The following is a 72,089-nucleotide window of genomic DNA, read 5'->3' as shown; positions in this document are numbered from 1 at the left end:
GATAATTGATTAGGCAAAACCTTTGTAAAATAATGTCACGTGTTCGGATTTTTGTGCTCTTAGCTATCACGTGTTCTGATAAACAATTTGGTATTAGAGCTTCCGCTAACTCAACATATATCCCCTAAATCCCTCCAAATAAGAATCTGAGTTGTAAATGATACAACAATGAGGTGGCATTGACTAGAGAACAAGATATTATGGCATAGGTATAATATGCAGTGATGGAGGACTGTAACTTAAAAATGTTTTTTTTTAGCCTATATTGAATTAACCTCAGATGATGCAATTTGCATTTTAGCATATTTTCTATTATAATTTATATTTAGGTTAAAAAATGTGTGAAGTCATGATATTGGAAAGTAGTGGTCCTACTCATGATTGATAACAGGGACAAACCCAGGCGGGCCCCCTGGGTCCAATTTTTTTTTTTTTTTAAGTTATAATATATTTCATTTTTGTAGTTGCCCCTTTGATCAATAACCCTAACTAGCCTCACCCAAATAGCAACTATTTAACCCAAAAACAATAAAAACATTTACAATGGTGATTATATTTTAGCAAAAAAAAAAAACTATTATACCACCAAAGAACCAAAAAATCATGTGTTATTGTAGAAGTTAAAACTAAATTTTTTGTAACTACAGTAAATTGGTATAAATACCACTTGACTGTAGCAAGTTATTAAAAAAATACAATATTTTATTAAGATTATATCTCTTCCTTCAATTAAAAAACTCAAATTCTCTCTCTTCATTTATTATTTTAATGAGTTGTTCATATTATTTTAAATGAAGTAATAAAAAAAATAGAACATTTGATAATTGATATATTGTAAAGTAAGGTGGTAAAATAGATAAAGTAATTTTTTAAAGTACTAAAAGCTAAAATTTTTAGCACCATTACTATGAATGCTCTAACTTTGAAAATAAAAATAAAAAATCCTACTCAGCCTAGTATTAAAAAAAACATTATTTTGTTGGTAAATTATTACATCTTAATGTATTTAGAAACAACGATTTTGAGTATTTATAAATTTTTAATCCTTTATGGATGCCTATTTGGAGTTATACTTTGGTGTCTGCTAGCTTAAAATCCTAGGACCGTCCCTGTTGATAAGTTATAATTAGTTTGCGAATGAGTAAATGCATAATTCATTATTGTACACATTAATATTAATATACATATTATTTTAAGAAATAATTGAAATAAAATGATTACATGATCATTAATATGGCTCAATAAAAGTGTAGTGACAATAAATGATATGTTTCAGTATTTAGATACTACTAGTCTCAAACTCAAGCAATGCATGAGAATAGATAATTATTTTGTAAATGTGGTATAATGTATACTTTTTTTTTCTAAATTTTGTGGAAGATAATTTGATCTCCCTAAAAATTAAAAAAAGAATTCTAAAATTATTTTTTCACCTATCCCTCTCTACAAATATATCATTTTATTAAATGGTGTTTTTGATTGATATTATTTCTTTTTGAAGTGGTCCATATTTTCCTAAATATATTATGTTATGGTGTGTTATATTTTACTCTTTTTTTTCTTTTTTTTTCCTTTGTACAACTAAACTCTTTAAGTTTCAAATATATTATTCAAATGTCTCATTCTCTTAAAGGAAATTATCATGATAATCAGAACTCATCACAAAATTACACTTGATATTACTCAAATAGTTGACAGATACATTCCGATACATGGCCAATATTTTATTTTAATATAAATTCAAATTCTCACTTCCAAAATAATTAAGTATTATGTCAAAAAAAAAAAAAAAAAAAAAAAAAACAAAAAACAAAAGTTATAAGAAGGCGAGAGGAGGTTTGTGATGGAGAATTCAAAAAACACACCACCAAAACCAAATCGTTTTAATCCAAAATAGTGTTATAAAAAAAATAAGAACATAATGATTCATAAACCTAAATTAAAGTTGCAAGAAAGAATAAGAGAGAGAGAAAGATAAAAAATAATCTCCTTTTTGGGAAGAGAGAATGTGAAAGGGAATAGCAAATTTATAGAAAATAAGATGAGAAGAAGAATAGTCAAAATAATTGATATAGTCATGACTCATAAACACCAAATTACCCAAGTCATGCTATGTAATAGAATAATATTTTATTCTTACGTACTATCAAAACTAAATTGCATTAACCCATAGTAGAGTTCTAAATAACACAAAAGTTCACCAACCTAAAGTATATATACAAAAAACAAAATTTTAAAATATCCACCAAGAAAAAAAATCAGAAAGAGAGAGTGTGGGAATATATGTATAGAATTGGAGAAAGTAGCAAATTTATAGTAAGGGTTGGGGATAAGAAGAGACAAAATAAATGGAAAAGGAAGGGATGGAGGAAGAGCAACATTAAGAAGAAGAAAAATGGTTTGATTTGGGTTTTGAGAAGAAGAAGAAGTTGAGAGAGAGAGAGAGAGAGAGAAGGGGGGGGGGGGATAATGAAATGAATGAATGAAAAATGGTTTTTTTATTATATTATTTTATAAGTTGATCATATTATTTTAATGTATTGAATGTTAAAATAGAAGATATGATGTAGGGTGTAAAGTTAAATGCTATGGTAAAAGTAAAATAAATAAAGTATGTTTCAATATGTTAAAATGACTTTTAGCATAACACAACTGATGCTAATGGAGACGGAGATCCTTTCCTTAAAATAAAATAATACTCTTTTTTTAGTGAAAATATAGAAAATAAAATGATACTCTTGCCAAGCTTCCCCCCATCCAACTATATATTTTGTAATGCAGAACAGTAACTTATAAATGCTTTTTTTTTTACTACAAAGTTAATGATACGCTCTTGAACATTATAGTGAAACAGAACAGGAGAATGTAATATAATATCATCCTTCAATAATAAAAAAAAAAATAGCATGTAAATAGGACTCTAAGTAGACTCCCAAGACAAGAGTTCTTACTTCACCAAATCCTCAGACCTCAGTGGTAACTGGTATAGTTTGCACCCAATGTTATGTTTACGCACTTTGTGCAAAGCTCCACCATTATTAAGACCAATATGCCAACTTCATGAATTAACCAACCTGATCCCAAATAGATTTGTAAACCCTGGCCTTATAATTTAGAAGCCACTACCCTGAAGATCCATCTAATCCAAACCTATGACCCACCCTCAAATAACTCACCATACCATTCAAGATTGACCAAGACCCACTGCCAATTGTATGACTCAACCTAATTGTATACCCCCAATCACAAAAAAACACTTCACACCATGCTGAACCTAAAATATATTAAACTCAACATCAATCTCCTATATATATATATATATCCCCTCATCAATAACAACCTCAAGTTTTCCTGCCCAACTTTAATTCACACACAACCAAAACCTACCCACATCATTCATAAACCATTCACTGAACCCAGATTCTGAAACCAAGATTTTCGCCCCAAATTAACTTGAACATTCATTAACAAAACAGAGATGGGCTCAAGCCCTCAACCTGATGTACCTTTCTTTTTGGTGGAAGAACTTCAGAATTATTCAGCAAAAACAAATGTATAGGACAGCAAGTACAAAGGTGCGTTTGTTTCACAACAAATATTTTGACCTGAATTCCCAAGAGATGGATAGACTAATTAAACACCTCAAATAATATCAGATTCTGTACAGTTTCCATTCATATATGCTAGCTATATTGACAGCAAGCAAAAAGAAAAATGGAGTCTTCAATGAACATCAAATATCCCTTCCCAACAAAAATTAAAATACATAAAAATAGCTTGTTGATAAAGAATCTTCTATGAACTACAGACATCAGTAGAAGATAAAATCAGTGAAAACTTGTTAGCAGCAAGAGTTTATTACAATATTCTTACAGTCTACAAGCTATGAATTACCTGCATCGGTTGTGAACCAGTGTCATGGAGTCCCTAGCTTGACACTCTTCCTTCAAGCATATCTTGGGCTAGGTTGCATAGACATGCCATTTTTGGCGTCGTGTCGGTGTCTGACACGACGCGCCGGATTCCGGTGTCCAGCGGTGTCCTTTTTTTTTTTTTTTTTTTGACATGGTGCCGACGCGTCTGACACACCAACAGTGAAAAAAAAAAAAAAATCACAGATTTTGACAAGTGGACTTACCAATACCATTGATTTTGTGATAACCCTAAAACAATAAAGCAAGTTTAGAGTCTCTTAGACTGAAAGTTGAAACCATATCTCAAGTTCTTCTCAACCCACCCTCCCTCTGTCGCTGTCGTTGCTCTCTATCCCTCATCAGAGTTAGACTAGGCCGATCGGTGAGCTCCGACGTCAACGCCGTGCCCTTTGTCCTCTGTCCCTTCCGATCTCTCTCTCTCTCGACGTGGACAACAGGTCCAATCTCTTGATTCTTTTCTCTCTATGTTTTTTTTTTTTTTTTTTCCAGATATTAATTTGGTGAATGGGTGGGTGTACAGTTACTCACTTATTTATATAAGTTATAACACGTTTTGTTTTTTGTTTTTTTTTTCATTGCTATTGTGGGTGTCCTCTGTCCTATTTTTTATTTTTTATATTTATGTGTGTCCTGCTATAGTTTTATTTATTTATTAAAGTTAAATATTATAGATGATTTTACTAAAATGAATACTAAAAATGAAAGTGAAAAATCATCAGCTGAAACAGCTGCTGCTCCTCTATGGAAATAGTGTTTGTTCATTCTAATCTTCGACTTCTTTCAAGGAGGAGGCCCGAGTACACTACAGAAGAATCTAAGAAGTGGGACATTGGTGGAGATAATTGGGATGAACCATTTGGAGGACCTGGGTTGCTTGAGATTACTTGTCTCACACTAGATGAGCCAGAGACGGAGACAAGTATTGTTGAGAATGATGACTATGTTGATGACGATGATGTTGTTGTTCTGTGATAATCTTGAAAGTTTAAAACTTGTTATCCTTTTATGTTTTTAGTTTGATGTTGAACTTGTTATCCTTTTATGGTTTGTACTCTAAACATTTTATGTGTATTATTGTACTACTTTAGATGTTAGTTTACTTATTTGTAGTTCTTACATAATTTAAATTCTAGACATAAACGTATTTTATGTCTAAAAATATTAAAAAATATGCCTAAATATAAAATTTAATTAATTATTTAACCGCCGTGTCCCCGTCATGTCGTGTCCTTATTTTTCAAAAATTGTCGTATTCCCATGTCTGTGTCCATGTCCGTGCAACATAGATCTTGGGTTCAGTTTATTTGCCCTGACAAAACTCACTAGTCAACAACTACTAAATACATTCATTTCAAGAAAAACAATTACTGTGACACAAATTAAACCAATAATCATCACAACACCCCAAATGAAATTACCTCTATTTGTAACAACAGGATCTGGGTAGTAACCTCAATATCTAATCAAAACACAACCCAAATCAGTACAAATATCCCAAAAGTCAAACATGGGTTTAAAAAATTGTATAAGAAGCAAAAGGAGAAACTAACCAGATGGGTTAAGATTTCTCACTGAAGTGGAGCTCTTGAGATTGAAAATCCGAGTTTGAATGTGCTTTTCAAACAAGGGGTTAATTCGCCCCACCATGTTCATCAAAACAATGTCGAAAATCCCCAGCACTTCGAGTGGGTACCTAACCATCTTGGTGTACAAGTCAGGATCATAATCAAACACGTCGTGGGAATTGACATCGAGCGACTTGCCCTTTGATTTCAATGACTCTTTTGATTGCAACCCATCTTCCGGAAATGCTTCAAAAACCGATAAATCGCCTCGACGCTTATGTTCGTGCCCAAACAAATGTCGGCCGAGCATCATCGCCTCGTTGATATTAATCAAGTTTGAAAAAACCATAAAAAGATGTAAGAAACACTCATTCAAAAAATGATAGAAAAATGAAATAGTACTAGTTAAGAAATAATAAAAATGAAATACTGTGAAATTAGTGTTAATTACTAACGTCATATACATGCTCAAGATAAGCAAAGGTCAAATTAGGAACAAATACATCAGAATTGATATTAACATAATAGTGTAAATGCACTTTTAGTCCTTACATTTTGCATCTTTTTCATTTTGGTTCTTACTTTTTTATTTTACTACTTTTAGTTCCTAAATCAATTAACGCGTTCCATTTTGGTCATTACCGTTACTTAATAGAAATTGTTGATGTGGCAAACAGAGTCCACTGTTAGCACATTAAATACTGACGTGGCCAATAAAATAATATTAAAAAATTATTTAGTATTTAAAATATGCCACTTTAGCATTTTAATTTAAAATTTTAAAAACAAATAAATTTTAATTTTGCAATTCTAATTTTTTTATTAAAAAAAATGAAGAACCTTTTTTTCTTTTTAGTTTTAAATATTTTTTTTTAAAAAACTTGCAATAACTATCTCAATTTTTCTTAAATTTTCTTGTCAACCAAATACAACATCATTAATAAACAAAAAACTCAAACTCATTTTCATTTTCCTATCTCTCTCTCGGGTCAAACACTCAAACTCCGCTCTCTCCCTCTTTGCTTTCTCTCATTTCTTTTTCTCTTTAAGTTCAGGTTGTAGTTTTTGGGATATGGCTTTGATCTGGGTTTAGAGAAAGAGAGGTTGAGATGTGCTGGTTTGGATTTGGGTAGAGAGAGAGGGGCTGAGGTCGACAGTGGTTTGGATTTGGGTTTAAAGAGAGAGGGGCTAAGATCAGCGGTGATTTGAAGCAGATTGGCGATGAACCTGACCTTTTCGCTCTTACCAACGATGTCTTCGGACCTTGTGGTGGCGGTGGTAGATCGGACCTTGTGGTGGAAGATCAACCATGGTGAGCAACCCCTTGTTCATTTAGGTTGTACTTGCTATTCTGTTGTTGTTGGATTTGTAGTGAAATTTTGGGAATATTTTGTTGAGGTTTTGGGTTTGATTTTTTGGGTTATTTGATGAGTTTACAGAAATATTTTTGGAGATTCATCTAGGATTTTTTTGTGGTTTTTTCAACGGGTTTTTTTGTGGCTTTTCTATAGATTTTTCATGAGTATTTTTGACTGGAAATTTAAGTGTTTTTCTATGGAAAGGTAGAGACGTGAGAGGGGAAATCTTAAGGACTGAGAATTTTTTTTTTCCTTTTTACAGTGGAGTTATTGGGGATGTTTTTGCTGGTTTTGGTGGTGTTTGGTTGGATGTTTTTGCTAGTAATTTGTGTTTGGTTCTAAGTATAAGAAAATGCAAGAAAAGTTTATGTTAGTATCATATTCTTGTCAGTAAATTCTTTTTTTTTTGGGTTTGTGTTATTGTGATTGAATTTTCTGGGTTTGTGTTCTTTCTTGTTCATGTTTAAGATGAAACTAGATCTGAATTCATGTGTATTTTGGGTTCTAATTTTTTTTTTTTCATTTTTCATTTTGTTAAAATTGATAAATTAATTTTAAAAATCAAAGGTTGATGTGGATGCTAATGTCTTTTTTTAATTATTATTTTATGTTGACATGGTATTTTTTTAATATTATTTTATTGGCCATGTTAGCATTTAATGTGCCAACAGTGGACATACAAGATGAACGACATTTATTATTATTATTTTTTTTTTTTTGAGAAAGACAAGATGAATGACTTAACTAACTGTACCTTAGGATCTTTATGACTCTTATTTAGACTCTAGAGTGATACCAGTAAGCTTGTTCAAAAGTTATATTAACTAGACTTAAGTGTATTAGACTTTTAGTTGCAAAGTCATTCAATATTCCTTATTCCCTTTTGCTTTTTTTTTTAAATAATAATAATTTCTAGTTGGTATTAGCAGATAGGTAAGAAAATAAAATTCAAAGAAAATAGTAGACAATTTTTCACATACTAGATATAGTTTGCTTACGTGCTGGAGCCAAGTGCTGGTACATGCAATGATACAAACACTAAAAATGCATGCAAGCCAATACTTGGGTTGGTTTTCATAGTTGAACTCTCATTTTCATATATGATTACACAACCACCACTCATGTCAAAATATTGGAGCACACATGCGCGTTATTGTGTAAAATATTTAATAATTGCAAGGTGAAAAGTTGTTGTGCGCACCAAAAATGAGGCTGATGGGCTGGGCCTCTCTTGGGCTCACAATCTATTTGTGATGTGAGCTTTTGATTTCCTAACTCGGGTAGTTCCCAACACAGAGACCCAGCAAAGCAACTTCTCCTTACAAGTTCCCCTATTCCCATCGCTATTGTTCTCCTGTTGCTCTCTTGCTTCTATTCTCAGTTTTCTCTAGAACCTTTCAACAACCCCCTTTTCTCCCTTATCTTCTCATATTTATGGCCCAATGATTAGTGGAGAGTTATGATTACTCTTGTGGTTAGTGGTAGGGGAGGTCCAATGTCGTTATTGCTAAGTGGATGTTCAGTTGGGAGTGGGGTGTGTTGAGAGTGGCATTGGAACTAGCTCCCCACTTTAGAAGGGATGTTTGGCAAAGGTTTTTCCCAGGGTGATACCGATGTAACCGAGGTATAGTGTCCTCGATCAATCATGCTCTAGTTCGAGGTGTACCTTGTCGGGCAGATCTTAGGTTACGGGCTACTATGAACATGCATTATAGTGATTCGCTCAACGGGTTTTGGGCGGGGCGTAATGTTATAAGGCCCAAGCCCATGGCCTTGGCAAGCCCAAGGTCTAGTTTTGGGTAAGAGGGTTGGGCCCGTGGGCCGTAATGTAAAGTTGGAGTTCAAGGCCCAAGGCCTAAATGGGTTTGGGGGTCCCATGCCATATATTAGCCCTCCCTTAATTCGTGCCCGATCCTCGAGGACGAATCAAGAAATTCAAGAGGCAATAACTATCTGGGAAGCTCAACAGGTAGATATTGGACGATTGAGAAACCCATTAATGTGCCCTCAAAAAGCATGTTGCGTCTGACTGTTGGTTCAGCCGTCATCATTGTTTGATGGTTTGTGAACCGAGGCGGCGCGCGTGTGGCAGTTAAGATGAGGATTCGTAGGGTCTCCCGCTTCCCAATTATTAAATGTCATTTATTCCCCCTTTGGCCCCTATAAATAGCCATCTCTGAGTCTCTCCTTCACTTTTGCATTCCTCATCCTTCAAAGTTTCACTCTGCCGAGCATACACTCTTTGTGCGTTCATCTTCCAACCCAGAACATCCTTCCTCCTTAGAGCCCTCGGTAAGTTCCTTTTCCCTTTCCTTCTACTTGTTCTATTTTTTTCTATTCTATCATAATCATTGTTCTAGGAATCTTATCTTAGAGAATGGGCTATTCTCATCTCCTTTCCTCAGAAGCCTTCTTAGCTACCTTTAGGGCTGCCTACAACGTCCTTGAGGATGTTGATATCGCCTACTGTCATGAGGGCAATATTGATATCCAAAGGCGCCATGGTGTAAATACAGTTTTCTTTCCCTTGATGGCAATTCTTGAGGGTGGGATTAGGTTCCTCGTTGACCCCCTTGTCATAGGTACACTTAGATTTTACAGTTTATGTCCCGACCAACTCCCCCTAACTTTTACTGAGTAGTGAGTTATGTCAGTAGGTTGAACCAGTTGTTCGGGTTGCAACTGAATTACCATTATATCAATTTCATGTATAGTTTGTGCAGCAATATCAATTTATTACTTAAAAACCAGAGACATGAGGGTACGGCTCATTTCATGCCTGCCTGACTCAAATAGGAACTCAGCTGGAGAGTTTGTACGGGTGAGCGGTAACTGGTTTACCGAGGAGCTCCCTTGTGCATTCTCACCGCGCGATGTTGGTCAGTTCCTAACATACTTTATTAACTTGATTTTATTAATTTTGATTTGATCAAGTAATTACTAACCATTTTTTTTGCTGCTTCCATGCAAAGAGTAAAAGGTTTAAGAAGGATCTTAGAGTAGTGCATGTTCGGGACCTAAATTTTGTGCTTAGGTTAGAAATTTTTGTACATTGGGACGGACAACTCTGAGCGTCCCATTTAATCCTCAGCGTTGATCCCGTGTATTCCACTTGGCAAGCATTCAGCCAAGCTTTGTTAGTTGACAATCCCCTCCTTTCATATCTCGACGTACGACATGCAAATTTCCTTCCTCCAAGGTTCACAGTAGGCGAAACTCGTGACCTTGGTCCGCGGTACACTTGTTCGGACGAACTTACACCCATACGGGACGAGTCGGCTGAACGCGTGTCTCGACGCTGCTGAGAACAGGCACATGTGCCGGTTTAGCCAGAAGCCCTCGTTCAGCCCGAGGTCTAAGTAGAGCCCGAGGCTCCTTTTGAACCCGAGGCTCTTACTCAAGCAGTCGAGGAAGCAGTCGTTGAATTAGTTAGCTCTTTAGAAACCGAATTCGACATTGTGATGAGAAAGGCAATGATAATCAGTCGTTTTGTGCCCGGTGCCCGACTAGCCGCGTAGCAGCAAGAACCCCAAGGTCAAGGCCAAACTCCCCCTCCTCCTCCTCCTCCTTTAGGCCGCTCTTAGAAAAGACAACATACAATTGAATAGACTCCTGCTGGCTCGGGTAATGCACCGACTAGGACTCCCCCCCGGCCATTAGGGAATATCGTCATCCGGGAGCTAACAACTCAGATGGGGATGAACTTGGCGTCCACCTCGCGAGCTGTGCCAGGACGGTAGCCTTCATTCCAATTGGACGGCAAACCTCTTCCCGTGACTACGAGTGTACGGGTGTGGGAAAAGGGTGAAGGGGGTCATGTTACCCCAAGTTTAGTGCGCGATCTTTTGTTGCCTGAGGATGTGCACGCTTTTGAGGATGGGACGGATGAGTCATTGGGCAGGCGGTTGTAATGGCACACCATTGCGGTAACCTCTTGTCCCCTGGTTCTCTACTGGCTTTTACACACATTGTTTTTGTTGTACTTATCATTGTTTGTTTTATCAGGCCGCTCAACTAACTCATGTCCTCGATGGGCGGCTGAAGGAGTTGGCCGAGGATGCCGAACGGAAGAAGGCTCTTAAGGATATGGCTAAGACGACTGCTAAAGAGAAAACCAAAGCTGCCGCGACCGCGGAAAAGAAGGTTGTTGCATTCGAGAAGGCTCGGGTGTCAGCAGAGAAGAAGTCCTCAGAGCTGGAGGCTAAGCTGGGCAAAATCAAGCTAAAACTAGTAGAGGCTGCAAGCCTGAACACAACGCAAGCCGAGGAGTTGGCTGACTTGAAGGCAGCTTTGAAGGCCTGCGAAAATAAATGGTATAACAAGGGGTTCGCTAACGTGGAAAACTCGGTAGAGCTCGCCATACATGAACCCCGAAAGCTGGCCTTTGAGGAGGGTTAGTTGGCTACCCTACAAGCTCTAGGGGTCCCCGAGAACTCTCCTTTAAGAAACCCCAACCAAATCGCTTTCTCGGGCCCTTCTACTGCTACACAGAACCCTCTCGGTGCCATTGAAGAGGAAGAGACTACTAGCATAAGGGAGTTGGTGGAGGCCATTGACTCCCACATGGAGCTGACTGACCTGGAAACCACCAGCAACCCCCATGCTGGTGATCAGCCCGGTGGGAATGTTCAACTGCCTCTTGCAGCCCCGCAGACTCCTGAGGACGTTGCCCAATTCCAGTTCGCAGACCCTACAGCTTGACTCCTGAACTCAGTTTCTACTTTTTATTATTCTTTAGCTTAAGTAACTTCTTTATTCAGCTCACCTACATCACTAGGTTGTGGTGATGGAATAATTATTTTTTCGGGTTTAATTTTCCTATCGTCACCGAGCTGTGGTGACAAAACATTGTTTTAACCTTTATTTGCTTGCTTTAGTCATGTTTACAAATGTTTGCTGCTATCTTTCCTGTCGTGTTCTTCGATTGTCTTTCTGTTTTATAAATATGCACGTGTTCCAAATGACTGGGTGGTTTAACCCCGTGATTGAAACTACTTTCTCAACTTGTTAAAGGTTAAGTAATTGCCGGCCATTCATGGTGGCCCGAACCAGCATGGATGGGATCACTTGTATCTAGAAAGAATTGGCTCCTCGGCGGTAATAATCAAATTTGATATACGTTGATAGTTTTTGAGAAAAGGTTCCCACCTGCTCGGCGATGAAAATCAAACCAAGGGCAGCTTTCTGTCAGAATAATTTTAGTACAAGGTTTCCACTTGCTCGGTGATGGAAATCGAACCGAGGATAGGTTTCTATCCTTAGAATAGTTTTAGTACAAGGTTTCCACTTGCTCGGTGATGGAAATCGAACTGAGGACAGGTTTCTGTCCTTAGAATAGTTTTAGTACAAGGTTTCCACTCGCACAGTGATGAAAATCGAACCGAGGACAAGTTTCTGTCCTTAGAATAGTTTTAGTACAAGGTTTTCACCTGCTCGGTGATGAAAATCGAACCGAGCACAGGTTTTTGTCCTTAGAATAATTTTAGTACAAGGTTTCCACCTGCTTAATGATGAAAATCGAATCGAGGACAGGTTTCTATCTTTAGAAAAATTTTAGTACAAGGTTTCCACTTGCTTAGTGATGGAAATCAAACCAAGGACAAGTTTCTGTCCTTATGAGAATTTAATACGAGATTTCCCACGTGCGTCTGTCGGAATTTAATGAGTTAACAACGATAAAATCATAAGTAGTGATGCACCTGCACGGATAAATATCATCATCATATTAGCTAACAAATGTACATTCAAGATCTTATTGAATTCACACCCCTTTGTACAGATGATCAGTGATAGAACTTTTTCAGATTATGAACATTCCATGGTCGGGGAAGCGGTCTCTCGTTTAAGTCCTCTAAATAGTACGCCCCTGCACCTGTAATGGTAGTAACCCTGTAGGGCCCTTCCCAGGCTGGGGCCAGTTTCCCAACATTCGTATCCCACATATTTTCTACTGCTTTCCATAGCACCAGGTCCCCAGCGTTGAATTCCCTTGTCTTTACGCCTTGGTTTTATCGCCGTGCAAGTTTTTGTTGATACTCCGCTAGCCGTATAGTCGCTGCTTCTCGGTACTCTTCTAGCAAATCCAAACGTTCTACTAGCAATCTATCATTCTGGGAGGGGACAAATCTACCAACCCGTGCACTGCATAAATTTACCTCGGCCGGTATTACAGCTTTTGCTCCATACGTGAGAGAGAACGGAGTTTCCCCTGTAGACCTTCTAAGAGTTGTCCGGTATGCCCATAAAACGTAGGGCAGTTCCTCGACCTACCTACCTTTTGCACCATCCAACCTTTTCTTCAATTCGTTCACGATTGCCTTGTTGGTGGCTTCTACTTGGCCATTGCTCTAAGGATATGCTGGGGTGGAATACTTGTTCCTGATGCCGAGACTGCTACAAAACTCACAAAAAGCTCTACTATCAAACTGCAATCCATTATCTGACATAAAAGAGTCTAGCACCCCAAACCTCGTGACTATATTCTTCTATATGAACTTCTTAACATCTACATCTCGAATATTGGCTAATGCCTCTACCTCCGCCCACTTGGTGAAGTAATCAACAACTACCAATACAAACCTCCTATTGCCTGTGGTCTGGGGAAACGAACCAAGAATATCCCACCCCCACTGTGTAAAAGGCCAAGCGCTGCTTACCGGATTCAGATGGCCTGCCGGTTGGTGGATCAAGGGGGCATGTTTTTGGCATCGTTCACATTTCCTTACATACTCGGCAGAATCCTTCTACATTTGAGGCCTTTAAAACCCCTGAGTCATTGCTTGGTGTGCTAATGAGCATCCCCCCATATGACTGCCACACACCCTATCATGTAGCTTGGCTAAGAGTTCGTTGACTTTCTTAGGGTGCAAACATAAAAGGTACGACTCCCCAAAAGACCTCTGGTACAACTTGCGATCTGCTGATAACCAGTATTGAGTAGCTACTCAGCGAACCCTATTGGCTTCCTTCCCATCATCTGGGACTCGATCCTCGGCTAAGAAGTCAATGATCAAGTCCATCCAACATGGCTCGGTCATCGAAATCACTGCAACTCCAACACCAACCGCTGTATTAATGCTTGGCTCCGCTATGAGCTCTACCTTGATTAACCGAGGCACGCCCTTTATAATTGATGATGCCAACGTGGCTAAAGAGTCAGCATGTCTGTTCTATCCCTGGGTAACTTGGGCCAACTTTGCCGTACAAAACTCACTCATGATCTGCTTTACTACCTGTAAGTACTCTTTCATTAGAGAATCCTAGGCCTCAAAATTGCACTGCACTTGGCTGACCACCAGCCGAGAATTTGAATAAATCTCCACATCTCGGGCACCCATACCCAAAACGGTTCTTAATCCGACAAGAAAAGCCTTGTACTCAGTTTCGTTGTTAGAGGCCCTGAACCCCAACCTAAAAGAATGCTCTAACCATATTCCTTCTAGGGTGATAATGACAATCCCGGCACCAGCCCCTATAGCACTTGATGCACGGTCCACGAATACCTTCCATGGGCGACATTCCACACAATAAACCATCTCCCCTTCGTTCTTGGGAGAAAACTCTGCAATGAAGTCTGCAAGAACTTGGCCCTTCACCGAACTCCTCGGCCTGTACCATATATTGAAGGAACCTAGCCGGGTCCCCCATTTAGCAATTCGGCCCGTAAAATCGGGCCTTTTCAATAATGACTGTAAAGGATACTTGGTCAGGACGTAGATGGTATGAGCTTGAAAATAGTGTGGCAACTTCCTCGTAGCATGTACTAGTGCTAACACCAATTTTTCCAGGGGTAAATATCTTGTCTTGGCATCAACCAAGGTCTTACTAATGTAATACACAGGCTGCTACACTTCTTGATCCCTTAATAGCATGGCACTCACAGCATGATCAGACACTGAGAGGTACATGAATAAGTCTTCCCCAGGTTTCGGGGTTGTTAACATGGGTGCCAGCATCAAATACTCCTTCAAATCCTGAAAAGCTTTTTCACATTTTTCATTCCATTGAAACCCCTTCCACTTCCTCAAAAGTTGGTAGAATGGATGACAGCGATCGGCAAACTTAGAAATGAACCGATTAAGGGCAGCTAACATTCCAGTCAACACCTGCACTTCCTTCGGATTGCATGGTGGCTTAAGGTGTTACATGGCTTCGATCTAATCGAGGTTGACTTCTATCCTACGATTAGTGATCAGATAACCGAGGAACTTACCAATCCCCACCTCGAAAGCACACTTGTCCGCGTTTAGGCGCAACTTATGTTGTCGAAGAACTTCAAACACCCCCAGGAGATCTTCTATATGCCGCGTTTTTTGTTTACATTTTACCACCATGTTGTCAATGTACACCTCAACCGTTCGCCTAATCTTGTCCCGAAACATTCTAGTCATCATACGTTGATATGTTGCCTCGGCATTCTTTAACCCGAAGGGCATTATGGTGTAGTGGTAGTTTGCATCAGGGGAGATGAATGTCATCTTCTCCTGGTCCTCGGCAATTAGGGCGATCTGATAATAACCCTGAAAGGCATCCAAGAAACTCATCCTCGGGTGCCCACAGGTGGCATCGACCAATTGATCTATCTTTGGCATAGAGAACAGGTCCTTTGAGCATGCTTTGTTCAAATCTGTAAAATCTACACAAACTCTCAATTTGCCATTCTTCTTCTTAACCACCACGGTATTTACCAGCCATTCCGGGAAGAAGATTTCCTTGATCACCTCGGCCTCTTTTAAACTCCCGACCTCCTATCTCACTACCTCAATATGTTCCTTAGCCGATCTTTTCAGCCTCTGCTTCTTTGGAGGAAATGACGGGTCTACATTAAGTTTATGAACAATGAACTCGGGATCAACCCTGGGCACCTCATATGGGCTCTAGGTAAACACATCTACATATTTGCCCATCCTTCATATTTTCCCCTATCTGAAAATACCGGTCAACATATGGTAGTATCTTTACTCTGATTAATTCCTCAGCACAACTAGCCCATATTCCCTCTTGGGGCTCATGTAATTGCTATAAAGGAACCTCATCGGCGGTTTCGTTTAGTTTAGCCTGCTTGTGCTTCCAATCGATTGCGGCCACCAAACATTGCCTAACCGCCTGCTGACTTCCCCTTACTACAGCAATGCCCTACTCGATACGAAACTTAACCTTCACATGCTGGGTGGAGGGGACTGCGCCCATCGCATGGATCTACGACCTTCCCAGAATGGCCATATATGGAGAAAACGAAGTGACAACTATAAAAGCCATCGTTACTTCCTTTCCTTCCATATTCACGGGAAGTAAAATTTGTCCTTCGGGAATCACCACCTGACCATTGAACCTGACTAGGGGCGTATTGTACTTTGAAAGGTCCTCCTTCTTCAGTCTGAGCCCTCTGAACAGATCTGGATACATCACATCGGCCCCACTTCCCTAGTCCACCATTACCTTTTTTACTATAAAACCCTTTATTTGAGTTGTCACCACCAACGCATCATCATGCAGTTGAATCGTTCCTTCTAAATTGTCATCGTTAAAAATGATGGGCTCTTGAGCAACTTTTAGCTTCTTCTCAGGTGGTTGCTTGCCCGAGCCAATTTCCACGGGCACTACGGTCAGCACTTCTCTCCTTCCAGCCATTGCAGTACCCTTTGGGACAGCGTGGATAACTTCGATCACTCCTAATGGGGGCAGGAGATGGTTCCCTCTTTGCTGAGTACCTTGCCTGGCATCCCTATTCCCTGTATCCACCACAAACTCCTTTAGATATCTCGCCTTCACCAATTGCCTAAGATGATCCTTTAACACCCGGCACTGCTCAGTGGTATGCCCCTTATTCCTATGATAGGTACAGTATAAATTCTGATTCCTGCGGGACGGGTCACCCCCCATCTTGTTGGGCCATCTGAAGTACGGCTCGTTCTTGATCCGGTCTACGATTCTGTGTATCGACTCCTTAAATGTCACGTTCACCACTCCTAACCGCAGCTCTGGCTCTTGTATCCTTAAATCCTTTCAAGGCCTTGGTTGAAACCCGCTTTGCTAAGGACGATTCACTAATAGGGCCTTGCCTTTACTCTGTAGTTGATCGTCCTCTAGGCGTTTGTACTCCTCTATATGCCTAATGAGCTGCCTCATATCCTCGGGAGGCCTCCTCGTCAATGACTCCAGTAGTTCGGAATCCTCGGGCAGCCCCATCTTAAAGGTGCTCACCGCAATCTTCTCGTTGCCCCACCAATCTCATTATAAAGTTCCCAATACCGACTAGCATAATTGCGAAGGGTTTCCTCGACCCTCATCTTCATAGATAGTAATGCATCCACTGGTTGTGGTACCCGGCTACAAGTAACAAATTGGACACCGAATTCTTGTATCAACTTGGCAAAACTGTGAATAGAGCCCTTCCGTAACCCATTAAACCATCTCAAAGCACTGGGCTCGAGGCTCGAAGGAAATACCTTACACATCAAGGCATCATTATGAGTATGTAGAGACATCATTTGGATATAATGGCTGACGTGTTCTATCGAGTCTGTTTTCCTGTCGTAGGAATTGAATGGTGGGCGCGTAAATCTACTCAGCATTGGGGCCCGTTCAATGTCTTTTAAGAACGGCAACCGAGTAGCTCTGCATAAGGTGCGGCTTATAGTATCCATGGCCGCATTACGGGGCCATCTTTGTTCTAGAGAATCTGATCCCCGGTCTGCATACTTCAGTGAATGTGATCGGTCCCGACGTTGACGGGACTCCTGTGAGTGTGAATGGCTTCTTCGTTGATGGGATTCTCCTGAATGTGAACGATCTTGATGTCGACGGGAACCGGATTGGTTGGACCTCGCCCCATAACGATTTCTCTTGCTATCAGACCTCCCTTCTCGGTTGTCTCGGTCCCTTCTCTGTTGCCCGCCCCTCGCTTCTAACTCCAAATCTCTCACCAGTCTGCGTAATCGCTCAAGTTCTTCATCCCTTTCGTCAAGTTACCCGTGCCCTGAAGCTTCCAATATCATCCGATGGGTTTGGTACGATCCCTCCCCAAGGTCGGAACGCTCTTTCTCTTATTCGCAGTCCCTATCTTCGCACCTCTTATGCCTTTGTTCTCGCCAGGTGGATCCCCGAGAAGATCCCACAAAACCGCTTTCAACATAACTCCCCGAACGTCTTTCAGACATTTTTCCTGAGCATGGGTCTCCTTTGAACCACAACTTTGTAGGAGATTCCCACAGACGTCGCCAATTGTGAGCGCGCCAAAAATGAGGCTAATGGGCTGGGCCTCTCTTAGGCTCACAATCTATTTGTGATGTGGGTTTTGGATTTCCTAACTCGGGTAGTTCCCAACACAGAGACCCAATGAAGCAACTTTTCCTTATGAGTTCCCCTACTCCCATTGCTGCTGTTCTCCTGTTGCTCTCTTGCTCCTATTCTCAGTTTTCTTTGGAACCTTTCAACAACCCCCTCTTCTCCCTTATCTTCTCATATTTATAGCCCAATAATTAGTGGGGAGTTATGATTACTCTTGCGGTTAGTTGTAAGGGAAGTCCAATGTCGTTATTGCTAAGTGAATGTTTAGTTGGGAGTGGGGTGTGGTGAGAGTGGCATTGGAACTAGCTCCCCACTTTAGAAGAGATGTTCGGCAGAGGTTTTTCCTAGGGCGATATCGGTGTAACTGAGGTATAGTGTCCTTAATCAATCATGCTCCAGTTCGAGGTGTACCTTGTCGGGCAGATCCTAGGTTACGGGCTACTATGAACATGCATTATAGCGGTTCGCACAATGGGTTTTGGGCCAGGCGTAATGTTATGAGGCCCGGGCCCATGGCCTTGGCAGGCCCAGGGTCTAGTTTTGGGCAAGAAGGTTAGGCCTGTGGACCGTAATGTAAAGTTGGAGTTTAAGGTCCAAGGCCCAAATAGGTATGGGGGTCCCGTGCCGTACAATTGTTATTAGTAGAAGATAAAGTAATACTAGTGAGGAACACTCTTGCCTAGTTGCCTTAACTTTTTTCACTAGCAATGTTGGATCTAAAAGCTCCAGCCCTTGGCTAATATTATTAGTTATTCAAATCAATACATAACATGTTGCAGCATATAGTACAAAGTATGATTCCACTACTTGTTGGATAGAAAAGCTTTGTATGTATTCAACATAATTTTAACTCACTAACTTGAGCTGTGAATATTAAGATATGATATCCTAAGTGGCCACTGTTCGCTAAATCATAGACCAAACTAATTGTGCTAACAGAGTAATCGACAATAGGTAAAGAAATGAACACTTGTTTCGTTGGTAGGATATTCCAAGCTATCTCTAGATAAAACCCTTAAGTCACATATAAATAAACTATCAATTATTTAAATGTGAGAATAGCACTTTTTAATTTAAGCATAAGTGGTTTTCAGGAACTTTTGGTTGAAAAAAAATATAGAGACTTGAAGTAAATAATAATAATGGTAAATTATATTTTGGCTCTTTTAGATTTAGGGTTATTACCCATTTGGTCTTTAATTAAAGTTTTATTTTCTAATACTTTAGTATCTGAAGTTATCTTTATTATTAATGTAGGCCTTCCAAATAAGTCTAACTGCGATCCCTTAAATATTACATGCAAGCTTCAACATTAAGTTCTTGAAAACTTCTATATATATATATATATATATATATAAAGTTCCTTTAAACTTCATTCATATTAGCAAGATAGCAACTTTGAAAAATGTTTTATTTTATTTTATTTTTTGCTTTTATTAAAACATATTTAGTCCAAGGGGTTAAAATGAACCCCTTGAATTGGTAATATATATAATATGAGGTACAAAGCACATTTTCCGCTCTTCGCTTTGTGCATGCTAGTTTGAAATACACTTCTTCCGTTGTCTTCTTTGTACTTTTTTGGAATCTTTCTCTTGGTATGAGCTAGGTTTGAAACCCTGCTTTTTGGTCTACCTCCTCGCCAAACCTTTTTCCTGATCGGTCATTTGTTACACTCTCATTTCCTAACTTTGACCCCGGTGTATGGTTAAATCACCTTACTAGGAAAGACAATCTAGCCATATCGAGAGAACTAGAAACTCTCGATTAAACAACCTAAGGGAGGTCCTTTCTTGGCTTAGGTGTGAAGATACTTGTGACATTGGTAGAGTGGGTCTCTTGAGAAGAAGAGACATTGGATCTTGATCTTTTGCTAAGGTAGAATTGATTTTTTTTTCTTTTTATAACTTTTGACTCCCTACAATAGAAATTTGAACACCTTGAGCCTAATTTTTTTTTTCTTAAACCTAGCTGAAATAAGTTTGAATATGATCCTTTTAATAACATCTTGACTTTTTTAAACACACACATACAAAAAAGCCCAACAACAATTTGATCTAAAATCTGGAAAATAAAAAATAAAAAATTTTAGTAAGCCTAACAATAAAAGTAGAAATTTGTTGATCTTAAACCTCAAAAAAAAAAAAAAAAAAAAAGACCCATTTAGATCTCACCAAATTTAAAAGAATGTAGCTCATAGGATTTGCAATAAATTTATCATGCAATGATTTTAAAATATAAAACCTTATAAAAGGTGTGGGGCCAGAGAGCTTGGCAACCCCGGCTCACTTTGTGCTGGACCCAAGGCCCGTGCCGAGGAGAGAAATGTCCGAGGACATATGATGAAAATCCAGATGGCCTAGAGATGTTGTTGAGGACAATTCTATCCTCGGCATTCCAGACTCCAGTAGGAAAGAACGGCATGCCATCAAAGGTAGCCTCCCAGAGTGTTCCCCGAAGAAAGGACGAGTACAGTAGGGTGTGCACGGGGGTATGGTGTAGGAGCAGTTCAAGGAAAAGCTGTCACCTCCGCATTTAATGCTCCCAACTAACGTCCTGGCCATATTAATGATGAAAGGACCCTTGAACAATGTGGCCTTGGTTGCCACAACTCATAGAGGGTTTGGGAAGGTGGCTGATGGGGCGAGCACTTGAGTAATGGCCTGCACAATCAACAGATGGAGGGTCAAGATTGACTGGAAAGAAATATATAATGGGAGAGACCCCCTAAGAACGGGGGATCGCAAAAAAGGGACAGAAAGGGAGAAAAAGGAGAAAACTGCAGCAGTCCGCATGGTCTTGAAAAACCACGGGAACCTAGTACTGAAAGTGGAAGAAGAAGAACATCAAGCTCCTCGGACGAAACACCCGGAGACAACATTTCAGGCTTGAACCCATTTCCTCATTGGTCTGCCCACACCCAACTATGTATAGTGATCGTGGTTTAGACTAACACCTAGTTCTTAGGCCCACTCTCTAAAAATTCATTGTATTGGGCCAGTTGGGTTTGAGACCTTTCGTCCAATAGGAAGAGCGCTCAAAACCAACACCCTATAAAAGGCAATTGTAAAACTTCATTTATTTGCTTCTCTTTTTTATATTGTCGATATATTCAAGTTTTCTTTTGTTTTAACTTTTGTACAATTTATGTTTCTTATTGGACCCACTAAAAAAAATGGACAAAATTTAACTACAAAATTGGTTGTAGCGAATAAAAAACATTACTACATATTTTGAAAATTTAACCATTGAATTGCGTGTTTTTTACGTTTTTAATACAAATGTTAAATTTTGTGTCAATTAGATATTATTCGTTATATGATTTATAAGCTTATGTTTTATGCATAATTTTAAACTACAAAAACTTGTAATTAAAACAATTTATTGATAACATAATTATTGATTTTTAATTTTCTAGAAATTTTGCAAGCATGGAGGATATAAGAAGAAAATGTAATTCAATGGTGGATTTGTCAAAATTCACCTCCAATAAAAAAAAAAAAAGTAAGACTACAATTAATTTTGCAGCTAAACTTTGTCAAAAAAAAAAAAATCCTAGAATACCGCCACCATTGTTGCTTGTATCAAATATTTGCCTCTATGCCCACATCCAAACCACAAAATTACCACAATAAGTTCCCCTTAAAACACCTATTAACTTCATAAATATTTGCTGTTCGAACCATCTAGCTGTCATAAACTACAAATATATTCACCTACTGTGTAGAGGGACCATACTGGTTTTAATCATAAAGGGTTATATTTTGGGACATCTTCTTTTCAATCTAGAGTGAGTTACTACAATTCAAAGATTGTGCTATATTGAGTTATGTGTTTGGAATTTAGATGCCTTTAGGGAATTACCAAGTTTGTCTTATTTTATTTTATTTTTTTAAGTTTAGAGACGGAAAAAAAAAAAAAAAAAAAACCTTTTGGTAAAGTTTAGAAACTAAAATAATATTTTATCCCTTTATTTGTTAGTTCAAGTTGATTTCCACCATGTTTCTCCAAAATAATAATGATAATAATATTGATTTCCACCCCACACAAATTAAGGGTAAAAATTATTTTGGCAAATGGTAGAAGACAATAAGGAATAAAATAAGAAACTATGAAATAGTGAAATTAAAAACAAATCTTAAATATTTCAAATTGTATGCCCCACATTTTACTCCGCTGTACATACTAAATTTACAAACTCTTTTCATTCACACAATTATTTATTTTGATTAAAAAAAAAAGAGAATGATAAGTTTTTACTCACGGGTAAAGGAGAAATGTTAATGGTTGAACCATATTAGAACCAATAACAACTTATCAATTAAAATTTGTTATAAAATTGTTGTAAAAATATTATGGACATAACAATTTTCTTAAAAAACTATTACACAATGGAATATTAAAAAAAGAAAAAAAAGAGAGAGTTAAGCGCAAGCATGAGACTAGTTTATTAGCAATAATATAATATCATGAATATAAATTTTCACAAACTTTTCACAATGATTATAATTTCATTAGAGGAAATTTGTCATTTAACACCATTTTAAGAACAATTTTGTTAGTTAGCAGGTTTTCAAAACATATTAGTAAACTAGCATCTCGAATCTTTTAAACTCGAGTTCACTGTAGCAATTTGAGCCTAAGAGACTAGAGTTACTTTCTTGTTCTTCAGCTGAAGCTGTTCTTCACTCTCATACCCATGTTCTTCCTTCTCTTCCTTCTTTCTCTATACCCAAATCAACTTCCTTCTCATCCCTCTTTCTCATACCCTAAAATCCCATTTCGCAAACACCTACACCCAAACCCAAAAATAAGAAAATACCACACAAGAACAAATACCTGATTGGATCTTGTCCTCTAGCGTCTTCTTCTTCTCCAGATCTTCAATACTCCTACTCAAATCAAACTCAGAGAACTCCCAATGTCTTCTTCTTCTCCAGAACAAAGGTTCATCATCTTTTTTCTTCAAAACTGAATTTCTGTTCTGCTCTCTTGGTTTTGCTTTATGGAACTCGAGTCTCGAGTTCTACCATTAAACTTGAGCCTCTAATGCTCGAGATGCTAGTTTGCTAATAAGTTTTGAAAACTTGTTTACTAACAAATATGTTTCAAGAATCAGGTTATATGACAATTTCCTCATAATTAAAGTAAATATTAACTTACGATGAAATCTAAATCTCTTATTTTAATACAAGAGACATTATAATTAATTTTTTTAATTCAATATACAATAGAAGGGAGATTAAAACCTTTTATTCGTGCTTTTCACAACGTTGGTTTTTTTTGCCAAACAAGATTCAAGTTGTGGGTTTTAGATATTTCTACTGTCAAAATTTTTTGTTGTTGCTTACACCCAAAAAACGAATTGAAGTCCTCGTGTATTAATAAAAACCATCAGTTGAAAGTTGAACTGTCTAGTGAATCACACTCACGTGGCAGAGCATGTGGCAATGGACGGTAACGGAGAGAAAACTGACGGAGAGGATGAGAATCCCAAATTCTCCCTGTATGGCCAATGGCGTCTGCCGTTAAAGCATCATCCATCCAACCTATTTCACTTCCACTTCTTCTTCTTCTTCTTCTCTTTCTCTCTCTGCAAAATCCCAATTCAGGCCCTTAATTTTTGCTTATTTCTTTGTCAAAATTATATTTTTAAGTCCTCAGTATATCCAAATCATATGGTTTGGTTTCGTTGAAGGTCAGTTCTCTACTTCTCTCTCTGTTCATATACATATATTTACTTGTTTTGCTGTGATTAACAATGATTGATTGGTAAATGTAATTTTTGAAAAATGGGATCTTTTTTAATTAATTTCTTTATTTTTAGCTCAAATATTTAATGGGTTTGAAATTTTTTAGAGATTTATTGACAATGGTGCAAGAAATTTTTTTTTTTTTAGTTATGTAAGAGGGAAATAAGCTAATTCTAGGCACATTATTCTTGATTTTCCACTTGTGACATGGGTTTTTGCTGACACTAAAAATTTAGTAGTTACTATGAAGAGTAGAGTATTAGTTTTGTATTTGTTGCCAGTTCAGTTGAATCATCTGTTATTCTGGTGCTGAAGGGGGTATTGGTCTTGGCTTGGATGATTTAAATTGTTTCTTGATTTGAGCTTGGTTGGGATGTGTTGTGTAGTCTTGGAAGTTCAATTGCTTGTGTTGAGAGTTAACATCAATGCGTAGATGGCCTTCATAGATATGGAAATTTGGAATTGGTGACCCAGTCTGTAATTTCTTCTTTGGATTTGATTTAGGAAAACACATGCCTTTCTTTTACCATATATGTGGCTGATACTAACTAGTCTATCAAGGATCCATAACCGATCCCAAAATTTTTGGGACTTTAAAGGCTTTGTTGTTGTTGTCGGATAAGCATTTCATTACCAAGTAACTATTAACAGTCCAAAGATGATGTTGCTTCTAATATGTTCTTCTCTAGCTAGACATCTTTTGTTCATATGAGACGGGCACTTCTAAAACCCCTGACATCTCCACGTTTGGACATGCTGGGGACACTCCTGTATGTATGTCCTCATTGTGTTGGGAAAAAACATTTTTCTTTTATTTGAAAATAATTCCTTTGATTTTAGATATGTTTCTAAAGATTTTGATAGTATATGCCTACAAATAAATAAGATATACCTAAAATTTATATTAATCTATTAATTTTCATATCCCCACTGGTTGTGTCGTATTTTTCCAAGAATTGCGTGTCCTATGTCATGCTGTGTCCATAATAATGTTTTTGTCTGTGCTTCTTAGGGAGGAACTTATTACAGAAAATTATGTTTCTATATTTATTTTTGTTGGTCACCTAAGTTATCCACACTGCTTGAATCTCTACTCCATTGTGTAACTTGCATTTTGTGAACAATTTGGCGAGGAACAATCAAACTTTTGAAGGGGTTGAGATATCTGTTATTGAGATTAAATAATTTTTTCGGGGCACTCTTTGTTTGAAGGCTGTACTATAATGATTGATGTGGTATCTTGTAGTTCTTTAGCAGATTTCATGGATCTCTTAAATGTCATTGTGATTCTCTGGGAGACTCTACCATTGGAGTTCTCCTTCTTTCAAAATAATTAGTTATTATTTATCAAAGAAATAATTTGTTTTAGTTTTCAAAAAAAGGGCATGAATGAAACGCATGAATGTTATCTTTCTGATTCTAGCAAAAGATGTTGCCCATCCACAACTTAAAAATGAGAATCATCAATTGAAATTTGATTTGTTGCTGTTCATACTATTTTAATTTGCGAGGTAGTTTCTTACTTGATTAATTACATTATCCAATCATCAACCCAGCATATCTTTAAAATGTTCTTTTCTTAAATTTCTTCTTTTTGCTATTTTTCTAATGATAATTAAATAAGTAAAAGAACTATCAGAAATTAGAATATGGATCATTATGTGACATGTTGTAATGGATCAACAAAGAAGCTAACAGTGTTAAATAATGTAAAGTTTTCCTGAAGTTAATATTGCTAAATACACTTTGGAGATGGTATTTTTTAGATGCTTTTTTGTTGTTGTTACTGTACCCATGTGTTTACATATACTAGGTTAGTGCTTTCTGAATTGAAAATAAATGTGAAAAATTATAAGTTCACTCTGTTGTATTCTGGTGGTAAGTGCCACATAGACTATCTTTATTATTGTCCATTTAATTAGTTCTTCATAAAAATCTATCTGAGTGTGATGGGCTAAATAATTTCTCTAATAAATATTCAATTCTTTCTTCAATTTTGGTTTGATTCACAACAACTATGATAATTATTGGCACCCTTAGTGTTCATATACCTATTTCATCTTTATCTTTAAATTATTACTGGGTGTTATTTTTTTTTGGCCCCTGTTTCATGATGTTGATTATTATTGCATCAGCTCTGGTCATGGAGTAATCCATGTCAGCAACATAGTTCTCTTGGCCCTTTTTCGTTGAGGGTAGATAACCAACTAAAGTGAATTTTGGCATACTAATTTCCCCTTTTCCTGGCAATCCTCATTTAATTTTTTGTCATCTAATCTACATTTTTTTTTTTCGTGCCTCGGGGGGGGTGGTTACCATAATTTTCTTGCTTTTATGAGATTCTGTGTCAGGTCAAGGGAGTGATATTTTCGTTTTTGACATTGTAGATGATGATTGCACTTTTTGTCTGACTGATGTCAATTTTTTTTACCTGTTCTGCAATATTGTGCACAGCATCTTTTCAGACTCAGGCAGCAGCATATTGAAAGAATTTCATGGCAGGAAGTGGCCTGACATCTTTGGGTCGTGTGAAGCTCACTGATCTAGTACCCTGTGAAGGCCTTCCTTCTGATTCTTATAAACTATCAGTCTCAACTTTGTCACAGTCGCTTGCTCAATATTCTGCCGCCATCATTCAGTTCCCAGCAAGTGATGGGGCTCTTTTAAGATCTGGGTTGGAGTCTGCTCGCCTGTACTTTCACCAAAGAGCATCATACCCAGCTGCAGAAATGATTCATAATAATGATTCTCGCGAGTGGTGCAAGACATCTGGATACTATGCAGATCCTCAGATGTGGCAAGAAACATATGATTACCGGCCGGGCCTTACTCCTAATGAGCCAAACAATACAATGGATCTCCCTCCAGCAGGTTTGCCCGACATTTTTGCTCTACTTGGAAAGGCTGCTCGGGATATACTGGATGCCATCAGCTTCTATTTGAACTTACGCAGTTCTCCATTTACTGAGATACTCGATAATGTTCCACTGAGAAATCGGGAAATTTCATCTTCAGTATTGTCTGTTTGCTGTTACACAAGGCCATCATTTCAGGGAGCACAACACCATAATTTAGCCACTCAAGAGGATGGCCAGTTGATTATGTTTACAGACCATGAGCACCAAGCAGATAAAAGCCTCATATCTCTTGTTAAGTCAGATAAGGCAGGTTTACATATAAGAGATCTTCATGGTCGGTGGTTTTTAGTGGATAGTGATCTTGGCCCTCAAGAAGCCATTGTTTACCCTGGACTTGCACTTTATCAGGCAACGGCAGGCTATGTCAATCCCGCATTTTACAGAACAGACATCAATACTATGCAGGGTAACATGCATGGGCGATGTTCTTTGGCTTTTAAACTGATGCCAAAATCCATGTCCAGTCTTAATTGTTCAGAGATGAGAGCGGCTGGTCATGGAGTTGAAGCTCAGTTCCTGCTTCCAGTACTGGTGGATGACTTCATGCAGAAATCCCCCCCAACTGATCAGCTCTTTAACAGGCAGAATATCCAGTGTTTCAATTTTCCTACAGTCCAGGACGGTAGGCAGAATTCTAATGATAATGTAGCTTTCTGTTGTCACTGGATTTTATGTTTCCAATTTTTTTTTCATAAACCAATTATTTGAGTCTCTTTCTGCTAGAGACATTTACTACCCCTGATTTTCATTATGACTCAGGTTAGGGTTGTCATATCACATGGCATGACTTTCTTTGCTAACAAATACAACTTGTTTGTTACCCTCCTGCCTCTCTTCCCCACAAAAAAAAAATAAAAAATAAAAAAAAAAATAAAAAGAAAAAGAAAAAGAAAAGAAAAGAATGGGGGAGAAGGGGGTGGGGAACAACAAGTGATGAATTTAAGCTCCAGATTTGGCTTAAGCCACCTTTTATATATGTTTGGTACTAACCCAACACTCAATCTCCTTGATCTTATAATACTAAATTGTTCTGGTCATTTTAAAGATTCGTTTTGTTTTTTTAAATTTCATCTTTTTACCTGGCGTTGATTCCTACTCTCTGTTTCACTCTTGGGCTGGGACTCTTTCTCCTTGTGCATCCTCAACATTTCAAATTTATTTAGCATGGACTTCATAATAGATAGCATAGTGTTAATATTCCCAGTTGCTTACTATGCTATATCTCTGCATCTCTTAAAAGTTAAACCTTTCTTTCTTGATGAAGGAATTAACAGGGAGTCAAGGCCTTAGACTAGATACCATTGTTTGAGCTGAAACTCAATAATATAAATTAATTATTAAGGTAGTGACATATTTGTTTGGATACCAAAATTGAGCATATGATAATCAACTTGAGCTCTTCTTCTCAAGTCTTAACTCCTTGAGTCAAGGACTTTAGGGCTTAAAATGCTTTTGCACTACTGATGCTTTAAGCATTATGGTGTATGGCTTGCCTCCTAAGGATGTCAGCAGGTTGGGATGGGACTAGGGACCCAGTCCACATCTCTGCCAGGCTTAATTTTCCCCATTCTCAATTCTTCTACATTTAATTTTAATGACCTTTGGAAATTTACTTTTGTATTGAATAATAGAAATATGTGTGTGTACACGTGTCTTTTGTGGTAAAACTGTCACACGATGTAGCATAGAAAAGAAACAAACTGAAAGATGAAAATCTTTTATAAATGTAATTAAAAAAATATGTGGTGATTATTTTTTAATATTGAAAAATGTGGGGTTTAGGTGTGAATAAAAAAGTGTGAGGTGGGATCGGGCAGGGTGCAGGTAGAGTTATCCTCTACTTTGGGTTTTGTTCTCAAATGATTTAGAAGCAGGGAACTAAACCATATTTAGACATGTGCTTGATATCAATGACGACAATTCTAAAAGATTACATTTTTACTAGTCAGAAGTTTTTGAAATCTTTAATGTGTAGCTTCCAAGTTTTTTGTGGGTTGAAACAAATGTAATATAGTAGGCTAGTAATTAACAAAAAACTTACTGCATCATACTCATAAGAAAAGAAACAAAAACTAAATACAACAGACAGGAATCAATCATCAATGAGAGGTGAATGCCATGTCAGAAATTTTTCCATGAAAAGAGAAAGGAATATGATCATAACTACAGTTGTGTTAAACATTAATGTCATCTTTTTTCTTTTTAAAAAAGAGGATATTTTCCTAATGAAAGCATTTCAGTCTGTGTTTGGTCTCACCATCTTGATAATAAATTTTATTTATTTTCTGTGCAAGTAGCCCTTAGTGAGAAGTTTTTAACAGCAGGTCATTGGATCGATGAAATGCTGGTACAGGATCTATGAAGCCCTTGGTGAGGAGGAGGAAGCATGATTCAAGAAGCAAACCTTTGCCACCTTCTAAGAGGTTACGACTTGAAGCTCAAAGAGTTCTGAAGGAGAGGGTTCAGGACATTGCTGATAAGAAGGGCATCAAGCTGAGGTTTTGCAATTTGAAGGAATGTGAGAGTCATGTTCACACGCTGGATAGCCCATGTGCCAATATAAGAATGGAGATTGGATGGCCAGCTGGGGTACCATTTGTTCATCCCCACGATCTACCTAACAAGGCAAAGATTGGTTTCCTTGAAGCATATGAACCTGGTTGGACAGCAACTCATGATATGGAGTTAAGTCTAACTGAACCTGGACAGGCCAGTCAACAATCAGCTAATTGTAACTGTAACTCTCCTATTCAAGTTTCATATCTACATTGCAATGCATCTTATGTATTAGATGTCTCTTGAGTTCTTTGCTTTACACATGCAAACTAAAAAAGGAAAAGAACTGACTACCTCTTGAATATTGTGAAGGTGTGATATCACCAATGCAATTAAAGTAATTGCCAAGAAATTGTGTTTCAAACTGCAAATTTCTCTCTCTTTCTACACACACACATATGTGCATGTGTGTATTTCTTTGTATGTTTGCATGCACGTGTATATATATATTTGTACTATAGTATAGATATAAAATAAATATGAATATTTGTATACAATATTGGTTTTGTTTTTTCTCTTTACAATTTTAGGGTTCTGTTTGTTGTGCTCTAGTGGTACTATTTATGACATTATTTGGTTTTTTTGGTGACATGTCCATCCACCTAGTTTAAATTAAATGCATGTGGAAGTAACAAGCTGTTGCAATATTCTTCTTTTAGTTTGACAAATCCTTCAATTCATGATACACACAAAGGATATGTTTAAAGTGAAGTTCTCGTACAGGAACCATATTGGTTGATGGAAATTGTTATGCCTGAAGTAGAAAGCACTGTATCCATAGATTTACGAATAGCAACGAGTGTAATGTTTTCATGGACATGGAAACTTCCAAAAATCTAGATGTGAGGGTTTTTGCCCTGTTGTTTTAAATTTATAATATTGAACATGAACATTTATTTGAGTATGCATATGTGTGCATTAGAACCACAGACAGTATAGCAAGTATGGGATGGATGACTATGTATGATTTTCAGGGCAAAGAAACATAATGTTCGTGCAAATCTCCACTTCTGTTAGGTGACTGTAGGCAAGCTTTTTTTTTACAAATGGCTAAACTAGTGTGAGACATGGGTGGGTTTAAGTGTTGTGTCCTCAAGTGTCTTGTGCCATTTTTGTTTTGGGATAGTTGGAAAAGTGGGGGATTTGAACCTTGGATGTCTATATTGGAAATACCAAGGTGTCAGTTGAGCTACCAAACTCTTGGCCAATTTTCATTTCTAAGCTGGTAATAAAAGCAAGTAACTAAAGCATTTGACATTCATATAGTAGTTAAGTAATATAAAATCCTAGAACTATATGAACATGATAAGCTATGGTTACAAATTATGCATGATCATGTGTGCCCTCATATGCTTGCATATGCCCATTCATCTCTAGATATATAGCATATATTGTGGATGAGCAAGTGCTATTAGAAAGCTATTGCTGTAGAGTAAACTTGGTATATGAACTTTTTATTTGATAGACCCTAAACCTGTTGATGCACATTTACTTGTATATGAATACACCTTTTATTGCTGTAGAGTAAACTTGGTATATGAACTTTTTATTTGATAGACCACAAATCTGTTGATGCACATGTACTTGTTTATGAATACACCTTTTACTTGAACAGTGCTAATTATTTTTCTTTTATCGAGTCTGATGTGTGTAGATTTAACATTACACTTATCTTTGTGAAGTTTATAACACTAAATGAATAGTTGAAGTGGTCATATGTTTCTTTTCTCGACTCAGGAGAATAACATCATGTTCATCATAAATGTGAAATGCTGTGAATGACAAATCTTTAGTTTTAATCTGTCAAGACATGGACTTAGGTGCCTACGAGAGTCTGTCAAAGAGACAGATGTGCTTTTCATCCATATTTTTCTAAGAACTTAATCTTCCTTAACTTTTCAATACAAAATTTTTGCAACTGCCACCAAACTAGCTTCATATCTTACCTGTTCTTAACCCTTTTGTTTTTGTATTGTTGTTGATTTCTTTCGTTCCCCCTTGTTTGGTTGCAATTAACAAAATGTGTATTAATTCTTGCGTGTGCAGGAATCAATCTCCATAGTTTCAGATGTGTGGCCACCCCTGATCAGCTTGTGACTAAATGGTTTTGAGGTACTGGTCTCTAGTTTCCCAATTCTGTTGGATGCTTGATTGCTTTGCTGTCCTGGGATGTCTGGCTGCTTCCATATGCAATTTTCACTAGAGAGACAATGAAAACATCAAAGTAATCATCCATAAGCCTGTTATAGTTGTCTGTAAATATGCAATTTTGAGGAGAGCTTGGCATTGTTATGGAGGAACAATAGGGTTCATCCAGATTTGAGGTCTCAGGAGCATTCCATTTTTATGACTGCTTTTCCATGACAGAATGCAGGCTTGATGCAACATCTACTTCAAATATCCAAATGTTTATTAAAAGGAGAATATCAGTTAGAAGGTTTCTTTCTCTTTTACTCTCTGTTTTGGTTTTTGTTTGGAAAGAAACCTTCTTATCATTGTAGTAGCCTGTAGACTGTGGTAGCTGATGAGATATTGACCTCCCTCTCTCTACAGCTTGTTGTACCTATACCTTCCTTTATCTATAGGTGTATCCAATCCAGTATTATTTCCTTCAATGCTTGGGCCACTAGTTATTTTGGAACCCACTCATATGTCTTTCCAATGAATTGAGGAGAAAGATCGTTGGATTTTGGAGTGATCTACGAACCAAAGATTTTAACTTATTGTATACAAGGTTCTTAAAGTGAACAATTATAATGACTTTGGGATTCTCCCATGATTACAAAGTAGTGCTCCTTATGGTATGGCGTATTTAGGTCTTAAATTGTCGTTGCTAGTCTAGGACTTCAAAATTAAGATTACAATTATAAGTTTGCAACTGGGGAATTGCTAATTAAATTCAACCAGTTCACAATTGTGAGTTTGACCCTTGTTCATGTTTAGCATCTTGTAGCTAAAAAGAGTGTTTTTTCCACTAGGATGGCATATACCTTGTAATGGTGTTAGAATTGCTCCCACAAATACTGCTAAAAGTTGGTTATTTAATGAGTGTTGTAAGTGTTTTTAAACTATGTTTTCATATGGCTTAGCGAGTTGCATAATGGAGTTTTTGTAAAATTTAAGAGATTTTGCAGGAAACTCAATAGTTCTCAAAACATCCTTTAATTGATTTTTGTACTTCCATAATTTAGTTTACAAGACAGAATTGTGGTCCTTGGTATTTCTAATTCTTAACTTCCAATATTTTCTTTTCCTAAGTCACCATGTTTTCAATTTGTTGTGCTGTGTGTTTTCCTTCTTTTTGTTGGGCTTATGCCTAATTGGTCCAATTCTTGGCACTTAAAGGAGAGCATCGGTTTTAAAAATAAGGTGGTCTTTGGTTCTAATGGGTTTTTGTGGTCATGAATGAATAAGGAGATTGATTTTAAAGAGGTACAGAGTTTTGGAGTTTTCCTACTTTCCTGTTCTTTCACTACAGAACTGAGCTTGCATGTTACATCATTAGCTGGTATGCCTTGAAATCAATCAAAATTTTAGGTACAGGAATAATTTCTATCTGCTCTGCATTATCAACCTTGTAGATGGCTCCCTAGAGTCCATGCTGTTACAAAAGTCTAGGAGCACTTTGCCACAACTTAGACCTAGTGTTATGCATTAACTCATAGGGAGAACCATTGGGTATAGTGGCCATCCTAGAGTTGCAACCTGTTAAGCATTCACAGCAGGCTCAGCAAATAATCTGCTTAACCAAATTTTAGCAAATTTCACTCAAAACACTCCTGCATCATCCTCAACAAAATTGAAAGTCAAAACTAGTTTTTGAACAGTGGCTAGATACATTGACTGAGACACTATAGCTTATTAAACCAATTTATTTCATTTTTGGTTAGATGCGGTTGTGTTTGTATAATCTGAAAAAACTGAGAGAATGTTGAAATGGGGAAGGAAAATAAAATAATATTTAAATAAAGAGAAATGATATGTTCACAACATTTTTACAACAAATCCTAAATAGCAGATTGTTACTAGTTGTTATTGTTGGGGCAAAAAAGTAATCTTAGTGTTAGGTTTAAATTTGAACTAATAACAATTAATCACCTATAACTTCTTGTGAAAATGTTATAGGCGTAGCACCTTTCTTAAATAAAATAATGATAGAGCAATGAGTTTGATAGGATGGGTTGTGAGTAGAAAATTAGCCAAGAGGGATTTTTAGCTAAATTTGACTAAAATAGTGACCTAAAATTAGTGACCTTGCTTCCAACTTGTTGGGACTGCCTAGAATTAATGACGAGCTATAATTGTTTTTAAACTATACTTTCATAAGATTCTTTAGAGCATTCCTATCTGGTTCTTAAAAAAAATGTATTTTATATTACCAAAATCTGTTTTATCTACTTTATATAACTCTCTTATAACACAATCTACATTTCATTCATTATTTTGCATTACATCACATTAAAATAATTTTTTTCTACCCATGCCAACAACATCAGAATCCAAAACATCACCACTCACAGCCAAATGTGCCACCGCCATTGCCACCAAATCCAAAACCCAAAACCAAATCCACGGGACCCAGCAACAACCCATGCCGACAACAACCACAGATCTGCACTGCCGATGGTGGTTGGTTCAATCGGTCTGGCAACATAGAGATGATGTTTGGTTCATGGCACATAGGGAGAAATTAGAAGTAATAAAAAAAATTAAAAAAAAAAACTTTTACACAATTCTAAAGTATTTTGCAAATATGCATGATATCGTAGCAAGTTGCAAAATCTAAATGCATCACAGGATGAAATGGGTTTTTTTGTGCCTTTCGTGAACAGTAATATCTATTTTGCATTGTTGAAGGGTTATGCATAACCCAATAGGAGTACTCTAATTTTCAAACCAAAATGGCAGTCATATGGCATCACTGTTCAACCAGAATTTCTTTTTCTTTAAAATGATAATAAAGATTCTTGACGAATATTCAAGAATGCTTGGCCATATAATATCTTTATACGCTTGAAGAACTTTAACGTAGATGGAAGAGTCTCTCAGCCATTAAATAACATAAATCGAAGAATTTCTCACCCATGAAATGACTTACTTCTTGGAAAACAGGTGACAGGAATATCATAAGAAATATGAAAATATAATAAGTACAATGTCTAAAGACGATGGTTGTAACTTTAGTGGTTGCTTGATGATTTGGTGAAGCATCTGCATTGGGCATGATTGTTGAAGATTCTTCTTTAGAAACCTCACTCTCAATTAGTGTATTATTTACGTTGATGATGATTTCTGAAGAGTCTTCACTAGGAACATCACTCTGATGACGGGAGGATGTTGTAATAGAGGATCCCCCATTTAGTGAAGCATCTACATTGGGGATGATTATTGAAGAGTTTTATTTTTTAACATCACTCTGATAAAGAGTCTCCTTGAGTATTTTCAAAACGTTTTCAACAATGTCTTCTATAAATCTTGTCTCTGGGCTGCAATTGGAAGTGTAGCCACAATAGTTAAAAACAATAAAAGATATCGACCATGATTGCAAAAGAAATTTAATTACGAAACATAGGGTTTGAAAAGAACACTCGAGGTAAAATTACATACTTACGTAACAAAATTTTGTAAAAATTTTCTAGTTTTAACTTCCATTTTTAGTATCTCATTTATTCTCTTAGATATGGTAATAGCCCAACGGAGTTTTTGGCTCATGTTATAGCTCCGTAATGTCCCATTTGGGAGGGATTGATGAGTTGGATCATTGGGGCTTAATCTCCGTTAACTTTTAATAATTATCTTATGCATCAAGTATATACATTTTCCTTCTCAGAATGCTTGGCTTTCACAACTATATGAAATCTACACTATGTGATAGAGATAATGCATATATCTAATACATTATATATTTTTTTCTTTGGAGGGTTTTAATCTCTTTTTACTTTTAATAATTATCCTATGTATTTTCCTTCTCATGATGTTTGGGTTTCACAACTACATGAAATTTACACTATACGATAGAAATAATACATATATCTGATGTATGATATATTGTCTTTTTTACTTGTAATAGTAGTAAATAATAAATAAATAAAATGCAATTGTCTATTAAGTGGTGGATACACTAGTACTCCACATATAAAACATATAAAATGTGTTTTCATGATCCTTCCATCATGCTTCTCTTTTGTTGCATTAAATCAAAACAACTACCATTTAACTTAAAACTAACGGTAAAAGGATTTTTTTTCATAAAACAAAGGTAAAAATGTCATTTGAACTGTTAGATGAACAAGAAATTAATTCTATAATCATAAAAAATCCTAACAATCAAATTGATACTTTGGGTGCAAAAATTAGACCATGGATTCAGAGACAAGGTTGAAAAGTCACCGAAAATTGGCTTATAAGGCATATGCGCTTGGCAGTACATGATGGAAACACACCAAAAAGGCATTGGCATGTATGATCATGCGCCAATTACTTTTGCCATGTTTCCATCGAGTGCTGATTAACTACTTTTTTTTTTTTTTTTTTTTTCTCTTCTATAAATAGCCCATCACCCCCATTTGCAAAACCAAGTTGGAAGAAGCAAGAGTGAAAGAAGTTAAGAAAACGAGCTTCCGAGGTCATGTAGCTTCCTTTTGGGTGGTCTAGAGTACTTTCGGAGTCCCCCAGAGTTCATCTGGAACTAGTGAAATATGTTATTAGTCGTTATTGATACTAAGAACTGTGTGGGATACTGCATGCCAACCTGCTAGAGCAAGTGATGCTTCTTTAGAAGTCCATCTATGGTTGTGAAAAAATCTTATTGATTGTTATCGACAAACTACCACTACCAATTAAGTTAAGATGGATTAGTGTGCATTTGGCTCCAACTTAAAAAACCAGCTTATTTTACTATTCAGTTTAATTTTGCTATTATTTATAGAACTCACTGCATTTTTTAATACTATTTATAGGTCCCATTGTACTATTTCAGCTAACTTTTACCTTTATCTATCGTACTTTCAGCAAAAAATTTTGTTTCAGTAAAATAAGTGGATCCGAAGCTCTACTAATTTTTTTTTTTCATTTACATCTATTATTCATATATATATATATATATGATCATTTGCAATTAATTTCTATGCATGAGGCTGGCACCTCTGTAGCGTCCGTCAGAGCCACCCTCCATTTCTCCATTATATCTTCAGGGGCTTTAGGAAATGCTTCTGAAAAGTTCTCCTTCTGTTGTTTCACCTCTGATGGAGACACGACATAGAAAACTGGCAGCACCATTATATTAAAGTTGTTTCTGCAATCCATGATCTTCTCGAGCTCTTTGAGGCACCACTCGGAAGTAGCACACAGACCAAATTGAGATATAAGATTAAGAATTTAAGACCGAAGGTGATGCATGCGGGACAGATCAGACCTACAGCTTCTGCATAACCAAACAAGAAAAGGAGATAGATCAAGAGATGTTCCATAGAAGTTAAAATATTCTTGTCCATTATATGATGTTTTGAAAGATAAATTTTGATGGGTTGGATGACCAAGCGCATTTTTCCTTGACATTGTGTGTGAAATTTGGCTGCCCTATTATTAACTGTATTAGCTAAAAAACTTGGCATTATTCAGTATTCACCAATATATGTGTCATTTTTCCATGCACTAAATGTTTTTTTTTTTTTGAGAATAACAACAAAGACAAACACACACACACAGGGGAATGGGGACTAAGGTCTAATATCACACAACATACCCACAACAAAAGCCGGTAACTCTTGAAGTGTGTATGAAGGCTTTAAACCTGAACTAGAACTCACTCACAACCGATGTGGGATTTACCCACGATATTTTTCTTTTGAGAATAACAACAAAGACAAACACACACACACAGGGGAATGGGGACTATGCACTAAATGTAGTTGAAGGTAATATAGGTTTGAGTTTATGTTGCAATGCTTATGAATGAGGCCTATCAATCCATAATGATTGACTTTAAACTCCACAAAATTTTCCTTTGTTGGATGTGTGGTGCGGACACCACATGATGGCACATCTGTGGAGATCATCTTTATCATTTATGTTATCTTTATTTGGGTTTATCTTGAGTATTGGATTAGTATTTGAGATTGTTAGGATTGTCGTATTAGTATTTGAGATTTTTTAGGATTTGTTTAGGAGAGTTTATCTTTATCATTATGATTCCTGGAAGCGGTATATAAAGCTCCAGATGGTTCCTTTTGTATTTGACAGATTATTATTATTATTGAAATTATTTTCATTGATTTGTTTGGTGGTGATTCCAAACACCTTAGGTGGGAAGCCTAAGGTTTTACGGTAAGACTAATCTAGGTGGGAAGCCTAGGTTGTCCTACATCAACTTGGTATTAGATCCACAGCTTCAAACCGCCAGATTGAGAACAAGAAAGTTGAAAGCCACCACCAAGCCGCCGATCCCATCAGCGGAATGAAGCCATCACACAACCCGCCGTTGACACGCCGTCACCTTCGCTCCTACCATGCCGCTTCATGGGTTCTGAGATTTGACTCACCAATTCCGATCTCCACCTTCGAGTGTCGCTGACAGTCATCGTCGACGAGCCCAGCCCCCTCTTCGCCGTTGACTCCAAAGATGTTTCGTGTTTGCTCCGCCGTCTCTTTTAGTTTTCTGTTGTTTCTATTTTCTCTAGTTTTGGTGTTTAGTTTTGTTTGAACTTGGCAGATAAGGACTTTAGCTTTATATTCTAGTCCTTTCTTTATTGTATTATTATATTAAAAAAAAAAAAAAACATTCAAGTCAGGTCAAGCAGAAGCTTTAAGAAAGTCCCAGTGCACTCCACGTGAAGACCAACAAGCCAAATTTCCACTTCCACTACACTACACGTGAGGCCCAATTTCCCCATTGATTAGTAGCGTGACCCACTGTCCAGTGAGGCCCAGATTGTTAAGTTAGCCCAACCAAGGTGTGGACTTTCCAAACTTAATGGATTGAAATGCACTTTCAGATTTAATATCAATATGTCTACTATGTGCCTCAACTTTACCTTAACATGCTACTTCCTCTGTCCTTTATTTTGCTTAAATTTTCACATGAATTTATTATTTTAGCTGCTAGTTTATTTTCTTTTAGCATTTTATTTTAGCCAAAAAAACACAAAAAAAAAAAAAAAATCCTTTAAAGTAATTACTTCTCAATATTAGTGGTTGAACTAGCCGAATCACATTGTCATAATTAGGTCCTTTTTAATTTAATTCTTGTTGAAGCTAGTACTGCTTGAACGCAACAACCTGTGGAATTCATGACTTCTCTTCACATATAATTTAACTTGAGTATTATCCTTACTATTCACTTGCTAGAATTAGTTTGTTGATCTCTTTGCATGCATTTGCGTAGTGGTCGTCTAGTAACTAGTTCTGAAGAACAGTCTAATTCCAAATCAGAGTCTAGTTTTGAATCCCAATCTAGTCCACAATCTCGCCTAAACATGGATCCTCCTCCCCAAGATGAATTAAGACAAGCCATTGCGGAGCTTACTGCTCGTCTAGGCCACTTAGAGGCTAGGTATGACGAGGAAAATGCACATAATGGAAGAAATAATAATAGGCATGACCCTTGCCCTAGGCAAGACCATAGAGACAATAAAGACAACTCAGCTAAACATATCAAAGTAGAGGCCCCTACCTTCGATGGTGTTAGGAACCCTCAGGTCTACAATGATTGGGTGTGAGAGATGGATCATTTTTTTGAGTGGTATGACTTGTTTGAGGATAGAAAGGTTAGGTTTGCCAAAATGAAACTTGTAGGAAGAGCAAAACTCCATTGGGATAGTGTTGTCAACCACCTCCGTAAGACCCGCCAACCACCCATAACTCTTTGGGAAGAAATGAAGGCCAAGCTCAATGAAAAGTACTTCCTAGTCTCTCATCAAGGCAACTTGTTGGATCAATGGCATGATTTGAGACAAGACAATAGGTCTGCTACTGAGTATGTAGAACAATTTGAAGAGTACAAGATACATAGCAATGCAACTGAGGATGAGCCAATTACCTCGAGTAGATTTAGGAAAGGTCTCAATTATGATCTTTAAAGAGAATTGGTGGCTCGACAAATCTCAACTCTTGATGATGCTTATACCTTAGTGCAAGATTTAGAGCTGATCCCTAGGCCCCAAGGTGGAAGGAGATTTGACAATCGCATGTTGCCTCGCAACAATTTTGATGGTCCCCAAGGTAGATACCTCCAAGGTACCCAAAATAGGCCTTATCTCAACAACTGACCCTTACACATAGAAGAAAATTCTCAGGGTAGATACCAACAAGGTCCTCAAACTAGACCCAATCCCAACAATAGGCCCTTACGCCCAGAAGACAAAGGGAAGAGTGTGGTTAGAGAGACATTTAGGCCAAATTCTAGAATCCAGTGCTTTAAGTGTTAAGGCTTTGGTCATATGGCTGCCCAATGTCCTAATAAGACTTTGTTGATTGAAGAATTGGACGGAGAGGAAGAAGTAGAAGAAGTAGTCTATGAGCCTAACATTGAAGACATTGTAGAAATAGGAGAGGATGATCCCACCCAATTAGCTTGCATTAAAGCCCTACCATCTTTTGATAACCTCAACGAAGGTAGTCTTGATACTCTTGTAATGAGTGTTGTTAGGTGTGCTCTAGCACAGTCCGAAGAAAGTGATGATTGGAAAAGAAATACTATCTTCCAAACCTTTGTCAAGTGTGGAACCACAAATTGCAAGGTTATCATTGACAGTGGAAGTTGCATTAATGCAGTTTCTTCTAAACTTGTCTCCCTCCTAGGTTTGAAATTAGTTTTCCATCCTAAGCCCCATAAGGTTTCTTGGGTAGATGATTCATCTATCACCATCAAGGATAGATGTCTTGTTCCTATTCATATCCTCTCATACAAGGCTCAGATTTCATGTGATGTGATTCCAATGGATGTAGAACACATAATTTTAGGTCGACCATGGCTCTATGATTTAGATGTCACTCTTTATGGTCGCTCAAACTCTTGTTCCTTCATGCACAATGGACAAAGGATTAAGCTTAATCCAGTCAAAACTAAGTTTGTTAGTGCAAGTAAGGCTAGAAAAGAGCCCAAAAAGCAAAGTATGAACCTCATTAGTCCAAAAGAACTTGAAAGACCTGTCAATCAAGACTCCATCATCTTTGCTTTGGTTGTTAAGGAAATTGCACTAGATAACTTTGAAGAACCAAGAAAAGAAGTACAATCAATGCTTCAAGAGTTCCAAGATGTTTTCCCTAAGGAGCTTCCAAATCAATTGCCTCCTATGCGTGATATTCAACACGCCATAGATCTTATCCTGGGAGCAACACTCCCAAATTTGCCCCACTATAGAATGAGCCCTCCTCAACATGATGAGATGGTTAGACAAGTGGATGAGCTCTTGCACAAAGGATTTGTGCGTGAAAGCTTAAGCCCATGTGCAGTCCTTGCACTCTTGACCCCAAAGAAAGATGGATCGTAGAGAATGTGCGTGGATAGTCGCGCAATCAATAAGATTATTGTGAAGTATCACTTTCCTATCCCTAGGTTAGATGATATGTTTGATATGATGTTAGGAGCCACAATCTTTTCAAAAATTGATTTGAAAAGTGGATACCACCAGATTAGGATCCGCCCAGGTGATGAATGGAAGACTGCTTTTAAGACAAAGGATGGTTTATATGAGTGGCTTGTGATGCCCTTTGGTTTATCAAATGCTCCTAATACTTTTATGAGAATAATGACACAAATATTAAGGCCTTTCATGGGCAAATTTGTGGTAGTGTACTTTGATGACATCCTCATTTATAGTAACTCAAAAGAGCAACATTTGGACCATCTTAAACAAATTTGTTCCACTTTGAGGAGAAAAAACTTGTATGCCAACCTAAAGAAATGCCCTTTCTTCACTGATAGTGTCATTTTCTTAGGTTTTGTGGTTTCATCTAAAAGAGTTTCTGCTGACCCACAAAAGGTCAAGGCTATAGTGGATTGGCCCGAACCCAAGAACATTCATGAGGTTTGTAGTTTTCATGAGCTTGCAACTTTCTATCGCCGCTTCATACGTGAATTTAGTACAATCATGGCACTAATCACTGATTGTATGAAGTAAGGCGAATTCCAATGGTCAAATGCTGCTGGTAAAGCATTTCAAGAAATCAAGAAGAAGATGACAAAAGCACCAGTGATGCGCCTACCAGACTTTGATAAGGTCTTTGAAGTGGAATGTGATGCGTCTGGTGTAGGCATAGGAGGAGTTCTTAGCCAAGATTGTCACCCTATAGCTTACTTTAGTGAGAAATTAAATGAGGCTAGAAGAAGTATTCAACATATGACAAAGAACTCTATGCTGTGGTACAAGCTTTAAGATATTGGAGCCCTTATTTGACACCCCATGAGTTTGTCATTTATTCGGATCATAATGCTCTCCGCCACATCAATTCCTAAAAGAAATTAAATGCTCGACATGTCCCTTGGGTTGAGTTCTTGCAAAGATTCTCTTTTGTTTTGAGACATAAATCTGGTGTTGAGAATAAGGTAGCTGACGCTTTGAGTCGCCGAGTCACCTTACTTTTTGTGATGAGCACAAAAGTCATAGGATTTGAGAAGCTGCAAGAGGAGTATGAATCTTGCCCAGATTTTGGAGAAGTGTACACTACACTTAAGACTGAGCATCTTCAGGTTGTTGATGATTTTATCCTCCGAGATAGCTACTTGTTTAAAGCCAATAAGCTTTGTATCCCTCGCACATCGGTTAGAGACTTTTTGGTTTGGGAAGTGCACGCGGGAGGACTTTCAGGACATTTTGGATGTGATAAGACAATTGAAGAGGTAGAGAGGCAGTTTTATTGGCCAAGTCTTAAGAGGGATGTTGCCAAGATAATTGGTCAATGTCGTCAATGTCAACTGGCTAAGCATTGCAAGCAAAATACTGGCCTTTACACTCCTTTACTAGTTCCATACTATCCTTGGGAGGATATTAGCATGGACTTTATACTAGGTCTTCCCCGTACCCTTAGGAAGTTTGATTCCATCCTTGTAGTGGTAGACCGGTTCTCTAAGATGGCTCACTTTCTTCCATACTCTAAGAATTCTGATGCATCCAAGGTAGTCAAGATTTTCTTTGATGAGATTGTTAAGTTGTATGGGTTGCCTAAATCAATTGTGTCAGATAGGGATGTTAAATTCATGAGCTATTTTTGGAAGACCTTTTGGCACATGATGGGAACAAAGTTGAAATTCTCCACAGCATACCATCCTCAAATTGATGGTCAAACTGAGGTTGTCAATAGGAGTCTAGGAAATCTTTTAAGGTGTCTCATAGGTGAGAATGGTAAGACTTGGGAATCTATACTCCCTGTAGCCCAATTTGCTTACAATAACTCAGTCAATAGGTCCATAGGTATGAGCCCATTTGAAGTTGTTCATGGTTATACACCTAGGAGACCTTTAGACCTTCTCCCAATGTCCTCACATGATAGGGTTTTTATGTCTGCAGTAGAGTTTGCTAGTCACATGCATGAGCTACATAAAGAGATCAACAAACGAATTCATGCTAGTAATCTTAAGTATAAGACTCAGGCTGATTTACATCGACGTCATGTAGACTTTGATGTAGGAGATTATGTTATGATTCGTATCAGGCCTGAATGGTATCCTTTAGGAACCGTTAAGAAACTGTAGGCCCGCAGTGCTGGCCCATTCAAGGAATTAAAGAAACTTGGACCTAATGCTTATGTGATTGATATCCCTTCAGATTATGGTATTAGTTCTACTTTTAATATTGCTGATTTAATTGCTTTTAAAGGTCCAGTAGTTATTCCCTATGACCCTTTTGATGATCCTCTCTCTTCTTCTTTGGCTAACCCTGTCCCTAGCCCTACACCATCTTGTTTCCAAAAGGCACATAAAGATATTATTGATGTTATTTTGGATAAGCAATCTCTTTTCACTAGGGAAGGAACAATTCAGCGCTTCTTGGTTCACTGGCGAGGACGACCTGATTCTGACTGTACATGGATCACCAAAGAGGAGTTGCAGCAACTTGATCCTGCTCTTTTGGAGGCTTACTTGGATACACTTGCTACCACCTCATCTCTACCTCCTATCACCCGCACATATGAGTGTCGACGGAGGTGCCATGCTGAACTAGTGAGCTTCTGGCTTGATGGAGTTTATTCTGATGTCACTTGATCCTTATGAGCTTTACTCGACGAGGTCGAGTTTCTCCCACCCCAGGGGAGTTGGTGCGGACACCGCACATGATGGCACATCTGTGGAGATTATCTTTATCATTTATGTTATCTTTATTTGGGTTTATCTTGAGTATTGGATTAGTATTTAAGATTGTTAGGATTATCGTATTAGTATTTGAGATTGTTTAGGATTTGTTTAGGAGAGTTTATCTTTATCATTATGATTCATAGAAGCTGTATATAAAGCTCCAGATGGTTCCTTTTGTATTTGACAGATTATTATTATTATTGAGATTATTTTCATTGATTTGTCTGGTGGTGATTCCAAACACCTTAGGTGGGAAGCCTAAGGTTTTACGGTAGGACTAATTTAGGTGGGAAGCCTAGGTTGTCCTACATCAATGTGCCTAATTTTCAGTTATTATTTTGAATAAGCAATATTCAGTTATTTGTTCTATTGCTGATACTTATACAAAGGATCAGCTAATTTTTATCACCAAACCTAGTCCCCATAAGAATTGATTCAGCTTTGTTTGTAATTTCTACAATGAATTGCATTTTTATGACATACATATGCATTGCTTCATTGAATTCGAGTCAGTCTTGGTCCATACTGATACTTGAGAGAGGATTTGAAAACCCAATAAAATTGGTTTTAGCCTTTTATCAGGCTAGCTCTATATTTCTCACTTCTTAATCCCTGAAAATTACTGTGTGCTGAATTGGGTTGGACGTAAATTAAGTTTCTTGGAGGCAAGAGGTTCAAGTAACTTAGCCAATTTCTCTATGTGGGAATTTTCAGTGCACATATGGAATAATATTAGAGGCTCCTTGCCCATAGTTGATTGGGTGGAAATTGGTTTGTTCTTCAAAAGACATTCCAAACAACAACTTTATTGTTTGGCATACAATCAAAAAGGAATTATATATCAAGGATAGGTTGTTGCAATGAAATTATGAGGATACTCATATTATTATGCATTCACTGTGGAGGAGTTATTAAGAGCAGTGATCATCTCTATCATGTCATGAAGCCAAGGATCGTCCTTTGTGTATTCAAATAATGGACAGATAGGATCATGTGACAGTGAATTTCAATAGTCCATAAAAATATTTGCTCAGCCAAACTTGTTTAGATGTTTTTGAGGGAGGGAAGCCCTCTTAATCTTTCTTTTTTAATTCCCTCAAACCGGAATTTGGGGGGAGGAGGGAGAAGGGCTCCACTTAGGCAAATTTGCTCATAAGATATCAATTTTATATGATCACTTCTCTCTCCTCTCCCCCCTTTACTTGTCAAAAGGCTAAAGTGCAAATAGACTTCTAAAGATTGGGGGATACTAGATTGACCAATTAAATTATGTCATGTCAAATAAATATATATCCGAAATATTCGTTTTATACGCTATTTTCTTCTTTAATTTTTTCGTTTTCCTTTTCTTTGTCTTATTCTAGATGCACAACCAACAGCCTTCTCATTTTCTTAAATCACAATTTTTTGAGCAAACAAACATACTAAAACAACTAAATCCGCATCTCTTTACTCTATTCCCAAGCAAAACTATAGCAAAATTAAATTCAATCGTTTAAGTAATGTAAATTAGGTTTTGCAATTAAACTTAAATACATGATAGCATGAATCAATGAAACACACACAATATTATGTTTTATGAAGACAATTAAATTCAAAACAATTATGTATTTGGATTTAATAATAGATAGCTAGAGTGTAACTAAGTTTTACCTTATATCTATAAATTTTCATAAAAAAAAAATACCTTATATCTATAAGTTATACATACAAAAAAGAAAGTTAGGAGGGGAAAAAGAGAGAGACTAAAATATGATTTTGGTCCTTAAGTTTCCATTAAGTTTATTTTTTGGTCTCTAAACTATTGAAAAGGTTACAATTTTCAATACCTAAACTTTTATTATATTTTTGGGACAAAAAGCAAATTTTTTAATGCTTATGGTTGAAAATCGAAATTTATATAATTTTAGGGATGAAATTGAAGATAACATTCTAGCAAAAAAAGAAAAGACCAAAAGAAAAAATTACATTAACTTTTGCTTTTTTTTAAAGACCCTTATATATAAACCATTTTAACTCCCAAAACCCTAGTTCCTGGCTTTTACGAGCAGCAGCAGCAGCTGAAAAGAGAAACACACAAACAAACAAACCCATCTCAATGGTGAAGTTCTTGAAACCCAACAAGGCAGTGGTCCTTCTACAGGGCCGATTCGCAGGCCACAAAGCCGTGATCGTTCGCAACTTCGACGATGGCAACCGAGACAGACCCTACGGTCACTGTTTGGTAGCTGGTCTAGCCAAGTACCCAAAGAAGGTGATCCGCAAGGACTCGGCCAAGAAGACCGCCAAGAAGTCACGCGTCAAGGCCTTCCTCAAGGTCGTGAACTACTCTCACATCATGCCCACTCGCTACACTCTCGATGTCGATCTCAAGGACATTGTCTCCGCCGATGCTCTTCAGTCTAGGGACAAGAAGGTCACTGCAGCTAAGGAAACCAAGGCTAGGTTCGAGGACAGGTTTAAGTCTGGAAAGAATAGGTGGTTCTTTTCTAAGCTCAGGTTTTGATTTTTTGTTGTCTGAGGTATTAGAGATGGTTTTGTTTGAGTAATATTGGATAATGTGGCATTTTTTTTGGTTACTACAGAATTGAGAATTGAGAAATGAGATAAATGTTATTTTGTTATAGTTTTGATGGGTTTATTTCGGTTTCTGTTTATGAAGATATCTGAAGTGGGTATTATTGGAAAATGAAAATTTTTGCTGTTTGGTGCTAGAAAAATGAGTATTGGTCTAACAGATATGCAGTTTTTGTTATAATTTTAAATGGGTTTATTTTGGTTTCTCATTATTGAGATTTCTGAAGTGGGTATTATTGTATAATGTGGGATTTTGCAATTTGTTGCTAGAAATTGAGTATTGGGCTAATAGCTATAATTTAAATGTGTGTTTTGTTTTCTCTTTATTGAGATAAGATTATTGGAAAATGTAGCATTTTGCTGTCTGATGCTAGAAATTTGAGTATTGGGCTAATCATTATGTAGTCGGTACAATGCAGTACATTATACGAAGCATGAATTGTGGCATCTTTTTCAAGTACAGTTAATTGTTGCTAGATATGAGTTGGAATTTAATTGCAGAATGTAATGTAAATTTTACCTAAGTTTTACCCTTTATAATTTAAAATGGGATTGCTTTGTTCTCTCTTTTTGAAGCATCTAAAATGGGTATCATTGGATAATGTGGGTTTTGGTTTTTGTTAGTGGAAAATTGAGTATTGAGTTAAAAGGTTATGCAGTTTTGGTTTCACTTATCCTTCTTGTGGTATTTTTAAGATTTGGGTTTGGTTGTGGGGAACTGTCAACCCTATGATAGGTTTAGGTGGTTTTTGAATTGGTCATTTTGTGTTGAAGAATTTTGTGGCTATGAACATTAGGACTCTCATGTGAACTTAACAATCTCTAGGGTCCTGTGGTTCTGCTTTTGTGGATCAATTGTAATCTGCTTTATGTTGTCTCAGAAATTAATGCCTTTGTTTGTAGGTTGATTGATAAACTGGATGGGAAAAAAAGGGTCCTGTTTGTTTTTTGTTGCTTAAACTGTGTAACTAGGGATTTCTTGCTGCATTTTCCGTGCATTGGGCTTGGGGTTTTGTTGTCTTGAACTTTTGTGTTACAAATCTGTGAAAGTAATCATGCAACTTTATTAGCCTAAAAGAGTTGGGCTTCTGCTGGAGTTAATATATAATAGTTTACTTAGCTAATTGGTTATTTTTGGGCAAGAAGAGGAGAATAGAGGGATGGATCTATGCCATCTTCATGATCTTTTGAAGATAAGTTTTGATGGGTTGGATGACCAAGTGTATATTCTTTGACATTGTATGTGAAATTTGATTAGGCAGCCTATAATTAAATATATTTACTGAAAAAATTAGTTGCTGTTCAACCCCTCAAAATTTTCTTTCACTGGATTTGCCTACGTTTTCGGTTATTACTTCTAATAAGTAACATGTAATTTGTTCTGTATTTGAAACTTATACAAAGAATCTGAAAACCGTAGCTAATTTTTATCAGCAAACTTAGTCATAAAAGAATTAAGCTTTGTAAGACTTGTTTGTGTTGTATAATTATCACAATGCGTTACTTTTCTCTGGCATACATATACATTGCTCAATTGAATCAGGGCCTGTCTTGGTTTAATTGATACTTCAGAAAGGATTTGAAAACCCTAAAAGTTGTTTTCAGCCTTCATCATGGCATCAGCTGCATGTACACATCACAGCAACTGACATGGAGTTTGCTATTTCTTTCATAATGTTCAGTTGTTCACACTTTTCTCTTTTTAGTTCTCAAAAGTGTATATGCTAAATTGGGTTGGAATTGAATTAATTTCTCTGGAGGGCAAAGAGGTCAAGTAACTTAGACATTGAGAAAATGTTATTTTGTTATAGTTTTGATGGGTTTGTTTTGGATTCTCTTTATGGAGATTACTGAAGAGGGGTGTCATTGGAAAATGTGGCATTTTGTTGTTTTTTTGCTAGAAATTTGAGTATTTGGCTAATAGCAATGCAGTTTTTGTTATCACTAGAAATGGGTTTGTTTTGGTTTCTCTTTATTGAGATTTTTGAAATGGGTATTATTGTATAATGTGGGATCTATTGCTGTATGTTGATAGAAGTTTGAGTATTGGGCTAATAATTATGCAGGTGGGCAAAACTTGGGTACAATTCCTTAAGTGCAGTGTATTTTTACCCTATGTTTTTTTGGTTTTAATTTAAAATGGGTGTGTTGTTCTATCTTTATGAGGCATTCTGAAATGAGTGTCCTTGGATAACGTAGGTTTTGGGTTTTTTAGTTGAAAATTGAGTATTTATTTAAAAGGTTATGGTTTTGGTTTTGGTTTTGATGGGTTGCTCTGGCATCTGTTTATACTGACTCTTGTGGTTGTATTTTTGAGATTTGGGTTTGGTTGTGCTGACATGTTTAGGTGGTGGGATCTTTGAACTGGTCATTTTTTGTTGAAGCATTTTGTGGCTCTTAGACATTATGAATCTCACGTGTACATGGTGATTTCTTTATCTCTAGGTTCCTATGGGTTTCTGCCTTGGTGGATCAATTGTGATCTAGTTTATGTTGCCTAAAAAATTCAAGCTTTTGTTTGTTGATTGATTGATAAACTAGATGGAAAGAACAAGGTTCAACTTGTTTAAATTGTGCAAGTCGGGATTTCTTGCTGAATTTTCCGGGTATGTTGTCATGGGTTTTTTTATTACAAATCTGTAAAATTAATCACGCAATTGTATTAGCCTAAAAGAGATGGGCTTCAGCTGGAATTAATACATAATATGTTACTTGGCTAATTGTTCCTTTTTGGTTCAAGATCGGACAATGGAGGGATGTAGAGATGTTCTGTTAAAGTTGGAATATTCTCGTCTGCCATCTTCAGGATGTTTTGAAGATAAGTTTTGTTGGGTTTGGATGACTTAAGTGTATTCATTGACATTTTATGTGAAACTTGATTAGGCAGCCCTATTTTACTATATTAACTGAATACTAAGCACTATTCACTGCAATGCTTTTGATTAGGCAGCCCTATTTTATGTTGCAATGCTTTTGAACGAGGTCTAGATGTCCATAATGATTGACATTCAACTCCACAAAATTTTCTTTCTCTGGATGTGCCTACCTTTTCTGTTATTACTTCTAATAAGTAACATTCAGTTACTTGTTCTGTTGTTGAAACTTATACAAAGAATCTGACAAACTTAAGTTCATTTTTGTGAGTAAGTCATAAAAGATTTGATTAGGCTTTGTAAGACTTGTTTGTGTTATATAATCACTGCAATGAATGACTTTTCTCTGGCATACATATGCATTGCTCAATTGAATCGGGGCCTATCTTGGTTTTAAGTGATACTTTAGAAAGAATTTGAAAACCCTAAAAGGTTGTTTTCAGCTTTCATCAAGGCAGATAGACATGTCACAGCAACTGACATGGAGTTTGCTATTTCTTTTATAATGTTCACACTTTTCTCTTTGTAGTCCCTAAGTGTATCTGGACAATTTCTCATTCTGGGGATTATCAGTGCCCTCGAATATGGAATGCTATTAGAGGCACCTTGGACATAGTTGATTGGTGGAAGTTGGTTTGTTCCTCAAAAGCCATTTCAAAACACAGTATTGTTTGGCATACAATCAAAAATGATTTTAAGCAACGGTTTTCAGTTTTTAAACAACATTATACGTATTTCTACATTTTTTTTATTCACACGTATTTCCAAAAAATACAAACTACGTTACCAAATGGACCCTTATAAATCAAGGATACTATCCTTAGGATAGGTTGCTGCAACCTGTAATCAGGCTATGCACGTGATGTGTTTGGAAAGTTCCTCCTTTCCTTCTACTTGCCACAAACAACAAACCCCACTCCTCCAGTCCAGTCGTCAGCCAAAATTCAAGTCATTGCCAAGGACCGCAGAAGCCCGCCCCACCGATGAAAGCCAATTACCATGAAAAATCCATGAAAAACCTCAATGCTGCCATAACCCACCTATTGTTTTCGGTTGGAAGTCCTCAGGATTTGCGGCTTTTTTTATTAATCTTCAGAGAGAGAGAGAGATCTTTTTTTGATGAACTTTGAGAGAGAGAGAGAGAGAGAGAGAGAGATCTTAAAATGGAATTTTGGAAGCAAAGGTATAATTGTCTAACAATTATGCTCACGTCTTATACATGTGAAAAAAGGAAAAAAAAACTTTAAAATGAGAAGCCTCATGGTTTTTAGTCCAATTTTTAATTTAAATATAACAACAGAAAATTTTAGGTTAAATTGTTAAACAACAAAAGAAAATGTCGATAAAAAAGAAAAATGAAAAAAAGAAAATGGGTTACAAAATTGGACTTAGGCCTGTTAACTTGCATGAACCCAAATGGTGAGGCATGGGTAATAGGAGTACCAACCTGTTTTAGACTGATAAGTTTTTGATCTGTACTCGATTTTGACTCAACCCAGCTAGATCAAACTTGTACTCGACCTTACTCGCTCGTCAAGCCTCTATTATAAATTTTAAACTAATTTTTTTTCTTTGACTCATTTTCAATGTAATTTTGTGTACTAAAATTATAATAAAATTTCCATTTATAAATGAAAATGTTTTTAATTTTAGAGTAAGTAAATTATAGATTTTATTTTTAATTAACTTTATTTCCCTTTACCTAACATATTATATATTTGCATTTTTCACACTAATATTATATGTGTGTGTGTATATATATATATGCTTATATTGTATGAGTTTGGATTAGTCTTTTATTTATCCTTTTAGTTATTTAACTTATTTGCTTATGTAGAACTTAATTAAAAAAAAAAAAAAACCTCAATTATTTAAGTACAACTATAATTTTGTCAACTTTTAGCAAATAAATAATAAATTTTCAACAAAGATCTAATCCAAAACACACTTAATTTCACACTTAATTTATAAGTGGTTTAATTTAATTTAATATTTCATGTATAACATGTATAATTTATATGTACTTTTTTCTTCTTTTGTGGAATTATTAAGTTAGTAGACTATTAGAATTTTATGGAAAGGAATAAAAAAAATTAATTATCGCACTTAACGTGAACGCAACACGCATAATTTGCAATAGCCCATCAACACGAATTACTAAAGGTGAAATTTACCAATTTATCCATTTTAGAACCCATTATTAGTACATCCAAAAGTCTAGAATCACGGAATTTACACATAGAATTTCAGAATTTTTCTCAACTTTTGTAAGTGAAATGAATTGTGTGAGGAGTTCTACCACAATTTTTGCAATTCTAATATGGTAAATTATTAGTGGTTGTCTATCACTTTCACATGAGTATATCATTTTTTTTCGACCACTCATAGCCAACCACATTAACATAAGGATAGTAGCAAAAGTTGTGACACAAAATTTACACAAATTTCATAGCCTTTCCCAACTTTTGTAAGTGAAATGAGTCGTTTGTGGAGTTTTACCACAACTTTTATTGCAATTCTAATGTGGTAAACTGTGAGTGGTTATTTATCACATTTATATAAATTTATATATTTTTCCCTAATCGCTCATAACCAACCACATAAGGATTTTAGCAAAAGTTGTGATACAAAATTTGTCTCCACGGATTTTCTCAAGGAGTAATGCCACGTATACAAAAAATATGACACAATCTTTTCACACTAGTTGAGTTAGTAAGCTTTTGCTAATTTTTATCTAAACCCATTACTAACATTGCTTTTTTATTTATCATTAACAATCTCCATATGGTGTCAAATTTTTTGGGAGTAAAATATTATTTTGGTTCCTAAACTTTATTAAGAGTTTGTTTTCAATAATTTTAAGAATGATAAAAAAAAAAAAAAAAACTTTTAATAAAGTGATAGAAAGTAAAACATTTTAATAGTTTTGGTATGAAAAATAAAAGTTTTAAAGGTTTAGGCATTAAAAAAAAATTTTGTTAAAATTTAGGGACTAGCCCCCCTCTCTTTTAAATTCGTCTCTCACACCCTCACTCACCACCACTAGCCACCAGCAACCACAGCCAACTTTCTCTGCCACCAGCCACCGTCATAGAAACAAGCCACTGTTTTGCCGCTACCAGTCAACATCGCGCCACCAACCACCGTCACCTCTAACTCTGCTAACATCAAGGTCCTCTCTCTCTGTTTGTTAAACAATGCCATTTTTTCCCTTTTATTTATTAATGTTTTGTAGTTTCTCAGTTTTGCTTAGAATAAAAGGGTGATGAGAATCAGGTGTGTTTTGAAAATTTCAGCCCTTGCCACATTTTTCTTTGTTTTATGGTTCTAATTCCATTTTTAAGTGAAATAGAAAAAACATGTCAATAATAAATGGCTGTGGTGTGGTATTTGGTAGCAATGGGACATGAGTTTTTTTTTTTTGCTGAAATCATTTAATTAAAATTAAGTCAGCAAAATTATTGCTCACATTAATACTATGCAATTGTTAATATTGTGTTTTCTGATATCTATAACTTACTTGAGTCTTTAATACCAGGTTACTAATGTGTTCTTATGTCCTTGCTTGGTGTTGGTAATTAGTCCTTGGTTTAACCACATTTAAAAATATAACCTTGATTCATTGTGTTACACTCTTCCACTTAGAGTTATGAAAATTGGTATTAGCTAACAGGTCCTGTTAACCCAACACGACCTATTTATTAAACGAATTATGTGAGTTGTGTTGTGGCAACCCAATTATGTTGTTATTAAGTGGTGTAAAAAAACATGAGAAGAAAGCAAGCTTTTGACTTTTTGAAATTTTCTAAACAAAAAGTAACCAAAGGAAAAGGAATATTTTTGTTTTGCTTTCTTGGCGACCAAATAGAAGCAATAATCTAATAAAAAGGAGTAAAAATCCTCTACAAGATTTGATTTTGAAAGTAATCTAAAAGAAAATTTATTCTAAATATAATTATAATTAAAAAATTCAGGTTCAACTATGAGGTTTTCGTATGAAGCACTTAAATTCCTTTCCTTTGTATTAGAATCAAGCATAGGAAATAAATATTATGATTACGATGATAGGAAAAGTTATATTAAAGTTTAAATCCTCAAAACTAATTTATTATTCTTATTAATTTGGTTTCAATGTTAATAATATTATTGTTTTATGTTGTTGTATTGGTTTTGAAGTGAGAGTTTTTGAAGTGAGATGGCTTTGAGAGGTGCATGGCAACTTCAAAAGCTGGTTCTGAGCTTTTCTGATTTGGGAGGAAGTAGTAGGGGCATCAGGTATGCTTTATATATTAATATATATATTATTTGTTGTAGATTTATATCTTAAGATAAAATTGATTGAAGTGAGAATGCCTTGGCTTTTGCATGGATGTTGTAATTTGCTCTATTATAATAGATTCTTTGAAATTTTGTTTGTGGATTAATATATTGCCAATTCTGATGATTTATTGAACAAGATGAAGCACCTTAAGTTGAAATGGATGATTGTAAATGGCCACAAACATTTAGGCTAAAAACCAAATTAATTTGTGTGGGAATTCTTCTTGGTTTGATCTGAATTGTAGATTTTTTTTTTTTTTTTTGGTGTGTTATCAAAATTTGTTAGTTGTTAAAAACAGATTATTTTTTGGTGACAGTGATGTGTACTAATCAAACATATTTATGAGTTATGCCAGACTGTAGAACTGTTCTTCTTTGGTAGGGTAGATGATTAGAAAAATTGCTCTATATTTTGTTCTCTCTCTCTCTCTCTCTCTCTTGTGTCTTGGAAAGATAATTACTTTAAAACGTATGTAATGTCAGCGTGTTCTATTTTTGCAAAGGACAATGATCTAAGGTAGTTCGCAAGTTGGCGAAGGGAATGTGACTCCAGGTCTTTCTGGTATACTTTCTAGCAGGTTGAATTTGCATTTCTCAGGGTGCTGGGTTGAGTGTTATATGTTCCAGCAGATTAAATTTGCATTTCTCAGGGTACTGAGCTGGGTATTATATGTTGCCAATAGCAAATTCTTGGATAGTCCCAATTCATGCTATTTCAGAATCCATTGGGCTACAGGCAGGGTTGTTCACAGTTGCTTTTTTTTCTTCCCCCTAGAGTCATGAGGGCTTCAGAGGTATTAACTTCCTGATGAGGGTTTTTAGGTAGAATATGAAGTTGCTTTAGTTTCTAGTATACTATTTCCATGGAGTTAAGTTGAGAGGACTGAAAAAAGGGAGAGTAGTAAGTTAACTTTCTTCCACAGAGTTAGAAATCCCAGCCATTTTCCTTGCTTCCACTATAGTTAATTACTTAATTTTTTAGTATCATGGTGGTGAGAATTCATTGAAACTACATGTACTGTGGTAGAGAAAGAAACTATCCAGAATTTGGTGTAAAAAATGGTGTCCACTCTTTGTTAGTTCCATCAATCTTGACAAAGGTGCTATATAGAGTGCCCCTACTATATACCATCCGTCTCTTTCCAGACAGGAGATCGATAATTTAGTGCATAATGTGATTTGATTTGATTTTCTTTCTTTGGGGTCTGTTTTAGTGGGCTGGTCTTTTTAACCAAGTTTTATAGACAATTGATGGAAGCACAATTACTATGTTGTATACTTGCTTTCTACTCTGTCCATTCTTTGTAGTAGGCTTATCTATTTTTGCTGGCTACTTTTTGGTCAATGCTGCTACAATCACCACTGAGAATAATAGTAATATGTAGGTTCTGAGATGAGTAATTGGTTGAGATCCCTGAAGATAAAACCGGACATTTAGCAAGGCTCATTTTGTCAGAATAAAGTGGATGCTAAAAAATTCATTAACAAAACAAAAGCAGATGCTCCCTCCTTTTACTTATTTAATGATTAACAAGTAAGCAATCAATATGGCAGGGCATTTATGGAGTCACATCTGCCAGCATTAGGAGAGAAAAATCCTCAGCTAGATGTTGTTACTCAGCTGATTCGTGGTCAGCATCCACATTTGAAAGGACTTTACCGTAAGTATCTCTCTCTCTCTCTCTCTCTCTCTCTCTCTCTCTTTTCCTCTCTTATGTGAAGTTTAAATAAGGATTTCTTTTACCAAATGCACAGGGAACAAAAACGAAAGGGTGATATGTGTGAAGAATATGGATCCAAAAGACGTACTTCTACATGCAACCAGGCTAAGGAATTCTTTGGGAAGAAAGGTTGTGAAACTGAAGACAAGACATGTTGCCAAACACCCTAGCGTTCAGGGTACATGGACAACAGAATTGAAATTTTGAGGTACAAGAAACAGCTCCATGAGGAGCCTCCTTTGGTTTATTATTATTGTTCTGTTTACCCATAATTACAGGCCTAGTGGAACCTTCACTTATAGGAGCTTAAGGATTGTGATCAGTTGTGCAATCTGGCTGATGCTTTATATAATGCAACAGGATTCTTAGCAATATTCACAAGTCACACATTTCAAAAACGTTTATGGCATTTACCCCAATTTTGTTTTACATAGAATTATGACAGGAATATGGGTATTCATGTTCCTTGTAATCCTATATACTTTGTTAAAATGGAAGGGTTAATCTGAGAAAACTATGGTTTTTGCTTCCTACTAGTAGGTCAACCTTGTACTCAAGCTCATGTGTCTTTTTGCAGCCAATGCTTTTAGCGCTGTTGAGTGGACTTGTCGGTATATTGCTATGCAAGAAGTGTTTGACCAAATCTAATATCTAATGAGCTACAGTAATTCCACTTGGATCCGATTGAAACAGAAACTAACCAAAACAAACAAGAAAATCAACACCCCAAATGAACAAAAAATATACAACCCATTGTGTACAAATGAAAGATTTGATCTTGTTAGCTACGGTAAAGGAGAACAGATTAAAACTTGAATGTGTGTGACAAAAGGAATAGATCTAAACAAATGTTGAATTAATGTAACTACAGTCACAAGATCTTTTAATTGGGTATAGATCTAGAACAACATTAAATTAGATAAGATATTGTAGTTGCTAATGGCGTAGTTGCAGTTGCAAGATCTTTTAATTGGGAATGGATCTAGAACAACATTAAATTAGATATTGTAGTTGCTAATAGTGTAGTTACATTTGCAAGATCTTTTAATTGGGTATAGATCTAAAACAGCATTTAATTAGATACTGTGGTTGCAAATAGAAAGAAAGCATTAGATATCCAACAAATCAAAGATTCTCTCTTCTCCTCTCTCACACTGCTTTAAGATTTTAGCCATTTCTGACTTTAACATTGTATGTGACCAGGTGCATATGGATTAGATGACCAATTGCATATTCTTTGACATTGTATGTGGAATTTGGTTAGGCAGCTCCATTATAAACTATATTTGCTGAAAAACCTAATGCTAATCACCAATTCATGTGTCATTTTTCCATGCACTAAATGTTAGTAGAAGGCAATATAGATACGAGTTCATGTTGCAGTGCTTTTGAATGAGGCTATAAGTTTTGTCAAGAGCGTCCACATTCAGTTATTGGTTCTGTAGCTGAAACTTATACAAAGGATCTGATAAATTGCAGCTAATTTTTATCAGTATACCTCATCACTATAAGTGATTAAGCTTTGTAAGAATTGTATATAATTACTGAAATGAATTACATTTTTCATGCACCGCACTATTGAATTGGAGTTTGTTCAAATTGATTCTTCAGAAAGCCTAAAAATTTGTTTTTAACCTGGGATTGAATAGTGTTTGCTATTTCTTTAATATTGTTCACATTTCTCTCTCATTTTAATCTCTATTGATCATCTTTACCATGACTGTTGTTTTCCAAATGAATACTCAAGCTTACAGGCATTTGAGTGGATATTATTTGTTTGTTCTTGCATTGACTGGATGAAAAGAAAAAAAGGGGGGGTTTGTTGGAGAGAGAGAGAGAGAGCAACAAAAGTCTGCCCAGTGTAATTGTCGAGCAACTAAAGTCTGCCCAGTGTCATTGTCGCCTTCTAAATTCTAATTTTAGGTGAAATGTATCAATCTCTCTTGAATTTTTAAGGCCATTGGACATACATCCTTTGAATTGACTAAGTGTGCGTTGGGAACACACGTTTTCCGTGCGTTCCTGCGTTTTGCTAAAAAATAGTGGGTCTTATGCACTATTCACGAGACTAGCAAGTACTTTTTTCAACAAAAAAAAACTTTAAAATTGGGTCTCACGATACTATTCACACATTTAAACATTATTTTACTATAGTATTTTCAGTTTTCAGTTTTAGTAATAAGCGGTATCCAAACAGACCCTAACATATAGAGGTTCAAGGGATTAAGCAAAGACTTTGACTAATTGCCTCCAATGCCTACCACCTCAACAACCCTAAGCATTTCATGGTAATCTCATACTTAGAACAATGCTACATTTCATGGTAATCTCATGCTTAGACTTAGGGTCCGTTTGGATAGAACTTATTTTGTTGAAATTGAAAATTGAAAACACTATAGCAAAATAATTTTTAAATATGTGAATAGTATCTCAAGACCCATTTTTAATGAAAAAATTACTGAAAAGTGAAGTTTGCGGGTCCGTGAATAGTGCACAAGTGCATTGTTCACGGAAGACTTGGTCAACAACTGCGGTTGGGAAAAAAAAAAAAAAGGCTGAAAACGTGCGGCTTGAAAATGCAGACGTGATAAGTTGTATCCAAACCAGAGGCTTTATTGTGCTTTGAAATCAAACAAGAGAACTTAATATTTCATAGTCTGTGCAAGTGCCTATACCTCATCTTGCAATTAAAAAGGAAGAAAAAACTAGCAAAAGGTAGAAAATTCCCAACATAGTGGAGGAGGGGATTGAAAATTGTCTAAAATAGCATGCAAAAATGAAAATTTGTGCTAGCAATACTTGCAAGGTAAAAAAATGAAGAGATCCTAAACCATCAGAAGTGGTATGAAAATGTTATAAACGTAGCACTTCTCATAAACTATTTCTTCTTTTTTGAATATCTACGCAATTATAGAGAACAGAGAATTTTATGTGCCAATACACTGCTAGGCTGCTAGCTATCAATCTTGAAAAATAATGCATTTCTAATCTTGAATACTAGCTATTTTATAAATCAAAATATGTTGACAAAGGCTTTTTTTTTAATATTTTTTTTTCGGACTCTACAATGCTATCTGTATTGCCAAGAGCTTTTTACTCAATTGGTTGGTACATTTTGATGTTTCTAACTGAGACATCTAGAATTCAAATTCTCCTCTCACATTGTAACTATTGAATTATAAAAAAAAGGGTGCTATTTGATTAATACTATATAAATAATGTTAATATTTTTAAGTATAATTAAATTCATTATAGTTATGTGTTTGAATTCAATTAAGAAACTTAATGTATTACACTTAAGCTCTACCACACATTCTATTAACTATGATTTTAGATTCAAATTCTTTATTATCAAAAAATTAATGGGAATAGGTAATCCATTTTCTTCTCCAAAAAAAGAAAAAGAAAAAGAAAAAGCCCTCCATAACACTCAAACATGTCTTCACTAATATATATACACGCACCTGCCTGCCAGTGCCAAGACCAAACTGAAAATTGAAAAATTCATGTCTGTTTGGGAACAACTTATTTAGTTGAAACTGAATTTTTTTTTTTCTGAAAGTACGGTAGATAAATAAAAAAAGTTAGTTAAAATAGGACAGTGAGACTACACATTCTATTAACTATGATTTTAGATTCGAATTCTTTATTATCAACAAATTAATGGGAATAGGTAATCCATTTTCTTCTCCCTTAGAAAAAAAAGAAAAAAAAAGAAAAACCTCCATAACACTCAAACATACCTTCACTAATATATATACACACATCTGCCTGCTAGTGCCAAGACCAAACTGAAAATTGAAAAATTCATGTCTGTTTGGGAACAACTTATTTAGTTGAGACTGAAAACTTTTTTCTGAAAGTACGGTAGATAAATAAAAAAAGTTAGTTAAAATAGGATAGTGAGACCTATACATAGTACCAAAAAGTGTAATAGGATCTATGAATAGTAGCAAAATAAGGTAAATAGTTAAAAAAACTGCATTTTTTAGCCAATATTCAAACGCAATCTTAACAAAAACTAGTCACCCACGTGTTGGAAAACCAACCAAAACCAATAATCACAATCGGTTAGTCCAGTTTACCATATTTTTTTTTTTCACAGCCCTAATAATATTTGCAAAGCTTGATCAAACTTTTGCAACTTCTATTATTATTTTTTTATTATAAAAAAATCTTTAAAAGATTCTATCAAAATAATTTTTTGACAAAAATACAAAACTAACCCTCTAACTTTCAGCGTTTTTCATTTCATTCCTCTAACTTTTATTTTTGTCATTTCAATCTTCTAACTTTCAATGACAAGATCGCCAATTGGGAGGCTTTTTCGCCACCCATCTTTGGTTTTCTCCGGTGTTAAAATGCTTTGGGACTCATCACAATCATCGGTGAAGTTCAGTAATACTCATGAAAAAGAAGAAGAATAAGAGAGACAAGGGTCACCTTCATCTCGGTCTCTCTCTCATACTCGGTCTATCTCGGAAAACCGATTCACTCTCTCTCTCTCTCTCTCTCTCTCCCTCTCTCTCTCTCTCAATTGACTCAGCTCTTAAATGGACTCTCTCTCTCTCTCTCTCTCTCTCTCTCTCTCTCTCTCTCTCTCTCTCTCTCTCTCTCTCTCTCTCTCTCTCAATGTTTCTTTGTTTTGATTTACGTTAGGGATTTGGGTCTCAATGTTCTTTGTTTTGATTTTAGGAGAAGGGGGTTTTCAAAAAAAAAAAAGATTTCAGGGGACCCCTTAAATGGTTTTTTTATTTTTTTTATTTAATTTTTTACAGATTTTTGTCTTTTTTTTCTTTCTTTTAATTCCAAAATTATAAAAAAAAAAAGAAGGTAAAACGGGGTCGTTTTAGTGAGTTTAACGGCAGCCCCTAACTGAGTTCTAACGGAATCCTGCATTGACAAAAATTTAAAGTTAGAGGAATGAAATAACAAAACTGAAAGTTAGAAGATTGAAATGAAAAACGTTGAAAGTTAGAAGGTTGGTTTTGCATTTTTGCCTAATTTTTTTAACCAGAGATCATGAGTTACTAAATAATAAAACTATATGGTGTTAAAATATTAATAATTACCAATTGACATTTTATGATGCCAATTAACGTGAAATATATATATATATATATATATTTTTTTTTTTGAGGAACAAAAAGGACGGCTTAGGTGTATTATCATAGCCAACCGCACCCCACAGATACATCGTCTGTGGGTATCACCAGCACATAATGGTGCCCAGACTTGGACTCCTCCTACGAGCATCGTTAACGTGAAATATATATGATTGTTTTGGTGTGTGCTCTTAACCCACAAAATAGGCAATTTATATGATATTTTATGCCAAATGAATAGATAATATATACATCACTATTAGAAGGGCAGAACTTTATATATTTTTTTTAATAACTTAATCCTCTTTTTATTTATTTTTTATTTTTTATTTGATAGTTAGGAAGAGAGGTTTTGAATCATGAACAGCTTTGTCGAAAATATTAAAATATCAGTTAAGTTACAGAAGTTCTACACACAGAGGATTTAAACACATTATAATACTCATTAGCACAAAGGCATATGCTTAATCCTTCTGTAATAAATCCAGACATAATCACCACATTATTCCAAATATTATACCCGAAAACAGTACTTAACAATTACACATTCTCAAATCCTGGACTGATATCACCTTTGCCTTCAAATTGCTAATATTATTTCTCTTTTCAAAGGAGAGAAAATATTGTCTTACATATGATGATCTACTACTATTAGGCTTCTAAATAAATTAAATATATAGTTTCAGGCTCTCAGCAACAGCACACATCAAAGATCCAGCAGCAGCACAGGGCAGCACAACTGAAAAAAAAAAGTAAACAAATAAATTACAAAAAAGGGTAACAAAATAAAGACATTTACTTAGAGAGAAATAACGACCACAAACTATTTTACAACATTTTTACAAATTGTTAATGTGGCCAATTTTTATTGGTTCTCATCCGGGCCGATTACTAACATTACTTTTACACTTATCAATAACCACTCATCACATTAGCATTTAGTAAAAAATATTGTAAAGTAGTTTGTAACTCTGGCATTTTCCAAGAAATAAAAAAACAGATGGGAAAGATGATAAGTAAACACATACCATCCTTTCCAAAACCCATCATCACCCCTACTTGTAGTTTCTATTGGAGCAGTGTGTTGGGGATAGCCAGAGTCAACCTTGGTGGGATAACCAATTGGTGGTGGTGGTGCTACATAAGGGCCTTGAGGCTGTGCTGGATATGCAGTCACTGGTGAGGGATATGCCACTGCAAATTAAAGATATGAACCAAATCAAACAACCTTACTTCTAAAAATTCGTTGACTTAATAAGTTATTCCAATAAATTTTCTTGGTTGTGGTACTCCAAGTGATGATGAATGAAATATCGAAACAATTGATAAAAATATATTTGTAAAGGTTAAGATCAAATTACACATAGTTTAAACTTTTCACTATCACACAACTTAATAACTTTTTTTGAGAATCAATTTAATAATTTTTTAGTTGATCAATCTTTCTAAACATTTCATTAATTGATTATAGCTAGGTTGACTTTATTCTTAAAAAGTACACCAATTATGTTGTTTATTATTTGAACTATAAGCTCTCTTTTTTTTAATATTTAAAAAAAAAAAAAAAAAAAAACTAAACGTTTGATACACAAGATAGTAAATTATCTTTTATCATTATATATATAAAAAAGTTCCGAAAGAGAATTTTTCAAAAGATATAGTGAAAAAAATCCCAAGTTTCCAAGTAGGAAAAAGAAGAAGATAACATAAAAGTAGAGCAATAATACTTTGGAAATTAAAATATACAACACAGGCACTTATAAATTAACAAAATATTCAGATTCTTACCGGGAGCTTGTTGTTGGTCGTAGTGACTCATGACTTCCAAAAAGATAAGTTCTTGGAAATTAAAAGATGTAAATTTTAAGGGATGAGAGAGAGGGAGAGAGAAAAGTAGATATGAAATGAAGCTTAAAGGGGAAGACGTATGAAAAAGGGTATTTACAATTGTCAATTTGTCATTGCTCCAATAAGAAGTCATGAAAGGGAGGAGAATTTAAGGCCACGCGATCGGCAAACAACGTGTACGATTGGTATTTGGAGAATTCCACAAAGCTAAGGAAATTGGTATTTGGAGAATTCCACAAAGCTAAGGAAAAACAAAAATAGGATAAGTTTTCTTAATTGTTTTGTTTGGGATGTGAAAATTATTTTCGGTGGGGGGTTTAGAAATTTATGTTTAAGGTGATCATTAAGAAATTTAAATTATACAAAATCTAATAAAAAGATAATTTTATATATTATTGACAACAATAACAAAAACAAAAAAACATATACAAGTACTTAAAGTCTTACAATTTCTTTCTATGAGTTTTCTTATTTTGAAATCGTTGTATGATAGTTTTATTATCAATAATGCAAACTACCTTTATTTCAAAATTTTAGTTCAATAAAATTTTTCTTTGACCTTTATTTTTTTTTTTTTGGTAAGGGTCTAATATATTGTTAAGGGAACCAAAATTTGGCTACAAACTTAGTTGTAACTTAAAGCTTCAACTTTCACTAAAATAATTAACATGATTACATATTTTAAAAATCTAACTGTTGAATTGCATGTTTTTTATGTTCTTAAAACATATATCAAAATTTATGCCAATTGTGGATGCTATTTACTACTCGATTCATAAACTTATTTTTTATGTATAATTTTGGACTACAAAAATTTAAAATTTAAACACTTGATTGATAACATAGCTATTAATCTTTGACTTTCTTCAAATTTTGCAAATATGAAGGACATAAGAAGAAAATGTAATTTAAAATAGATTTGTTAAAATTCACATTCAATAATAATTAAAAAAAAACTTTGAGTGGAGTTGTAGGCTTATAGTTTTAGTTTACAACTAAGTTTGGTGCCAAATTTTGTCTAAAATGTAATTATGTTGGGTCTAAAAAAATTTAGGGTGGTTACAAATTTTTTTTCTAGGTCAGGTAGTCCTGCCTTCAACGTGGAACCGGCCCCAGTTATTTTCGGATCAAGAAGAAGAGAACAGAGGAATGGAGAGATGTTCGTTAAAAGTTGAAATATTCTAGAAGTTTTGAAAATAAGTTTTAATGGGTTGGTTGACCAACTGCATAAATCATGACATTGTATGTGAAATTTGGTTAGGCAGCCCCATTATATATTAACTATTTTTGCTGAAAAACTTAACGCTACTCACCAAATGGTAGACTAGTAGTTGAAGTTGAAGGTTCTATGCGCATGAGTTCATGTTCCAGAGGACCAGAGCTTTGTAAGACTTGTAGTATTATATAAATATAATTATTTAAAATGAATTACGTTTTTCTGACACAAGTATGCATTGCCCTATTGAATTGGAGTTTGTTCAAATTGATTCTTAAGAATTTGACATGGAGTTGCTATATCTTTTATATATAATGTTCGCATTTCTCTCTCATATTTTTAATCCCTGCTGGTTGTGCTTGCATTTTAATTAGTGGCTGAATGAAATGAGGTTTAAGGAGTGTTAATTTGTCAGTTAGAGAGCAATCAAGTCTGCCTGGTGTCATATTGTTGTCTTCTAAATTCTAATTTTAGGTGAAATGTATCATTCCCTCTTGAATTTTTAGGCAATTGAACATAAGAGTTTGTTTGGGAACAACTTATTTAATTGAAACTGAAATTTTTATTATTGAAAGTACTATAGATAAAACTAAATGGTAGCTAAAATAGTACAGTGGAACTCATGAATAGTACCAAAAATAAGCTGAATAGTAGCAAAAATAAGCTAAATAGTAAAAAAATATAGCTTTTTAAGCCAATGCCAAATGCAACCTAAATCCTTTGAATTGAACTATAAGGAGGTTTAAGGAATTAAGCGAAAAGAATTTGACTAAGGCTGTATTTGTTTTGGGTGAAAATCACTTCCGGAAATGCTTTTCCGTAAATGCGGGTGTTTGATTGCACATGGAAAATAAATTTTCCGGAAATGCTTTTCAGTTGACCGTGTGTTGGGGTGTAAAATGATTTCCGTTTTTATTTTACCTTCAAATATCATTTTTCAGAAAACAGAGAGAGAGCTGAGTGAGAGGGAGATTGCGCCCTCATGCAGAGGGAGAAAGAGAGAAAGGAAGAAGAGACCGAACCCAGAAACCAACTCCGACGAACCCAGAAACCGACTCTGACGAACCCAGAAAACCCAAGATCGAGCTCGTTCGTCTAGCAATGCCCAAACCCATTCATCAAACCCAGAAAACCCATTCGATCGCACCATCTCAGACCCTTATCGCGCCGATCGCACCACCGGCGAGATCATCGCACCCCAGCACTGATCCACCCAAAACTGATCGTTATCGTCGCACCCCAAAACCGATCGTCCTTGGCCTAGATTTGTCGTCCCCGATCGCGATCTCGCCTTCGTGCCGATCGCGATCGCAGCACCGCGCCGCGCGATCTCGCCTTCGCCTTCGCCGCGCGATCTTGCCTATCGTCAAACCCAGTCGCCTCTCTCTCTTCCTTCTTCTCTCAATTTGATCGGATTATGAATTTTTTTTCTCTGGGTTTTATTTGTGTTTCTGGATTGAGGAATGAAATTATATATTTGTTTGGCAGTTGAGAAAATGTGAGAAAATGTGAGCAACAAGTAGAAAATGTGTTTTCTATGGTATTTTCAAGAACACAACCAAACACCAGAAAATATTTTTCACAACATTTTCTGAAATGCAACCAAACACTTAAAAATATTTTCCTTTCCTGAAAATAGCATTTCCGGAAAATAAGTATTTTCTGGAAAATATTTTACATGAAACAAACTAAGCCTAAATGCCTTCAATAGTCAATACCTGTCCCTCAACAACCCCAAGCATTTCATGGTAATCTCATGCTTAGAACAATGCTACATTTCGTGATAATCTCATGCTTAGGCTTACTGTGCTTTGAAATCAAACGAGAGATCTTATATTGCATGGTTAATTTGTGCAACTGTGAAAGTGCCTCTATCCTCAAATAGCACTTACAAAAAAGGCAGGAAAAATAAGCAAAAGGTGGAGGAGTAAGTTAGTAACATAGTATAGAAGAAGAAGCACTACGATTGAAACTTTGTTCAAGCAAAACTTGCAAGGTAAAATGCGTATAAGGTAAGGAAAGATGAAGAAATCCCAAACCGGCCTGTGGAAGTGGTGTGAAATGAGGAAAATTGAGAAAGACTATATTTACAGTACTTTTATAATAAATTCTAACTGACCATTTGGATTGCGTTGAAATGAAATTTCAGTGCGTTTGCGTCTTTGTCAGTGGATCCCGTGCACTGTTCATGGGACCCACAAGTTGTCTAATTCAGCAAAATTTTCATTAAAACTGTGTTTCACGACACTATTCACACATTTAAAAATTATTTTGTCACAGTGTTTTCAATTTTCAGCTTTCAGCAATAAGTAGTCTCCAAACAAATCTTAAGTGGCAAATTGTTACTGCCTGTTACTGGTGAGCAAAAAAGTAATTTCGGTGATAAGTTCAAATTAGAATTAATAATAATTTACAACTTAAAATTTCTTATGAAAGTATTATAAAAATGTTATGAACGTGATATTTTTCTGAAAAATTTGGTGTACAGTTGAAATATGATTTCAATTTCAAGCAGTAGGAAAAGTGGGCTCAGGGAAAGATAATGACGTCTTCCAAATGCATGTTGTAGGAAAAGTGGGCTCAGGGGAAGAGAATGCGGTGGCAAAGCTTTTTCGAATGAGTTGTACGTGATATTATAAAGTCTAAAATGGATAAAATTCATGAGGACAGAAAATCAAACCCATTATAAATATTCTTTTATCTAAACCTTATTTTTTGTTATCCTCATATCTAGGCAATTACAAAGAACGGAGAATTTTATGTCAATCTTGAAAAATAATGCATATCTGAGATTGAATACTAGCTATTTTATAAATTGACATGTTATAGAAATGTGTTTTTTTCCCCCTAGAACACAAGTGCCTTTTGTTTTGCAACTCATAGACTTCAATTAATACGTTACAATTAATTGTTGTGGTACATGGTATAATTTCTTGTTTTTTTGAGATATTTATTTATTTTTATATTTTAAAATTATACACAAAATATGATTTAATGGATAAAATTTAAAATAAAATCTAATTAACTAAATAATTAACATGCGTGTTATAAAAAACTTATAATCCAACTATCATATTTTCAAAATATTAACCAAATATAAAAAGTTATTGTGAGAGTGATTTGTAATATTCACACGTGATAAACTAGGAACGAGTAAGTCCTCTCCTTTTTTTTTTTTAATATATATATATATATATACACACACACACACACACTAAGGGGCTGTTTGGCTTCATTTTTTTTGTCACTCAATTTCTATCACTCATCACTCATCACTCTAAAATACCATGTTTGTTTGGCACCATCACTCACTTCCTATCACTCAATATTTTTCACACTATTTGTAGGCCCCATACCTGTCACCGGTGCAGCTTTTTCATTTTTTTTTTTCAGTACCAGAATAGATCAAACCAGTGGAAAAAAAAAAAAAAAAGAACCGAACAGCCAAAAAAAAAAAAAACCAAACAACCAACCCAAGAAAAAAAAAAATCGAACAGCCAACTCAGGAAAAGAAAAGAAAAAAGTCAAAAGGTGGTCAAAAGTTGCGGCTGTGGGTCCCTTATGTATGTTTAATTACAATATTGCCATTGAGTTATGAGTTATGGAAACTGAAAACAGTCAAAATGTGTTTTTAGTTTCTATAACTCATAACTTAAAAATCAGAGAATTGAGTGATGGAAACAAAGTTATCGTTAGCCAAATAACCTTTTTGCTATTGGTCCCACCATTTTTAAGTTATGAGTTATGGAAACTGGGAATTGAGTTATGGAATTTGTCAATCCAAACAACCCCTAAGGTTGTGCTCACAATTTTCAACGTCAAATTATTCCCCGTAAGTGCTGAATCAGCTTTTATATTTGCTCTTTGTTACTTATTTTTTTCTCTAAATCTCATTTATCTCTAGTATTATATAATATAATATTATTTGCTTATACAATATCTATTGATTCTATTCGAGTAGTAGTATTTACTATTTATTTACATTATTAATTATGGAAATAATTTTTTCTATTAAGTGTGTACAGGCATCAAGTATAGGCCCAATCCATTAACCTCAACATGTTTAATAATTTAGGGCCCAGTGCCACGTCAGGGCCCATATCAGTTTGGGGGACCAATACTAGGTTGGGGCCTATATCAGATGGGAACGGTAATGCCTTGAGGGAAATCGCTTGCCAAGCAACATTTGGCAACAAGTACACATTTCAAGAGAGTCACATCAGTCACAAGAAGTGGCTCCCATCTAGTTAGGAATATATCCCATAAAGATCCACCAACATGAAAATCCACCCTCTCATCATGACAACCACAATCCCACTAAGGGAAGTCTATAAATTGAGGCAGATAGTTAGGGGGGGAGGGTTAGCAATTTTTGGGGGAGAGATAAACAAGAGAAAAGAGAGGAAGCACCAAGGAGTAAGCTCAGAACTACTAAGCTTAAGCCTTCTTGGGAAGCACACACATAGAATAACAGAATACAAATTGGGCCTAAAGCACCTTCTCTTGGGTCATTGGGTTGGCTTTAAGAGGTTTTCCCATTGTAGGAAATTCCACACCCATCTTAAACAAGTAAATGGGAGCTTGACTCAAAAATTCTTCTGGTACTTTGGGTTAGGCGCCACAAAGTGGATTATTTCAAGTTAAATCATTGAGAAATTTTTATATGATTGTAATTTGTTGAATCATTGTATTTATCTCCAAAAAGCATATGAAAAATATTTCCGTAATTTTGTGGTGAAATTGTAAAATATAAATGACCCCGTGTACCGTTATTTACTCGTTTTCATATTTTCTATCAATTTTTAAAACGTATTTTTGTTAAAGATGTCAAATTATATTCATCTATATATTTGTCATATTAAATATACACATACCGTATTTTACTAATTATGACCAAATAGCTATTTTCTAAGAAATAATTATTCTCGGTTTAATGTAGCTAACAATAAATAGAGATCCATTAGATCATATATTACATTCTTAAAACTAGTTTCGCATGCTAAATGTGCCCTTAGTATTGATTCTATTCAAATGAGTGCTTATAGCTTAGTGGAGAGGACTTAGTGTGTGTGTATATGGCACAATAGTATTGAGTCTATTCAAATGAGTGCTTATAGCTTAGTGGAGAGGACTTAAGCCTTCAAGAACAATGAAAAATTGATTATAAAAAAGAAAAAAGAGTAGGGTAGTAGGGTGCAGATGTATTTTGAATTTTAACATTTAGGATGTTGCTAGTATTTTGGGTTGGTTTCCGTTAATAGGTGTCTTTAAGACACTTGTTAATCTACCGTTTTAGAAAAATTTCAATATCAGTTAGTACATTTTTTATTTTTCTATAAAAAGTTTTTAAAAATACTTCCTAAACCAAAGTTCTAAGGGCATTCATTAACTTTTACCTTTCGGGTTTCTCAATGTTTAAGTGATAAGTGTTTCTTTGATTGAAAGTTTATCTTTTAAGAATTGTTTAATCCTTTACTGCCTGATAGCAGCAACATAATCTCTTTAAAGTTTTATCACTTCTAGTTTCTAGGCATCGTATTTACTTGCCGATTTTAACTCTTGTCTGTAACTAACACAATGAAACTCTTTATTCCAAATTACCGCGTACTTTACCGCATAATTAAGAACCATGTACACATACTGTACATGTAAGTAACACGTTTTTAGTCTTTACCAACTATGATTTGGATAAATATTTTTTTTTTTGCTAAAAGGTCTATGAACGTTACCTATTAACCTATGCAACAACTCAAAAATTTGTCCTAAACGGCTATGATAGTTACTTGTTAACCTACATTTTAATCCCAAATTGGAATGAATAAAAAGTATTGACATTTTTAAAAAATTGAAAAGAGTCTGAGTGCATACATTGAAGCTAGTATTAAATAACAAGATTGTCAATGCCACCATTTGACATTTTATGATGCTGACTGCCGTGAAATACATGTATTGTGTGTTGAATGTATGACTGTTTTATTGTTGCACTAAACCCACCAAATAGGCAATTTATATGACATTTTATGCCAAGTTTGCCAAACATATGAAATATATACATCACTATTTGAAGGGTAGCATACTAGCACTAGCACCCTTATTTTTTAATAACCAAGTCCACGCATGGTTGTTTTTCCAATAAAATAAAATAAAATAAAGTCCTCACATTGTTATTTTTTTTATTTGATAATATGAAAATTAGGGGTAGGAGTTTTGAATTCAATATATCTTTGTTAAAAATACTAAAGATCTATTTGGTTGGGGTGAAACAAAAAATATAAAAAATAGAGTGGAGAAAATTGATTTTATGAATATTTTCGCTTTTGGTCCACCAAAATTCAATTTTCCCAAATAGAAGAAAATAGATGGGAGGTGAATAGTCCCCCTCTCATGTGCTGGATGTTGATCTCCTTCTTTTCTTTTTTTTTTTTCTTTTTTTTTTTTGGGGTGTGCTTTCCTAGGCATGACGGTGCTTTCTTTTGTTTTGTCTATTTTTTTTTTTTTTTCTTTCCTGGGCGTGACAGTGCCTTTTTTTTTGTTTTGCTTTTCTTCTTTTCTTCTTTCCTTTTTTGTTTTTTGGGTTTAACTAGACATAAATTTTCTTTAATATTTTTTTCTTGGCATGATTTTTTTAATAATAAATTTGGATGATTGCCTTTTTTGTTGTTGTTGTTATTGTTTGCCTTTTTTTTTTTTTTTTTTTTTAATTTTAAATTAGACATCATTTTTTAACAAAGACATGTGAGTAAATTTATACAAACTCATTTTTTCCATCCCTATACTTTTCCCCTCCCAACCAAATACAAAAGGAGGAAAGTAAAATCTTTTCTATTTTCCCAACCAAATAGACTCTAACGCTTTGTTTTAGAGATGATGTTTTCTAAAAAATGCGTCATTTCCCAAAAAATATTTTCTATAAAACTATCTTATTTTTCTATGTTTGGTGGCAATCTTAAATAAGTTGAAAAATAATCTCTTAACTTTCCTTATTTAGCTTGCTGTGAGATAGAGTTGTTTTTAAAAAATATTTAGTGAAAAATAATCTTTAAAAATAAGTTACACTTTTTATATTGATCAAATATAGTTTTTCTTTGACCTATTTTTTTTTATTCTACCAAATGTTGGAAAACATGAAAAAATATCTATTGTTACACTTTTTTATTTTTATTTTTTATTTTAAGAGAGTTTCAACTTATGACGTTCGCTTCTGATGATAACTTTTTTATTATTAGACCAAGACATCAATAAATTTTTGGTATAGGCGAAGATTGAATCTTAGATCTCTTATTCAACCATCAGAAAGTTTATCGGTTGAGCTAACAAGAACTTACTTCGTTACACTTAATTACTCAAGGTTTTATATCGAAACAAATTGACCATAAAGAAATGCCAGCTCAGCTATAAGGACTCTTGGTAAGTCCTCAAACTGTTTAATCATAAATATGCAATCCCTAAAAATTTAAGCTCATTTTAAAAACACATTAACGCAAAAACACGCGCTTTATCCTCCCATAATAAATATAGACATAATCACCATATTATTCCAAATAATTACACCCGAAAATGGTAACAATTACATATTCTCAAATCCTGTACTGGTATCAGCTTTGCCTTCAAATTGCTACAATTATTTTTCTGTTCTAAGGAGATAAAATATTGAATATATAGTCTCAGAAACAGCACGATTCACAGATCCAGCAACAGCACAGGGTAGCAATACTGCAAACAAAAAGTAAACAAATAAATAACAAAAAAAGATAACAAAATAAGACATTTAATTAGAGAGAACTCTCACCAAAAAAGAAAAGATGAAGAAGAAGAAGAAAGGAAAAAAAGAAAAAAGAAAAAGAAAAAGAAAAAGAAAAAAAGACAGATGGGAAAGATAAGTAATTAAACACATACCATCCTTTCCAAAATCCATCACCCCTTGTTGTAGTTTCTATTGGAGCAGTGTATTGGGGATAGCCAGAGTCGACCTTGGTGGGATAACCAATTGGTGGTGGTGGTGCAACATAAGTACGCTGGGCTGGATATGCTGTCACTGGTGGGGGATATGCCACTGCATGCAAAAATTAAAGTATGAACCAAATCAAACAGGTACGTCTAAATTTCCTTGACATATTAATAAGTGATTCCAATAAATTTTTTTAGTGGTAGTACTCCAATTTATGATGAATGAAATATCAAAAGGATCAATAAATATATTTAGAGAGGATAAGATCAATTGTTTTAACTTTTCCTTATTACACAATCTTATAACTTTTTAGTGGATCAAATTTTTGAAAATTTTATTACCTAATTATAGCTAGGAAAGGATGGCTTTATTCTTAAAATTCACACCTATTAAGATGTTATTTACTACTTGAACTATAAACCCTTATCTATATATATATATATATATATATATATATTATATTTGGATAAATTCCAATAAACTATTCCAAGATTTGGGCTAATGTCAAGTAGGTCCAAGAAATTTCAAAACTAGCCAACTTGTCTCTAAACCCAACTTAGTCCCTAAACTCTGTCATTTGGAAAAAGTATTTTGTATAAAATGATATCATGTCATCCGTATCAAAACCTAATAAATGAAAAACATGTATGTAAAAATAACTACTCACTAATACATGTCTTTCATTTGTTAATATGGTAGTTATTTTTTGTTGACATATCTCGCACTTATTAGATTTTGATATGGTATAATTTTAATACCTAATAACCTCACAGTCATTTGAGCCCTCTCTTTCCTCTCCTCTCTATTCTTTCATCCC

At 35.5% G+C, this 72,089-nt stretch overlaps 5 protein-coding genes across 8 annotated transcripts in view; 3 read left to right on the top strand and 2 right to left on the bottom strand.

Annotated features, from left to right (window-relative positions):
• Nucleotides 1-23,715: 23,715 nt before the first annotated feature.
• On the top strand, nucleotides 23,716-31,780 carry LOC115986533. Of its 4 annotated transcripts, none has more exons than XM_031109653.1 (4): nucleotides 23,716-23,845; nucleotides 26,355-27,440; nucleotides 29,172-29,503; nucleotides 31,421-31,780. In XM_031109653.1, the coding sequence occupies exons 2-4, from the start codon at nucleotides 26,396-26,398 to the stop codon at nucleotides 31,469-31,471; spliced, it is 1,428 nt and encodes a 475-aa protein (XP_030965513.1). In that variant the 5' UTR covers nucleotides 23,716-23,845; nucleotides 26,355-26,395; the 3' UTR covers nucleotides 31,472-31,780. The 4 variants fall into 4 exon arrangements, with proteins under 4 accessions (XP_030965513.1, XP_030965511.1, XP_030965514.1 ...); XM_031109651.1 differs by having other exon boundaries at nucleotides 29,172-29,527; XM_031109654.1 differs by having other exon boundaries at nucleotides 29,172-29,549.
• Nucleotides 31,781-45,704: 13,924 nt separating this feature from the next.
• On the top strand, nucleotides 45,705-46,370 carry LOC115987023 (60S ribosomal protein L27-3-like). Its single transcript, XM_031110464.1, has one exon. It carries the CDS (start codon nucleotides 45,763-45,765, stop codon nucleotides 46,168-46,170), a length of 408 nt encoding a protein of 135 aa, XP_030966324.1. The 5' UTR covers nucleotides 45,705-45,762; the 3' UTR covers nucleotides 46,171-46,370.
• Nucleotides 46,371-52,106: 5,736 nt separating this feature from the next.
• LOC115983985 (54S ribosomal protein L51, mitochondrial-like) lies at nucleotides 52,107-55,712 on the top strand. The gene is made up of 4 exons (XM_031106852.1): nucleotides 52,107-52,286; nucleotides 53,306-53,389; nucleotides 54,989-55,095; nucleotides 55,190-55,712. Exons 2-4 carry the CDS (start codon nucleotides 53,310-53,312, stop codon nucleotides 55,360-55,362), a joined length of 360 nt encoding a protein of 119 aa, XP_030962712.1. The 5' UTR covers nucleotides 52,107-52,286; nucleotides 53,306-53,309; the 3' UTR covers nucleotides 55,363-55,712.
• Nucleotides 55,713-60,699: 4,987 nt separating this feature from the next.
• Nucleotides 60,700-62,221, bottom strand: LOC115987275 (cysteine-rich and transmembrane domain-containing protein WIH2-like). Its single transcript, XM_031110788.1, has 3 exons — nucleotides 62,049-62,221; nucleotides 61,289-61,454; nucleotides 60,700-60,999 (listed from the first exon to the last, which is right to left on the bottom strand). The coding sequence occupies exons 1-3, from the start codon at nucleotides 62,077-62,079 to the stop codon at nucleotides 60,951-60,953; spliced, it is 246 nt and encodes an 81-aa protein (XP_030966648.1). The 5' UTR covers nucleotides 62,080-62,221; the 3' UTR covers nucleotides 60,700-60,950.
• Nucleotides 62,222-70,716: 8,495 nt separating this feature from the next.
• Nucleotides 70,717-72,089, bottom strand: part of LOC115987053 (cysteine-rich and transmembrane domain-containing protein WIH1-like) — a 2,656-nt gene continuing 1,283 nt past the window's right edge. Inside the window, exons 2-3 of the mRNA XM_031110497.1 lie at nucleotides 71,221-71,377; nucleotides 70,717-71,037 (exon numbers count right to left, since the gene is read on the bottom strand). Coding sequence (XP_030966357.1) covers nucleotides 70,989-71,037; nucleotides 71,221-71,377 — 206 coding nt within the window. The 3' untranslated portion in view covers nucleotides 70,717-70,988. The remainder of the gene's footprint in view (nucleotides 71,038-71,220; nucleotides 71,378-72,089) is intronic.

This window comes from Quercus lobata, chromosome 4 (genome assembly GCF_001633185.2).
Source record: "Quercus lobata isolate SW786 chromosome 4, ValleyOak3.0 Primary Assembly, whole genome shotgun sequence".
NCBI lineage: Eukaryota > Viridiplantae > Streptophyta > Magnoliopsida > Fagales > Fagaceae > Quercus > Quercus lobata.
Note: the sequence above shows the minus strand (reverse complement) of the source record. Positions and strands in the feature narration are given on the sequence as shown.

Excerpts from the sequence above, each read along its gene's own strand:
- LOC115986533 (XM_031109651.1), top strand. The coding sequence starts at position 26,396 with ATGGCAGGAAGTGGCCTGACATCTTTGGGTCGTGTGAAGCTCACTGAT. Across the intron at positions 27,441-29,171 it reads TTTTCCTACAGTCCAGGACG|GATCTATGAAGCCCTTGGTG; the intron begins GTAGGCAGAATT and ends ATGCTGGTACAG. Across the intron at positions 29,528-31,420 it reads GTCTAACTGAACCTGGACAG|GAATCAATCTCCATAGTTTC; the intron begins GCCAGTCAACAA and ends TTGCGTGTGCAG.
- LOC115987023 (XM_031110464.1), top strand. The coding sequence starts at position 45,763 with ATGGTGAAGTTCTTGAAACCCAACAAGGCAGTGGTCCTTCTACAGGGC.
- LOC115983985 (XM_031106852.1), top strand. The coding sequence starts at position 53,310 with ATGGCTTTGAGAGGTGCATGGCAACTTCAAAAGCTGGTTCTGAGCTTT. Across the intron at positions 53,390-54,988 it reads GGAAGTAGTAGGGGCATCAG|GGCATTTATGGAGTCACATC; the intron begins GTATGCTTTATA and ends TCAATATGGCAG. Across the intron at positions 55,096-55,189 it reads ACATTTGAAAGGACTTTACC|GGAACAAAAACGAAAGGGTG; the intron begins GTAAGTATCTCT and ends CCAAATGCACAG.
- LOC115987275 (XM_031110788.1), bottom strand. The coding sequence starts at position 62,079 with ATGAGTCACTACGACCAACAACAAGCTCCCG. Across the intron at positions 61,455-62,048 it reads CGACCAACAACAAGCTCCCG|TGGCATATCCCTCACCAGTG; the intron begins GTAAGAATCTGA and ends TTTAATTTGCAG. Across the intron at positions 61,000-61,288 it reads GATGGGTTTTGGAAAGGATG|TTGTGCTGCCCTGTGCTGCT; the intron begins GTATGTGTTTAC and ends TTTTTTTTTCAG.